The sequence below is a fragment of the Hordeum vulgare genome, chromosome 4H, assembly GCF_904849725.1.
Source record: "Hordeum vulgare subsp. vulgare chromosome 4H, MorexV3_pseudomolecules_assembly, whole genome shotgun sequence".
NCBI classification, from domain to species: domain Eukaryota; kingdom Viridiplantae; phylum Streptophyta; class Magnoliopsida; order Poales; family Poaceae; genus Hordeum; species Hordeum vulgare.
Genome location: NC_058521.1, coordinates 584,145,248 through 584,217,336, shown reverse-complemented (window position 1 = coordinate 584,217,336; position 72,089 = coordinate 584,145,248). Strand labels below are relative to the sequence as shown.

The 72,089-nt window shown below is 44.4% G+C and overlaps 2 protein-coding genes and 1 pseudogene across 2 annotated transcripts; 2 read left to right on the top strand and 1 right to left on the bottom strand.

Moving 5' to 3' along the window:
• The first annotated feature begins 3,441 nt into the window (after positions 1 to 3,441).
• LOC123447276 lies at positions 3,442 to 6,406 on the top strand. The gene is made up of 6 exons (XM_045123864.1): positions 3,442 to 3,568; positions 3,742 to 3,867; positions 4,775 to 4,954; positions 5,451 to 5,504; positions 5,606 to 5,755; positions 5,974 to 6,406. The coding sequence occupies exons 1-6, from the start codon at positions 3,470 to 3,472 to the stop codon at positions 6,334 to 6,336; spliced, it is 972 nt and encodes a 323-aa protein (XP_044979799.1). The 5' UTR covers positions 3,442 to 3,469; the 3' UTR covers positions 6,337 to 6,406.
• A 34,388-nt stretch (positions 6,407 to 40,794) lies between these two features.
• LOC123449741 lies at positions 40,795 to 42,931 on the top strand (annotated as a pseudogene).
• Positions 42,932 to 52,547: 9,616 nt separating this feature from the next.
• LOC123447275 (probable inorganic phosphate transporter 1-7) lies at positions 52,548 to 54,171 on the bottom strand. Its single transcript, XM_045123863.1, has one exon. The coding sequence runs from the start codon at positions 54,169 to 54,171 to the stop codon at positions 52,588 to 52,590; it is 1,584 nt and encodes a 527-aa protein (XP_044979798.1). The 3' UTR covers positions 52,548 to 52,587.
• Between the last annotated feature and the right edge of the window lie 17,918 nt (positions 54,172 to 72,089).

Genomic DNA, 72,089 nt, shown 5'->3' with positions numbered 1-72,089 from the left:
TGGAGTTATACACTAATAGATATGAATTTTCTAAGATTGCAATTTTCTGAAAAAACTGCAATACGGGATTTCGTGAATCTCACCATGGGTAGCTGCTCCGGCGAGGTAGCTGCTCTGGCGAGGTGGGGAGGTCTCCGGTGGGGTGGGGAATCGGCGGAGGAGTAGCACCGCAGGGGGTGGGGCGCTGGAGAGGCTCGGCAGGGGTGATGGGGAAGCGCCATGAGACCTACTGTACTCCGTTCTTGACAGGAAGATGAGGATGGTGGCGCAGTGGCTACGAGTAGGGAGAAGGCGAGGTGATGGGGAAAATGGAACGAGGAGAGGAGGGCGTTCTTATAGGGGTGGCGGGAGGCTCGGGAAGGAAGTGTAGCCCGTGAATCGGGGGAGGGAAGCTTCCTGGGAAGCTTCTACCATGGCCAGAGAAGGAACCTCGTGAGGAGGAAGAAGAAGGTGGGATTGTGCCAGATTGGTTTCTTAACGTGGCCCAAGTACATTCCTAAAATAAGAGATCTATTTCCCTTTTTATTAAAACAGGAATTAATACGATTAAAAGGAAATAGAATATCCTCGGAATATAGAGGTATAGTATATTAAAAAAATTAGAAAAATAAATCCAAAAAGAGGGGCATTTTTCCACTACCAAAATAAATACTTCACAAAAAGGTTTTTTAGAAAATCCTAAATGCTTTATTTCTTTTTGCAAATATTTTCTCAAATAAATCTTGGGTTTCATAGCTCAAATATTTCAAAGAATATCCCCGGATTTTGGAGGGTCATGTTTCTCCTCTCTTTTTCTTGCTTGACAAGATATGGTTCCGGCATTCCGTGAGTGAGGAAGAAATAAAATGCAAAGCAAAATCGAAAGGAATTCCAATGCCACCTTGATTCAAATTCTTTATAGTTGAAGAAGTCATGCTATCTCCTCTCGCTGATTTTTTAAAAAAGATGAATTTGAATTCACAGGAAAAAGGGGAAAGTCATTTTATTCCCTCTCATCCAAAAGTTTTGAAAAGTTTCCAAATTTCACTCAAGCTTTCAATCACTCAAGAGAACAAACAATCAATCTAATAATTTTATTAACATTCCAAAATTTGGGATGTTACATTGACAAGCGTGACCAAAAACCAATTTGGTTTCATGCCTCGGAGAGGTCTACCATGGAAGCCATCTTCTTGGTACGACAGCTGATGGAGTGATATAGGGAGCAAACGAAGGACCTTCATATGGTTTCATTGATTTGGAGAAGGCCTATGATAAGATACCTCGGAATGTCATGTGGTTGGCCTTGGAGAAACACAAATTCCCAATAAAATACGTTACCCTCATCAAGGATATGTATGATAATGTTGTGACAAGTGTTCGAACAAGTGATGGCGACACCGATGACTTTCCGATTAGAATAGGGCTGCACCGCACCAAGGGTCAGCTTTGAGCCCTTATCTTTTTGATTTGGTGATGGATGAGGTCACAAGGGATATACAAGGAGATATCCCATGGTGTATGCTCTTTGCAGATGATGTGGTGCTAGTCGATGATAGCCGAGGGGTTAATAGAAAGTTAGAGTTATGGAGGTGGACTCTAGAATCGAAAGGTTTTAGGCTTAGTAAAACTAAAACTGAATACATGAGGTGCAGTTTTAGTGCTACTAGGCACGAGGATGGAGAGGGTAGCCTTGGTGGGCAGGTGGTACCGGAGAGAGACACGTTTCGATATTTGGGGTCCATGTTGAAGAAGGATGGCGATATCGATGAAGGCGTGGGCCACCGAATCAAGGCTGGGTGGAATAAGTGGCGCTAAGCTTCTGGCATACTCTGTGACAAGAGAGTGCCACAAAAGCTAAAAGGCAGGCTTTATAGGACAGCTATCTGACCTGCGATGTTGTATGGCGCGGAGTGTTGGCCAACCAAGAGACGACATATCCAACAGTTAGGTGTAGTAGAGATGCGCATGTTGAGATGGATATGTGGCCACACAAGGAAGGATCGGGTACAGAATGATGATATACGAGAGAGACTTGGGGTAGCACCGGCTAAAGAGAAGCTGGTCCAGCATCGTCTCAGATGGTTTGGACATATTCAACGGAGGCCACCGGAAGCGCCGGTGCATAGCGGACGGATAAAGCATGCTGAGAATGTTAAGAGGGGTTGTGGCAGACCAAACTTGACATGGGAGGAGTCCGTTAAGAGAGACCTGAAGGTTTGGAATATCGACAAAGACTTAGCCATGGACAGGGGTGCGTGGAAGTTAGCTATCCACGTTCCAGAGCCATGACTTGGCTTCCAGATCTTATGGGTTTCAACTCTAACCTACCCCAACTTGTTTGGGACTAAAAGGCTTGGTTGTTGTTGTTGTTGTTGTAGTTGTTGTTGATTGATTTGCAAAATCATTTGCTCGGTCAAATTTAGTAAATCAAATCCAAAATTGAATACCTTAACCGAGTGAAGAGTTTCAAAATTAGCAAATATAGTGCATTAAAATAATTGAAGGGGAGTGGTTAAGAAAATGTTGACGAGGTCAAAATCGGCTAAACCAATTAATGGAGAGAGCTTAAGAATTAGTAAGCATAGTGTATAGTATACATAAATGAATGATGGATATTTGAGAAATTGTTGATCCGGTCATTATTGAGTGACCCAATTCTAATTGATGACCTTTATTGAATATGGGTTCTTTAAAACTAGGGAGTTAGTGTTCTAGAATACATATAAGATATTGATGTTATGCATTGATATGGTTGTGCACATTCATTTCTGGATAGGATCAAATATTGTTGTGATATTTAAGTTTTCACGATAGGATTCAGTGGCTGTAGTTATGTATGTTTTCCGTTTTCCACCATTGTGATGTGTAAGAAATTACTTGATATCAAGGTGATCAATTGTGTTCTACTTATTGTAATTTTGTGCCTATTTAACACAATTATTTTCGCAACAAATAGAGATATTTATACATTCAATTAATTTATAATATTTTTTTGACATTCAAAGAAAGATTTGTGCGTATATTCAATTAATTTCTTATGGTTTGGTAGGTAGTATGGAAAGATACATCTTGTAAATGAATTATCATATGACTAAATTGGTATTCAATTAATATTATACACCGACATTCAAGTAATATATTCTACCTAGAGTAATCTTGCACATATTTAGCAACCTTATTTTTGCAGCAATTTCAGATATTTCTACTGTCAATTAGTTTATTACGTTCTATTGACATTAATATAAAGATTTGTGCATACATTCATTTCTTATGGTTCGGTTGGCACTAGAGAAAGATACACCTTTTAAAGTAATTATTGCATGGTTTAATTAGCATTAAATACGTATTTCACACCATAATTAATGAGTTTAATGACATAGATCAAGCATACTTATATCAAAATATGTGTATCCCATCTTTAGGATACACCGGGTCTATATATAGTTTTTGATGTGTATAGCGAATCCTCATCCTTTCACATCACAAAATGTTTAGACTTACTCTACTTCGACGAGCAATTGCTTTGTGTCTCTTTTTTCATGCAATTGAAATTAGAGGTATTCAGTTGTCTTCTACTACTCAGGAGGTACACACTATTATGTGTTGTATATTACTTTTATATATTGGAAGATGCTACTTAGCATGACTCATGTTGAGGCAAGGCGGAGTTAGTACATCTGATCTTAATGCAACCGATGTATTCAGCTGATTCATATGACTTCTTTAGCTAATAATGTGTATTTAAAATTTTCCTGATAGGAACCTACTTCATTCGCGCAAGCTTCAGCTTATGGTCAAGTCAAACAAAATTACATAAGTATGAAGTCAACTATCATTGTGGCAGCAGCTTCTGGACAAGATTCGGGTTCATGGGATCAAACCTATGTGAGTTATGCTTCGTTGTATCATACTCTCTCCATCAAAATTACTTTCATAGAAAGAGATTTATATAGACATATTTTAGATCTAGGTACATTCGTTTCTTCCCATTTTGGTGACAAGTAATTCCGGACGGAGGGAGTATAATATAGCATCAAGTCGGATATTATGTGTCATGAGTTATCTATGGCTATTATTAGATGTAACATGACGAAAGTGAGGAGGTGGAGAAAATAACAAAGAATATTAGAAATTAAGTTTCCCATGCGTTATTGTTACTAGTATTTTCCTAATATTTGTTGCTTCTCATGTGATATCATAAAATTGATAATTACATATCTTACCACATAGCAACATGATTATGCATATAAATGTAAATGGTGATGTATCCACACATTTCTTGTTCATATTAATTTATATTTCTTGTTAAAAAATCTCCAACCTAATCATGATAATTGTATGGGTGCTTAATTCTCATTATAATCATTGTTATGCACCTAACAATAATATGCAGTAACCTGGTCGTGACTTCTAAATATAGAATGAGAGTATTTGTCATATTATTTTATGACACAATTCTTCCTGAGACAATATGAGAGCGGTGCATTATTAGGTGAACCAAAACAAATATGAGAATTAACATCCATGGTTTGTTATTGACAAGTTAGGTAGAGAAGGAGTACATTGGTTAGCTTAATAATGTGTGGGCATATCGCATATGCAGCACCACCAGCGCTTCTAGGAACTTTTATCTTAACATATTTGAACACAAGCCCAAAAATTGTGCAAATTGTGAAGTGTTACCCAAAATTTTGTAATCATTTGCGGTGTATGCATTATGGTGTTATGGTTGCATTTTTTGTTCACCTTCTTCCATAGATGTGTTTTTTATCTGACTTATTTTATCTTCCAGTTTGCAGTACACGAAACATCCTCTGGAGGTCCCAACGACAACTACTACGGCTTACAGGCCACCACGGGCGTGTATGGCCACAAACTTAAACCTAGGCAATTGACTTCAACTTTTATTACGGTTACCCATAGTGGAGATGGTGTTAAATCAAGCTTTAATGCAATTCAAGTTGGTTGGCATGTAAGTATCTTTTTTCTAAGCAAGACTTCGGTTCACGCATCTGTTTGGGTACTAGTGGTCAAATACCACAGGCAAGATGTTTCCCAAATAAATACAAGTTTGATAATGCAACAATGATTTTGCAAAAAAGCTCATTTCCAATAAGACAAAATGTTCAATATATCATTAAACTCACTTAAACTGTGCATAAGAAAACAATTGACCGGCTCGCTTTATTACGCATTTCTGAGCTACAACTAAGTCTTAAAATAAGTGAGGGCATCTTGGAATTTCCACCCAGCATTATGTGTTCTCCATTGCAATAAAACACCCATACAATTTTTGCAGCACACAACAATTTTTTATTAAGAATTTATGCCTTTTCAAAATAGCAAGAGTACCACATCATAAATTTCTACATTTATTGAAATTCTTTATCAAATCTACCTCAGTCTTACCCTTTGATTGCAAGGTAAGATTTTCTTGGTTTTTATGGTTTTGCCTCTTATGTTTGTAGATTCATCCAGAAAACTACGGCGACTCACGTCCCCACTTCTATACCTATTGGACGGTAATACTAATCCTCTAAATTATTTGCGAACAAGCGACCTTACGCTCACCGAAAACATAGTGCTAAGAGTATTGATCCATGCACTGCCATACATGCTATAGAGAGATGGATATGATGCAACCGGTTGCTTCAATATGAACTGCCCTGGTTTCATACGAGCAAGTGGCTCTCTGGTAGCTCCAGGTGATGTTATAAAATCAAATTCAGGTGTCCATGAACCTGTACAAAATGTCACACTCAAAGTGCTCAAGGTAGAACTTGCATCTTTCTTGTTATTAATTTTAGCATCATTTTCTCCATTCAATGGTACCATAGTTGATCATTACGTAGCCTTTATTATATTCATGCTACCATAACTACTATAGACCTCACATAGTCAATGTTACTCAAAACTTTCATGAGCCAATATGAATCTTGAACAAAATATTATTAGAATATTTACTTAAACTGAATCCAAAACCATTGGCAGGACAAAACAAGTGGAGATTGGTGGGTGTACTATGGCTTCAATGGCAACCCCACGGGAGTGGGATACTTCCCAAGGTCCTTGTTTACCTATTTGGCACAAAAGGCAAATGGAATGGCTTTTGGTGCCTTTGTGATTGCCGATAAGACACTTCCAACTCCTCCCATGGGAAGTGGTGCTCACCCAAATGGTGGCCAAGGTCGCGCCGCATCTTTCACAAACCTTCGATTCATTGATCAAGATGGTAGAAGTAATCCAATGACGACCGATTGGCCAAAATTAGTAACAAGTAACAAATGCCACTCTATTACTCCTATTGATCGTGCTGGATGCCTATATGGTGGTCCCGGGGGTTGTGTGAGATAAGATTTGTAGACACTCGGTGTCATCAAATTGTAATCGCCTAATAAAATTATGAGAAGTTCTTCTATGCTTTTTGGATGTGGTTTTGCTGCAAGACATTGCTGAAGAAAGGGCAAAAGAGAAATGACGCTGCTCAAATCTTGTACCGTTTGGCAAAATAGAAATGACGCTGCTCAAATCTTGTACCGAGAGTTCCAAACGATTAGGTGCAGGTGGTCCTGACTCGTAAAGTTTCACCAAATGCCTAACTATTGCAGTATTCTCGTAAGATAAATAGTAGTTGTGCATGGAATCAATGCCGACATGCTCGTGCACCATGGGAGCATCCCACCTCCCATATCACCTAATACGCACTCGGGATCAAGAAAGCACCTATAGTAGAATGTAGGTAAATAGCTCTTGTGCAACATCTTTGGTGTGAATTGGAAAGAAAGTAGCATAGTTGAAGAAAATAGCTCGTGTGTAATGTTTTAGATGGCAATAATAGCTCCTATGTGACCAGGTGGTTCAAAAGGGGAAGGTATGTCAACAGGGAGTGTAGTTACGTTAAAGAAGGGGATCAAACTCATCAGTGCATCTGGTGATGGGTCCCACTTGGTAGTGCATCGAGGGTAACGTTTCCCATTACTAAACATGTGATGCTCCCTTCTTCGTTCTCGGCAGTGATAATGGCGGAGGTTTCATTCTGGGCTACGATGGAAGTGGAGCTTTCATTCATGCCCACTATGGCGTATGTGGTGAGTGTATTGGATACCCTAGACCTATTAACAACTGTCTCAAGTTAGATCCAACCAACTGAGCCTCTATGTTCCACAAGATCTGGGAGCGGGGGTGGTGGTGATGGGCTGAAGAAGATGGAGCCACAGATACAATGTCAACTAGGTAATGTGCACCCTTTACAACCTATATATGTGATGTGTGCCATGTCTACCTCCGTTGCCATACAATGCCCGCCATTCACACACAAGGGTGATGGTGCTGAAACTTTTGAATTCAGTGTTTAATTCTTTCCATATAAGGAGAATGTAGGTGATGTTAGTGTGTGGGACATAGAGGTAGATACAATTTGTCAAATGGGAGATTGAATTTGCAGAGTTTTATCCACAAGAAATATAGAGCATGGACGAGAGGGTCGTGAAGATTGTGGTGGAGAAAATTGGGGGCATTTATTTGGTTCTAGATAAAGATGTAGCATTCTTAGAAATTGATAATTGGAATGTTGAGTATGTGAGAATTGAGGATGGTGAAGAGATGGTTGATGAAATCGATCGACAATATAGCTCGACAATAAAACAAACTACCTTTCATGCGGAGCTCATTGATTTGAAATTAGATTCTAAGGTTGGATATGGGCCCTCAAAGTTGGCTTCGCAAATGGTAGATGATGATTAGGCTTCACACAGACATATAACACCCATGTGCACGGGTGAAGTGACACTAATAGCTGAGGGGACACATGCAGATGTACATGAGGTTGTCATGGTGTTGTAAGGGTTGTTTCTATTGATTGGAATTTAGTACAATTAGAAGACCCTATTGATTTAGTCATTACATCAATGGGTCAATCTAAGATACACTACAAGAATCGCGCATTTTGTCGTCACGCTGCTACAGACGGCAAAGGCACAATTACTGAAGGCAAAGATTTTACCGTCAGCCCCTAACGAAAAAGCATGTTGCCATCCACTAAGTCGGCATAAGGTTATTTGGCCATCAGCATTTGGTCGGACAAACGACAAAGAATTTGTCGTCTGTGAAAATGGTTTGCTATCAGCTGTTACGAGGCAGGCGGCTAAAAACAACGTGACTGAACCACCTGCTAACGGACGAGTTAGCTCTTTGCCGTCAGCCGAACCGCAACGCCACACGGCAAATAATATGGGATTGTCGTCACTTGTTGTCAATACCAGGTGGCAAAGAACTTTTATTTATTTAATAAAATATAAACAGCAGTCCAGGTGCACATCTGGTTGAAGATATAGGCTGAATCTTTCATTATGATTTCACAACCAATGGTATTAAAAATCAATGATTAACGAACGGATTTTACAAGATATACATTGTCCATTCCTAAAGTTGTGGATATAATTTTATATCAGCAAACCAGTGGATATAATTTTACACAAAGGACCCTGACATTAGCACCACTCCTAAAGCAGTCCTCGCTTATTACATAAAGCACCGTGAAACTAAAGATACAAAAAGCAATCAGGTCCCTGGGCTTCTTCTCCACTGCATCGACGCTGCACATCATCGATCGTGGAGAGCCGCCATGGCTGAAGACGAAAAGTAGGCAGATCCGGAGGTCGGGGTTGCAGGGTGGTCACGAGACCCGATGGCGACGAGGTTTCTTGAGTAGGGAGCTGCTGCAAGAGGCAAGGTGCTAGCTGGTGCGGGGCCACTGGGTTCGGAAGATCTCCCCAATGAGGAGGTGACGGTGGGAGGCTGTGGCATGCGCCGGGATACCGGGCCGGTGAGCGGAGGGCCAGACGGCAACCTCGATTGGGAAGTGGCGACAGATGGTTGCAGTAGACAGCGGTGGCGAACACGGATGGCCCGGCTGGGAGGAGGCTGCAAGTGGCAATCGGAATGTGGCGGTGGCTACTACGTCTCAAACAACAGCACCAGAAATTGACACGTTGACGGAGACTTGCTTGCCTTGGTTTTTCCCTAGAATAGGAAAGGGTGATAGCACAGCAGCAGTAAGTATTTCCCTCAGTTTGAGAACCTAGGTATCAATCTAGTAGGAGAACCTCATCAAGTCTAGAGTACCTGCGCAAACACAAAAGAGCTTGGACCCAACGCTTTAAAGGGGTTGTCAATCCCTTCGAGGTTGATTGCAAAGTGAGATCTGAAGGCGGAGAGTGCAACGAAGTAAAAAGAGTAAGGATGAAAATATTGTGTGGAGTGGACCCGGGGGCCATAGTGTTCACTAGAGGCTTCTCTCAAAATAGCAAATATCACGGTGGGTGAACAAATTACTATCGAGCAATTGATAGAACCGCGCAAAGTCATGACGATATCTAAGGCAATGATCATACATATAGGCATCACATCCGAGACAAGTAGACCGATACTTTCTGCATCTACTACTATTACTCCACACATCGACCGCTATCCAGCATGCATCTAGTGTATTGAGTTCATGACGAACAGAGTAAACCCTTAAGAAAGATGACATGATGTAGAGGGATAATCTCAAACCAATGGTGAAAACCCCGTCTTTTTACCCTTGATGGCAACAACATGATGCGTGCCTCGCTACCCCTTCTGGCATTGGGTGAGGTCACCGCACGGTATGAACCCAAAACCAAGCACTTCTCCCATTGCAAGAATCATAGATCTAGTTGGCCAAACAAAACCCACAACTGGAAGAGAAATACAAGGATATGAAATCATGCATAAGAGAGATCAGAAGAAACTCAAATAAGATTCATAGATAATCTAATCATAAATCCACAATTCATCGGATCTCGACAAACACACCGCAAAAGAAGATTACATCGAATAGATCTCCATGAAGATCATGGAGAACTTTGTATTGAAGATCCAAGAGAGAGAAGAAGCCATCTAGTTACTAGCTATGGACCCGTAGGTCTATGGTGAAGTACTCACGCATCATCGGAGAGGTCATGGTGTTGATGAAGAAGCCCTCCGTATCCGAATCCCCCCTCCGGCAGGGCACGAGAACGTGCCCCAGATGGGATCTTGCGGAGACAGAAGCTTGCGGTGGCGGAAAAGTACTTTCGATGATCTCCTGATTTTTTATGGAATTTTTGGGAATATATAGGCGCAAAACCTAGGGCAACGGAGCCTCAGGGAGCCGAAAAGCCAAGGAGCCGCGGGCCCCCCTAGCCGCGCCGTGAGGGCTTGTGGGGTCCCTGGTGGACCCCTGCCCTGATTCTCCGGATCCCCAATCTTTTTCTGTTCCGAAAAAATCTTTTTGGCAGTTTCATTCCGTTTGGACTCCATTCAAAATCCTCCTCTGAAAGGGGTAAAAAACATGGAAAAAACAGGAACTCGCACTTGGCGCTGAGTTAATAAGTTAGTCCCAGAAAATATATAAAAGGCATGCAAAACATCCAAATTTTGACAAAATAATAGCATGAAACCATCAAAAATTATAGAGACGTTGGAGACGTATCAGTGGCGAGCGCGGCCGCCCCGATCGGAAGGTTGCGGTGGCGAACACGGATGCCTCGACCGGGAGGTGGCTGCGGGTGGCGACTGGAAGGTAGAAGGCGGCGAGCATGGTCGTCCCGACCGGTATATGGAGATGGGACTAGGCAGGAGCTCACAACAAGAGACATGAGTCCAAGGTCGCTGGAGGTGGAGGCAATTGGAGAGGGCGGTGGAGGCAACGTGGTGGGGTGGGGGAAAAGATATCTATCCAGATCCAGATCATGGGTGGGGGAGAAGAGATTGATTGAAAGTGTGGGTGGGGTGCTGATGGAGAAGTGAGGTGGGGTGGGGACATGCATCGGTGGGGTGGGGATCCATAGGGTGGTGTTGCGGGAAAGTGTCTGTGATGTGGATGATGCCATGTCATTTATCCACAAGAGGAATCCGCATGGTGTGCCTCTTCTTTTCCATCATCTAATTTCAGTTCAAACGGCAAAATATGTCTTTGCTGTCATTTGGTTCTATTACAAACAGCAAAATTTGTCTTCGCTATCATCTATTTTTATCACACACAACAACAAAAACTGTCGTCATCTCTTTCTATTACAGACGGCAAAATATGTCTTTGTCGTGATCTATGTTTATTATGGACAGCAAAATATGTCTTTTCCGGCATGTGTTCTTATTACAAACGACAAACTATATCTTTGCCATCAGTGATTTTTTGCCGTCAGTAGCTGACAACAAAAGTGGTATTTGTCGTGATCCACGACAAAAAGCTGAAAGCAAAGATCTTCACACACGGCAAATTACCTAATTCTTATAGTGATAACCAATTTTTTTATTCCAGTAGATAATCAAGATAAGGAGGAGAGGGGTGAATTGAGTTTGCCAAATGATGCTAAAATATATTCATGTGAAGATGTGGATAGACATGTGATGAAAGATGCCACAAATGATGTAGATGATGCACATGATGTTGAGCTTGTCAATGTCTATGGAAAATAAAATCATGTTATTGAAGTAGGTGATTTGTTCCAAACATGGATGAGCTTAGGATGTGTTTCAAAACTTATGCAGTCAAATATGAGTTGATGCCAAGACTACGTGGACTGATAGGAAGAAGTTTCATGTGAGATGTCAAGGTTTTGATCGAAGTGTCAAGCCTTGTAAGTGGTGCATATGTTCTACTCCCCAGCCTTATGGAGGTACCATTAGGGTTATCAAATATCACATTAAAATAGTTGTATTGCAATAGCACAAAGAGTATCAACCATCACATCAAAACTTTGGATTGCAGAAAAGATCACTCCTATTTTAGCCAAGAAACCAAACACTACTGCAAAAGAAACGTAAAGTAGACATGGAAAAGTAGTACCCCATTAAGGTAAAGTAGACCATGGTGTGGAAGGCAAAACAAAGGGAAATGAAACAATTATATGGTGATTGGGAAAATACTTATAGGATGCTTTATAACTTCAAAAAAGAGGTGGAGAAGAGGTCACCTAGAACTGTTGTGGATATAGATACTGAGGTAACAAAGGATGACAATGTCCTTTTCTCCAAGTTCTTTATGGCTTTAAAACCTTGTATCGAGGCTTTAGGGCAGGGTGTCGTCCATAGTTGAGCATAGACTCATCTTTTTTGATCGGCAAGAGGAATGGTCAATTGGCAGCATGCAATGCTTTAGATAAACACAACTGGATGTTCTTTGTTGTTATTGGCTTGTTTCAGTCATAGGTAGAGGTTCATGGACATGTTTCATGATGCAGTTGAAAAGATGGATAGGCTAGTATCACCTTTGGCAGTACACATAGATGCATGTAAAGGGTTATGAAATGTAGTCAAGAATGTGTTTCCCCATTTTGAGAAGAGGGAGTGCTTCGGCCATATGTGGATGCATTTAATCACAAAATTAGAGGAGAAGAGTTTTACAGAATATGGCCACCAACATGATCTTACACCAAACAAACACAATTCATATCATCTTGGTAATATAAAGGCAGCATGTAGAGTTTTGTCCATTGGTGAACAACTACCATTCTCTATTATGGTACATGTGAGAATTTAACACTACCATCAAGTGTGATCATATCAACAAGAAGTTGGCAAAAGGCTTTAACAACAAGGTTAAGCAGTTAAAGAACTTGCATGTGCATGACATGGTTGAGCAAATCAGGTGTTGGGGAACGTCGCATGGGAAACAAAAAATTTCCTACGCACACGAAGACCTATCATGGTGATGTCCATCTACGAGAGGGGATGAGTGATCTACGTACCCTTGTAGATCGTACAGCAGAAGCGTTAGAGAACGCGGTTGATGGAGTGGAACGTCCTCACGTCCCTCGATCCGCCCCGCGAACAATCCCGCGATCAGTCCCACGATCTAGTACCGAACGGACGGCACCTCCGCGTTCAGCACACGTACAGCTCGACGATGATCTCGGCCTTCTTGATCCAGCAAGAGATACGGAGAGGTAGAAGAGTTCTCCGGCAGCATGACGGCGCTCCGGAGGTTGGTGATGACCTTGTCTCAGCAGGGCTCCGCCCGAGCTCCGCAGAAACGCGATCTAGAGGAAAAACTGTGGAGGTATGTGGTCGGGCTGCCGTGGAAAAGTCGTCTCAAATCAGCCCTAAAACCTCCGTATATATAGGTGGGAGGGAGGGGACCTTGCCTTGGGGCTCAAGGAGCCCCAAGGGGGTCGGCCGAGTCCAAGGGGGGAGGACTCCCCCCCCAAACCGAGTTGGACTTGGTTTGGTGGGAGGGAGTCCCCCTTCCTTCCCACCTCCTCCTTTTTTTTTATTTCCTCTTGATTTTCTTTTCCTTGGCGCATAGAGCCCTTTTGGGCTGTCCCACCAGCCCACTAAGGGCTGGTGTGCCACCCTCAAGGCCTATGGGCTTCCCCGGGGTGGGTTGCCCCCCCCCCCCCCGGTGAACTCCCGGAACCCATTCATCATTCCCGGTACATTCCCGGTAACTCCGAAAACCTTCCGGTAATCAAATGAGGTCATCCTATATATCAATCTTCGTTTCCGGACCATTCCGGAAACCCTCGTGACGTCCGTGATCTCATCCGGGACTCCGAACAACATTCAGTAACCAACCATATAACTCAAATACGCATAAAACAACGTCGAACCTTAAGTGTGCAGACCCAGCGGGTTCGAGAACTATGTAGACATGACCCGAGAGACTCCTCGGTCAATATCCAATAGCGGGACCTGGATGCCCATATTGGATCCTACATATTCTACGAAGATCTTATCGTTTGAACCTCAGTGCCAAGGATTCATATAATCCCGTATGTCATTCCCTTTGTCCTTCGGTATGTTACTTGCCCAAGATTCGATCGTCAGTATCCGTATACCTATTTCAATCTCGTTTACCGGCAAGTCTCTTTACTCGTTCCGTAATACAAGATCCCGCAACTTACACTAAGTTACATTGCTTGCAAGGCTTGTGTGTGATGTTGTATTACCGAGTGGGCCCCGAGATACCTCTCCGTTCACACGGAGTGACAAATCCCAGTCTTGATCCATACTAACTCAACTAACACCTTCGGAGATACCTGTAGAGCATCTTTATAGTCACCCAGTTACGTTGCGACGTTTGATACACACAAAGCATTCCTCCGGTGTCAGTGAGTTATATGATCTCATGGTCATAGGAATAAATACTTGACACGCAGAAAACAGTACAAACAAAATGACACGATCGACATGCTACGTCTATTAGTTTGGGTCTAGTCCATCACGTGATTCTCCTAATGACGTGATCCAGTTATCAAGTAACAACACCTTGTTCATAATCACAAGACACTGACTATCTTTGATCAACTGGCTAGCCAACTAGAGGCTTGCTAGGGACGGTGTTTTGTCTATGTATCCACACATGTAAACGAGTCTTCATTCAATACAATTATAGCATGGATAATAAACGATTATCTTGATACAGGAATTATAATAATAACTATATTTATTATTGCCTCTAGGGCATAATTCCAACAGTCTCCCACTTGCACTAGAGTCAATAATCTAGCCCTCACATCACCATGTGAATTACATTGTAATAAATCTAACACCCATACAATTCTGGTGTTGATCATGTTTTGGTCGGGGAAGAGGTTTAGTCAGCGGGTCTGCTACATTCAGATCCATGTGCACTTTGCATATATTCACGTCCTCTCCCTCGACGTAGTCGCGGATGAGGTTGAAGCGTCGTTTGATGTGTCTGGTCTTCTTGTGAAACCGTGGTTCCTTTGCTAAGGCAATGGCACCAGTGTTGTCACGGAACAAGGTTATTGGATTCAGTGCGCTTGGCACCACTCCAAGATCCGTCATGAATTGCTTCATCCAGACACCCTCCTTAGCTGCCTCCGAGGCAGCCATGTACTCCGCTTCACATGTAGAATCTGCTACGACGCTTTGCTTGGAACTGCACCAGCTTACTGCACCCCCATTAAGAATAAATACGTATCCGGTTTGCGACTTAGAGTTGTCCGGATCTGTGTCAAAGCTTGCATCGACGTAACCTTTTACGGCGAGCTCTTCGTCACCTCCATACACGAGAAACATCTCCTTAGTCCTTTTCAGGTACTTCAGGATATTCTTGACCGCTGTCCAGTGATCCACTCCTAGATTACTCTGGAACCTACCTGCCATACGTATGGCCAGGCTAACATCCGGTCTTGTGCACAGCATCGCATACATGATAGAACCTATGGCTGAAGCATAGGGGACGGAGCGCATATGCTCTCTATCTTCATCAGTTGCTGGGCACTGAGTCTTACTCAATCTCGTACCTTGTAGAACTGGCAAGAACCCTTTCTTGGACTGTTCCATTTTGAACCTCTTCAAAACTTTATCAAGGTATGTGCTTTGTGAAAGTCCTATCAGGCGTTTTGATCTATTCCTATAGATCTTAATGCCTAGAATGTAAGCAGCTTCTCCTAGGTCCTTCATAGAGAAACTTTTATTCAAGTAATCCTTTATGCTCTCTAAAAACTCTACGTTGTTTCCAATCAGTAATATGTCATCCACATATAATATTAGAAACGCCACAGAGCTCCCACTCACTTTCTTGTAAATACAAGATTCTCCAACCACTTGTATAAACCCAAATGCTTTGATCACCTCATCAAAGCGTTTGTTCCAACTCCGAGATGCTTGCACCAGTCCATAAATGGATCGCTGGAGCTTGCACACCTTGTTAGCATTCTTAGGATCGACAAAACCTTCGGGTTGTATCATATACAACTCTTCCTTAAGAAAACCGTTAAGGAACGCCGTTTTGACATCCATCTGCCAGATTTCATAATCGAAAAATGCAGCTATTGCTAACATGATTCTGACGGACTTAAGCATCGCTACGGGTGAGAAAGTCTCATCGTAGTCAACTCCTTGAACTTGTGAAAAACCCTTTGCCACAAGTCGAGCTTTATAAACGGTCACATTACCGTCAGCGTCCGTCTTCCTCTTAAAGATCCATTTGTTCTGAATAGCCTTGCGGCCCTCAGGTAGTACCTCCAAAGTCCACACTTTGTTCTCATACATGGATCCTATCTCGGATTTCATGGCCTCCAGCCATTTGTTGGAATCTGGGCCCACCATTGCTTCTTCATAATTCGCAGGTTCATTGTTGTCTAACAACACGATTGATAAGACGGGATTACCGTACCACTCTGGAGCAGCACGTGGTCTCGTCGACCTGCGTGGTTCAACAGAAACTTGAACTGGAGTTTCATGATCATCATCATTAACTTCCTCCTCAACCGGCGTCGCAATGACAGAGGTTTCCCCTTGCCTTGCGCCACCATCCAGAGGGATGAGAGGTTCGACAACCTCGTCAAGTTCTATCTTCCTCCCACTCAATTCTCTCGAGAGAAACTCCTTCTCGAGAAAAGCTCCGTTTTTAGCAACAAACACTTTGCCCTCGTATTTGAGATAGAAGGTGTACCCAACTGTCTCTTTTGGGTAACCTATGAAGACGCACTTTTCCGCTTTGGGTTCCAGCTTTTCAGGCTGAAGCTTTTTGACATAAGCATCACATCCCCAAACTTTAAGAAACGACAACTTTGGCCTTTTGCCATACCACAGTTCGTATGGTGTCGTCTCAACGAATTTTGATGGTGCCCTATTTAAAGTGAATGCAGCTGTTTCTAATGCATAGCCCCAAAAAGATAACCGCAAATCAATAAGATACATCATAGATCGCACCATCTCTAATAGAGTACGATTACGACGTTCGGACACACCATTACGCTGTGGTGTTCCAGGCGGTGTTAACTGTGAAACAATTCCACATTGTCTTAAGTGAGCACCAAACTCGAAACTCAGATATTCACCCCCACGATCAGACCGTAGGAACTTGATCTTCTTGTTACGATGATTTTCCACTTCACTCTGAAATTGCTTGAACATTTGAAATGTCTCAGACTTGTGCTTCATCAAGTAGACATAACCATATCTACTTAAATCGTCAGTGAAGGTGAGAAAATAACGATATCCGCCGCGTGACTCCACGCTCATCGGACCACACACATCGGTATGTATGATTTCCAACAAGTCACTTGCACGCTCCATTGTTCCTGAGAACGGAGTCTTAGTCATCTTGCCCATGAGGCATGGTTCGCACGTGTCAAGTGAATCAAAGTCAAGTGACTCCAAAAGTCCATCAGCATGGAGTTTCTTCATGCGCTTTACACCAATATGACCTAAGCGGTAGTGCCACAAAAATATGGCGCTATCATTGTTAACTCTAACTCTTTTGGTCTCAATGTTATGTATATGTGTATCGTTATCAAGATTCAATATGAACAATCCTCTCACATTCGGTGCATGACCATAAAAGATGTTACTCACAGAAATAGAACAACCATTATTCTCTGACTTAAAAGAGTAACCGTCTCGCAATAAACAAGATCCAGATATAATGTTCATGCTCAACGCAGGCACTAAATAACAATGATTTAAGTTCATCACTAATCCTGACGGTAACTGAAGTGACACTGTGCCGACGGCGATTGCATCAACCTTGGAACCATTTCCTACGCGCATCGTCACTTCATCTTTTGCCAGCCTTCGCCTATTCCGCAGTTCCTGTTTCGAGTTGCAAATATGAGCAACAGAACCGGTATCGAATACCCAGGCACTACTACGAGAGCCGGTTAAGTACACATCAATAACATGTATATCAAATATACCTGATTTTTCTTTGCCCGCCTTCTTATCTGCCAGATACTTGGGGCAATTGCGCTTCCAATGACCCATACCCTTGCAATAGAAACACTCCGTTTCCGGCTTAGGTCCAGCTTTGGGTTTCTTCGTCGGATTGGCAACAGGCTTGCCGCTCTTCTTTGAATTGCCCTTCTTGCCTCTGTCGTTTCTCTTGAAACCAGTGGTCTTATTCACCATCAACACTTGATGCTCTTTACGGAGTTCAGACTCTGCGACTTTCAGCATCGCAAACAACTCGCTGGGAGACTTGTTCATCCCTTGCATGTTGTAGTTCAACACAAAGCCTTTATAGCTTGGCGGCAGTGATTTAAGGATTCTGTCAGTGATAGCTTCTTGCGGGAGTTCAATCCCCAGCTCAGCTAGATGGTTTGAGTACCCAGACATTTTGAGCACATGTTCACTGACAGATGAGTTTTCCTCCATCTTGCAAGCACAGAATTTATCGGAGGTCTCATACCTCTCGATCCGGGCGTTCTTCTGAAAGATAAACTCCAACTCCTGGAACATCTCAAATGCTCCATGACGCTCAAAGCGACGTTGAAGTCCCGGTTCTAAGCCATACAAGACTGCACATTGAACTATTGAGTAGTCCTCCTTACGTGCTAACCAAGCGTTCTTAACATCCTGATCAGCCGTAGCGGGTGGTTCATCTCCTAGCGCAGCATTAAGGACATAATCCTTCTTCCCAGCTTGTAAGATCAGCTTAAGATTACGAGCCCAGTCTACAAAGTTGCTTCCATCATCTTTCAACTTAGCTTTCTCTAGGAACGTATTAAAAATCAGGATGACTGTCGCGTGAGCCATGATCTACAACACAAATATATTCAAAGTGGACTTATACTATGTTCAAGATAATTAGAGTTTAACTTAATCAAATTATTCGCTAAACTCCCACTCAAAAAGTACATCTCTCTAGTCATTTGAGTGGTTCATGATCCACTTACACTAGCTCAAGTCCGATCATCACGTGAGTTGAGTATAGTTTCAGTGGTAAGCATCCCTATGCTAATCATATCATCTATATGATTCATGATCGACCTTTCGGTCTCATGTGTTCCGAGGCCATGTCTGCACATGCTAGGCTCGTCAAGCTTAACCCAAGTGTTCCGCGTGTGCAACTGTTTTGCACCCGTTGTATGTGAACGTTGAGTCTATCACACCCGATCATCACGTGGTATCTCGAAACGACGAACTGTAGCAACGGTGCACAGTCGGGGAGAACACAATTTCGTCTTGAAATTTTAGTGAGAGATCACCTCATAATGCTACCGTCGTTCTAAGAAAAATAAGGTGCATAAAAGGATTAACATCACATGCAATTTATAAGTGACATGATATGGCCATCATCACGTGCTTCTTGATCTCCATCACCAAAGCACCGGCACGATCTTCTTGTCACCGGTGCCACACCATGATCTCCATCAACGTGTTGCCATCGGGGTTGTCGTGCTACTCATGCTATTACTACTAAAGCTACATCCTAGCAAAATAGTAAACGCATCTGCAAGCACACACGTTAGTATAAAGACAACCCTATGGCTCCTGCCGGTTGCCGTACCATCGACGTGCAAGTCGATATTTCTATTACAACATGATCATCTCATACATCCAATATATCACATCACATCATTGGCCATATCACATCACAAGCATACCCTGCAAAAACAAGTTAGACGTCCTCTAATTTTGTTGTTGCATGTTTTACGTGGTGACCATGGGTATCTAGTAGGATCGCATCTTACTTACGCAAACACCACAACGGAGATATATGAGTTGCTATTTAACCTCATCCAAGGACCTCCTTGGTCAAATCCGATTCAACTAAAGTTGGAGAAACCGACACTTGCCAGTCATCCTTGAGCAACGGAGTTACTCGTAACGATGAAACCAGTCTCTCGTAATCGTACGAGTAATGTCGGTCCAAGCCGCTTCAATCCAACAATGCCGCGGAATCAAGAAAAGACTAAGGAGGGCAGCAAAACGCACATCACCGCCCACAAAACCTTTTGTGTTCTACTCGAGAAGTCATCTACGCATGAACCTAGCTCTGATGCCACTGTTGGGGAACGTTGCACGGGAAACAAAAAATTCCCTACGCACACGAAGACCTATCATGGTGATGTCCATCTACGAGAGGGGATGAGTGATCTACGTACCCTTGTAGATCGTATAGCAGAAGCGTTAGAGAACGCGGTTGATGTAGTGGAACGTCCTCACGTCCCTCGATCCGCCCCGCGAACAATCCCGCGATCAGTCCCACGATCTAGTACCGAACGGACGGCACCTCCGCGTTCAGCACACGTACAGCTCGACGATGATCTCGGCCTTCTTGATCCAGCAAGAGAGACGGAGAGGTAGAAGAGTTCTCCGGCAGCATGACGGCGCTCCGGAGGTTGGTGATGACCTTGTCTCAGCAGGGCTCCGCCCGAGCTCCGCAGAAACGCGATCTAGAGGAAAAACCGTGGAGGTATGTGGTCGGGCTGCCGTGGAAAAGTCGTCTCAAATCAGCCCTAAAACCTCCGTATATATAGGTGGGAGGGAGGGGACCTTGCCTTGGGGCTCAAGGATCCCCAAGGGGGTCGGCCGAGTCCAAGGGGGGAGGACTCCCCCCCCCAAACCGAGTAGGACTTGGTTTGGTGGGAGGGAGTCCCCCTTCCTTCCCACCTCCTCCTTTTTTTTCTTTCCTCTTGATTTTCTTTTCCTTGGCGCATAGAGACCTTTTGGGCTGTCCCACCAGCCCACTAAGGGCTGGTGTGCCACCCTCAAGGCCTATGGGCTTCCCCGGGGTGGGTTGCCCCCCCCCCCCCCGGTGAACTCCCGGAACCCATTCGTCATTCCCGGTACATTCCCGGTAACTCCGAAAACCTTCCGGTAATCAAATGAGGTCATCCTATATATCAATCTTCGTTTCCGGACCATTCCGGAAACCCTCGTGACGTCCGTGATCTCATCCGGGACTCCGAACAACATTCGGTAACCAATCATATAACTCAAATACGCATAAAACAACGTCGAACCTTAAGTGTGCAGACCCAGCGGGTTCGAGAACTATGTAGACATGACCCGAGAGACTCCTCGGTCAATATCCAATAGCGGGACCTGGATGCCCATATTGGATCCTACATATTCTACGAAGATCTTATCGTTTGAACCTCAGTGCCAAGGATTCATATAATCCCGTATGTCATTCCCTTTGTCCTTCGGTATGTTACTTGCCCGAGATTCGATCGTCAGTATCCGTATACCTATTTCAATCTCGTTTACCGGCAAGTCTCTTTACTCATTCCGTAATACAAGATCCCGCAACTTACACTAAGTTACATTGCTTGCAAGGCTTGTGTGTGATGTTGTATTACCGAGTGGGCCCCGAGATACCTCTCCGTTCACATGGAGTGACAAATCCCAGTCTTGATCCATACTAACTCAACTAACACCTTCGGAGATACCTGTAGAGCATCTTTATAGTCACCCAGTTATGTTGCGACGTTTGATACACAAAAAGCATTCCTCCGGTGTCAGTGAGTTATATGATCTCATGGTCATAGGAATAAATACTTGACACGCAGAAAACAGTAGCAACAAAATGACACGATCAACATGCTACGTCTATTAGTTTGGGTCTAGTCCATCACGTGATTCTCCTAATGACGTGATCCAGTTATCAAGTAACAACACCTTGTTCATAATCACAAGACACTGACTATCTTTGATCAACTAGCTAGCCAACTAGAGGCTTGCTAGGGACGGTGTTTTGTCTATGTATCCACACATGTAAACGAGTCTTCATTCAATACAATTATAGCATGGATAATAAACGATTATCTTGATACAGGAATTATAATAATAACTATATTTATTATTGCCTCTAGGGCATAATTCCAACATCAGGATCAAGATCAGGATCATGCACATGTGGGAATTGAGAATAATGATTGGTGATTATTTGTTAGGGGATAAGCTTCCTGCATTGGTACAACAAGTGGTCAACATGAGTAGAAATCTTACACATTCGTCTCTTCAAAAATATTCATTGTGAGGTGCTGACGTTAGAGATACCAAGACTAGAAGAAGGCATTGTGACTGCACATGCCTCAAGTGGCAACACACTCAGAAACCATGTGAGCATGCCCTAAATTTCTTGCCCCCCCCAAACGAAGATAAACATGCACCCATATTTGCAAAAGTATTACTCAGTGTCAAGATTCACGGCTGCATATGCAACTCCAATTTCAGCACTTACAGTTCAGTTCACTACTAGAAAAATGCCCAGCGGTGGCTGATGTCTACTACGCAACCTTCTCCTTGTAGACGTTGTTGAGCCTCCAAGTGCAGAGGTTTGTAGAACAGTAGAAATTTTCCCTCAAGTGGGTGACCTAAGGTTTATCAATCCGTGGGAGGCGTAGGATGAAGATGGTCTCTCTCAAGCAACCCTGCAATCAAATAACAAAGAGTCTCTAATGTCCCCAACACACCCAATACAATGGTAAATTGTACAGGTGCACTAGTTCGGCAAAGAGATGGTGATACAAGTGCAATATAGATGGTAGATATAGGTTTTTGTAATCTGAAATTACAAAAACAGCAAGGTAACTAGTAACAAAAGTGAGCACGAAAGGTATTGCAATGCGTGGAAACAAGGCCTAGGGTTCATACTTTCACTAGTGAAGTTCTCTCAACAATGATAACATAATTGGATCATATAACTAGCCCTCAACATGCAACAAAGAGTCACTCCAAAGTCACTAATAGCGGAGAACAAACGAAGAGATTATTGTCGGGTACGGAACCACCACAAAGTTATTTTTTCTGATCGATCTATTCAAGAGTCTGTAGTAAAATAGCACGAAGCTATTCTTGCCGTTCAATCCTTCATAGAGTTCGTACTAGAATAACACCTTAAGATACATATCAACCAAGACCCTAATGTCACCTAGATACTCCATTGTCACCTCCAGTATCCGTGGGCATTATTATACGATATGCATCACATAATCTCAGAATCATCTATTCCACCACCACATAGAACTTCAAAGAATGCCCCAAAGTTTCTACCGGAGAGTCAAAACGTGTGCCAACCCCTATGCATAGGTTCCCAATGTCACGAATCCGCAAGTTGATGACCAAAATATACATCGAGTACTCACATGAATCAAACGTGTGCCAACCAATATGCATAGGTTCCCAATGTCACAAACCCGTAAGTTGATCACCGCAGATATACACATGCAAGACATACATCAAGTGTTCTCAAAGACTCAATCCGATAAGATAACTTCAAAGGGGAAACTCAATTCATTACAAGAAGGGAGAGGGGAAGAACATCATAAGATCCAACTATAGTAGCAAAGCCCACGGTACATCGAGATCAAGACATCTCAAGAACACGAGAGAGAGAGAGAGATCAAACACATAGCTACTGGTACATACCCTCAGCCTCGAGGGTGAACTACTCCCTCCTCGTCATGGAGATCGTCGGGATGATGAAGATGGCCACCGGAGATGGATTTCCCCTCCGACAGAGTGCCGGAACGGGCTCTAGATTGGTTTTTGGTGGCTACAGAGGCTTGTGGCGGCGGAACTCCCGATCTAGATTTATTTTTGGGGGTTTCTAAACTTATTGGAATTTATGGCGGGGGAATTACATCAGTTGGGCCCATGAGGATGTCACAAGCCTGGTAGGTGCGGCCTAGGGGGGTGGTCGCGCCTCTCGGGATTGTCACTCCCTCGTGGCTCTTCTGGCCTTCTTCCAAACCTTCGGGGGTCTCTTTTGATCCAAAAAAAATCATCGTAAAGTTTTATTCCATTTGGACTCTGTCTACAAAAGGGTCAAAAACACGGAAAAAACAGAAACTGGCACTTGGCATTGAGTTAATAGGTTAGTCCCAAAAAATATATAAAATAGCATATTCATGCATATAAAACATCCAAAGTTGACAAGATAATAGCATGGAACCATCAAAAATTATAGATACGTTGGAGACGTATCAAGCATCCCCAAGCTTAACTTATGCTCGTCCACGAGTAGGGAAGTGATAAAGACTAAATTTTTGATGTGGAATGCTACCTAGCATAGTTGTCCTTTGTAACTTCATTCATGTGACATGAATGTTCAGATTCGTGAGATTCAAAACAGTAGTTTGCTATTGACATGAACACAATAATACTTCAAGCCAACTAGCAAGGTAATCATGAACTTTCAAAATAACAAGGCCAAGGAAAGTTATCCCTACAAAATCATATAGTCTGGCTATGCTCCATCATCCTCACACAACTAATTTAAATCATGCACAACCCCGGTATTGGCCAAGTAATTGTTTTCGCACTCTTACTTTCTCAAACTTTTTATAACTATCACGTAATACATCAGCGTGAGCCATGGATATAGCACTATAGGTGGAATAGAGTGTGGTGGTGGTTGTGACACAAAAAGGGAGGAGATGGTCACATTGACTCGATGTATTAAAGGGCTATGGAGATGCCCATTAATAGATATCAATGTGAATGAGTAGGCATTGCCATACAAAGAAAACACTAGAGCTATAAGTATGTGAAAGCTCAAAAGGAGAACTAGTGGGTGTGCATCCAACTTGCTTGCTCACAAAGACCTAGGGAAATTTAAGGAAGCCCATCATTGGAATATACAAGCCAAGTTATATAATAAAGATCCCCACTAGCATATGGTGGTGACAAACAAGAGGCTCTCAATCATGAAGAACATGGTGCTATTATGAAGCACAAGTGTGGAAAAAGATAGTAGCATTGTCCCTTCTCTCTTCTTTTATTTGGGCCCTTGGCCTCTTTTTTTTATTTGGGCTCTTTGGACTCTCATTTTTTTCCTCACATGGGACAATGCTCTAATAATGATGATCATCAAACTTTTATTTACTCACAGCTCAAAGCTTAGAACGATGATGACTCTATAGGAAATGCCGCCGGCAGTGTACCGGGATGTGCAACGATCTAGCTTACGATCATGCAATGGCAATATGAGAGTGACGGCACAAGTCATGAGACGGAACGGTGGGAGTTGCATGGCAATATATCTCGGAATGGCTATGAAAATTCCATAGTAGGTAGGTATGGTGGTTGTTTTGAGGAAGGCATTTGGTGGGTTTGTGCACCGACGAAAGTTGTGCGGCACTAGAGAGGCTAGGAATGGTGGAAGGTGAAAGTGCATCTCTACCATGGACTCACATTAGTCATGAAGAACTCACATACTTGTTGCAAAAGTTTTTATTAGTAATCAAAACAAAGTGCTAAACGCATACTCCTAGGGGAAGGGTTGGTAGGTGTTAACCATCGCGCGATCCCGACCGCAACACAATGGATGACAATCAATAGATCAATTATTCTCCGACTTCCTAACATAGCGGTTCACCATACGTGCATGTTATGGGAATCACTAACTTCAACACAAGTATTTCTAGATTCACAACACCCTACTAACATAACTCTTAATATTACCAAATCCATGTCTCAAAACTAATTGAGAGGAATCAAGACTTCTCTTTCTACTCAATGCACATGAAGATAGAGGTTTTTGTATCCTCTTTGGGTACCTATCATCTTTGGGACTACTTTCATAGCATAAGCCAACTACCAAGTCACGCACCGCCGTGCTCTAAAAGATCTAAGTGAAGCACACAGAGCAAAATTATCTAGCTCAAAAGATATAAGTGAAGCACAATGAGCATTCTAGCAAATTCACGATGAGTGCATGTCTCTCTCAAAAGGTGTGCAGCAAGGATGATTGTGACACAACAAAAAGAAAATACTCCTACGATACAAGACGCTCCAAACAAAACACATATCATGTGGTGAATAAAAATATAGCTCCAAGTAATGTTACCGATGGATTGAAGACGAAAGAGGGGATGCCTTCCCGGGGCATCCCCAAGCTTAGGCTTTTTGGTGTCCTTGAATTTGGCTTGGGATGCCTTGTGCATCCCCAAGCTTAGTCTCTTGCCACTCCTTGTTCCATAGTCCATCGAAACTCTACCCAAAACTTGAAAACTTCACAACACAAAACTTAACGGAACTTCGTGAGATGGGTTAGTATGATAACGAGCAAATCAATCACTTGGGTACTGTCAAAACAAGACTCGTAATTATTTTCACACAATGCCTACTGTATCTTACTATTTCCACAATTTATATTACTCAAAATAATATATGGAAACACCAAAACAAGCAAACTATGCATTGAAAACAGAATCTGTCAAAAACAGAACAGTCTGTAATGATCTGAATGCTAACCATACTTCTGCACCTCCAACAATTCTGAAACATTACGACTGCCTGTGAAAAAAGCATATCAACCAGAAGCAAAAATAATCAACTCAAAATCTCTTTATGAATAAAAATGAAAAATAATCTCGTGAGCAAAGAGTTCTGTCTTTTTCCAGCAGGATCAAACAACCATCACCAAGACTAGTCATAAAGGTTTTGCTTGGCTCAAACACAAAAAGAAACACAAAAGACACAATCATAACAGAATTATGATGGTGTGGACGCAACAAAACAGAAAGAAAAAGAAATAAATTCATTGGGTTGCCTCCCAACAAGCGCTATTGTTTAACGCCCTTAGCTAGGCATGATGATTTCAATGATGCTCACATAAAAGATAAGGATTGAAGCACAACGAGAGCATCATGGAGCATATGGCTAGCACATTTAAGTCTAACCAACTTCCTATGCATAGGTATTTTGTGAACAAACAACTTGTTGGAGCAAGAATCAACTAGCATAGGAAGGAAAAACAAGCATAGCTTCAAAAATTTCAACACATGGAGAGGAAGCTTGATACTATTGCAATAAGTAGAAGCATATGATCTCCTCTCATAGTAATTTTCAGTAGCATCATGAATGAATTCAACAATATAACCAGCACCTAAGGCTTTCTTTTCATGATCTACAAGCATAGGAATTTTACTAATCTCCACATAAGGAAATCTATTCTCAAGAATAGTACTGGGAGTATCGTAAAAGTCTTGAGCACTACAAATTGTGTTCACAATGAACAAGCAACGGTTAGCAAAGGGGTTCTCGAGAGTATGACAAGTTTTATCATCCCTCTTCTTTATAGCATAAGTATCATCACAATAATAATCAAAGATAGGGGGCATGCTTTCATCAAAATGATTTTGATCATTCAAAGTGGAAGAACTAAAAACATCATCTTCATCAAATATAGCATCCCCAAGCTTGTGGATTTGCATATCATTAGCATCATGGGTATTCATAGAATTCATTCTAACAACATTGAAATCATGCTCATCATTCACATATTCTATGCCAAGCATTCTATGTAATTCTTCTTTCAGCACTTGAGCACAATTTTCCTTCCCATCATGCTCACGAAAGACATTGAAAAGATGGAGCATATGAGGCATCCTCAATTCCATTTTGTTTTGTTGTTTTCTAGAGAAAGAACAAGAAACAAAAAGATTTGATTGCAAGATCTAAAGATATACCTTCAAGCGCTAACCTCCCCGGCAACGGCGCCAGAAAAGAGCTTCGTTGATGGGAGATGAGTGTCGCTTACCTAGACTCCCCGCCAACGGCGCCAGAAAAGAGCTTGATGTCTACTACGCAACCTTCTTCTTATAGACGTTGTTGGGCCTCCAAGTGCAGAGGTTTGTAGGACAGTAGCAATTATCCCTCAAGTGGGTGACCTAAGGTTTATCAATCCGTGGGAGGCGTAGGATGAAGATGGTCTCTCTCAAGCAACCCTGCAACCAAATAACAAAGAGTCTCTTGTGTCCCCAACACACCCAATACAATGGTAAATTGTACAGGCGCACTAGTTCGGCAAAGAGATGGTGAGACAAGTGCAATATGGATGGTAGATATAGGTTTTTGTAATCTGAAATTACAAAAACAGCAAGGTAACTAGTAACAAAAGTGAGCACGAACGGTATTGCAATGCGTGGAAACAAGGCCCAGGGTTCATACTTTCACTAGTGAAGTTCTCTCAACAATGATAACATAATTGGATCATATAACTAGCCCTCAACATGCAACAAAGAGTCACTCCAAAGTCACTAATAGCGGAGAACAAACGAAGAGATTATTGTCGGGTACGAAACCTCCACAAAGTTATTCTTTCTGATCGATCTATTCAAGAGTCCGTAGTAAAATAGCACGAAGCTATTCTTTCCGTTCAATCTTTCATAGAGTTCGTACTAGAATAACACCTTAAGATACATATCAACCAAGACCCTAATGTCACCTAGATACTCCATTGTCACCTCAAGTATCTGTGGGCATGATTATACGATATGCATCACATAATCTCATAATCATCTATTCAACCAACACATAGAACTTCAAAGAGTGCCCCAAAGATTCTACCGGAGAGTCAAAACGTGTGCCAACCCCTATGCATAGGTTCCCAATGTCACGAACCCTCAAGTTGATCACCAAAACATACATCGAGTACTCATATGAATCAAACGTGTGCCAACCCATATGCATAGGTTCCCAATGTCACAAACCCGCAAGTTGACCACCGCAGATATACACGTGCAAGACATACATCAAGTGTTCTCAAAGACTCAATCGGATAAGATAACTTCAAAGGGGAAACTCAATTCATTACAAGAAGGGTGAGGGGGCAGAACATCATAAGATCCAACTATAGTAGCAAAGCCCACGGTACATCGAGATCAGGACATCTCAAGAACACGAGAGAGAGAGATAGATCAAACACATAGCTACTGGTACATACCCTCAGCCTCGAGGGTGAACTACTCCCTCCTCGCCATGGAGATCGCCGGGATGATGAATATGGCAACCGGAGATGGATTTCCCCTCCGGCAGGGTGCCGGAACGGGCTCCAGATTGGTTTTTGGTGGCTACAGAGGCTTGCTGCGGCAGAACTCCCGATCTAGGTTTCTTTCTGGGGGTTTCTGAATTTATAGGAATTTATGGCGGTGGAATTATGTCGGTTGGGCCCACGAGGAGGTCCCAAGCCTGGTAGGTGCGGCCTAGGGGGGTGGTCGCGCCTCCCGGGCTTGTGACTCCCTCGTGGCTCTTCTGGCCTTCTTCCAAACCTTCGGGGGTCTCTTTTGGTCCAAAAAATTATCGTAAAGTTTTATTCCATTTGGACTCCGTCTGAAAAATGGTCAAAAACATGAAAAAACAGAATCTGGCACTTGGCACTGAGTTAATAGGTTAGTCCCAAAACAGATATAAAATAGCATATTCATGAATATAAAACATCCAAAGCTGACAAGATAATAGCATGGAACCATCAAAAATTATAGATACGTTGGAGACGTATCAGTGGCAAGTTGAAAACGACCATCAGTGGTGGGATACGGGCCCAAGCAAGCCCGCCACTTACCTCTCACCACTATTAATTAAAAGGCCACCAATGGCTGGGCAATGTTGGAGTCTGGGATTTGGTGTTAGAACTTCTCCGTGAATAAGATTCGAACAATAGGGGGCTTGGCTTAGCTACCTACAACTCGATGATGAACATAAGAGGATCGATGACGAGCTCGATGCTGCTCGTTGGACACGACAGGGACAAACGAGCTACCTAGGTTCGAGTCACCGGGAGGTGTGTGCTCGAGGTACACCAGACTTTGGGGGAGAGAATGGCTCGATCCCCTTACAAGGGTGTCGTCCCGTCCCTCTTGTAGTGCCTTGGTCCTCATACCTAAAAATATCGGCAGGAAAGGGTAGCCATAGGGCCGCAATACAAAGGGTGACATGTATTCAGTCCTATCCTAACAAAAGGTGGTATTTTCTAGATAAAGAAGTCTTCGTGACGCGCTGGTAGGCTCAGTAATGACCTCCATCCCGCAACACCGATCCGTCCTGATCTCGTTACAGCGAAGGGGAATTGCTTTGGGACTTGCTTTCGGGGAGGAGGGCTCTACGGCCTCCCTTATCACCAGAATGGAAGGAGTCACCTTCGTGAAGAGGGCCTCGTCCCTCAGATGGCCCCGTACGAACTGCCTCATGAAGTTACTCCATGAGGGAGGCCTCATGAGGCGCTTCTGCCTGCCAAGCAACATAGGCATGGCTAACCCTAGAGCCAAAGGGTCCACCCCTTGCGAGGCAAATCTCTTTGGAGGGGAAAGAGGGGGATCAAGATTCTTGGGCTGACCGAGTGTTGCTTCCTAACTCGGCCGGTAGATGGATCGTGGTACCCCTAGTCCCACTAGGCCGGCAGTAACGCCAGAGCCCATGGCATGAGTGTTCTGTTGAGATGAAACGACGTGGATCGAAGCATCGCGGGTACTGACAAATGGCTAAGCCGGGAGGTGACGCGGGCCAGCCATGATGGGACGTGATTCTCCCACTTCCCCACAAAGCCTCGGGAAATGCGGTCCATGATACTCGTGATCTGCTTTGGTGTCATTGCAGATATGTGCTCGATCACCTATTAGACCTTTGTTCCCTTTGTGGTTCGGCGGGGAGTTTGTATGGCACAAAGAGCAGAGTCTACGAGGCAGCACGATGATGAGACTCAGGGGATTTACCCAGGTTCGGGCTGCCATGAAGCGTAAAACCCTACTCCTGCTTTGGTACATTGATTGGGGAAGACGGAGCTCGCACTGTATTCTCCCCGGCAAGGGTTGCCGCGGAGATCTGGTGCGTGAGTACAAATGTGTAGGGTGTGAATGCTCCGAGTGTCGACCGTTTGCTTGGTTGCCTTGGGCCTCCTTTTATAGCTCAAGGGGTGTCCATAGCAGCAACAGACATGATTAGATTGCTAACAGTGCAATCATACCTAACTCTCGCACTGAACACAAAAAGCGCCATAAATGCGGGCTTAGTTGGTGAGCGGGGTGCATTCCCGGCAAGATCCTGCCACCTAATAGCTGGTCGTGGCCTATGGTATTGACACGCCTCTGGACGGATGTCAATTGGTCATAATCTGTCTTACGACGAGCCCCATGTATCTGGCAAGAGCCACTTAGCCACCTAGGAGCTCGACACCTCATCGATAAGTGACTGATGTAGCGATGAGGTGGAGCGGTGGTGTCTTGCCGGGTCTTGGTCTTCTTGATGTGCTCCTTGACCTCTCGCAGAGCGGCTTCTCTATTCTGGGCCAGGCCTTGATGGGGTGGTAGCATTCCCCGACAACCTCAGGTCGCCGGATCGGTGGCTTGTCATCCGTGCACAAGTGAGGGGAAAATAAACACCCCTGTTTCTGTACCCTGACAGAAGACCCCGAGCCTGAGCCATACGTGTCGCTCGGCATGTTGGGTTAGGTTCCCTTAATTCATGGTAGTGAAGAGCGAGCCCCCATACATAATAAGGGGATCCTCCAAAGGGGTTGTTGCTCATTCACATCTGCCTCTTCGCCTTTCACTTCCCCCACTCCTCCTTCAGACAAAAAGTCGCCTCCGCCGCCGTTGTTCCTTCTACGAGCATACCACTTAACCATACCTCACCCATTAAGCTTTGCTACTCTTGATACCTTTGGAAATGAGATTGTTGAGTCCCCTGTGGCTCACAGACTACTACAACACCAGTTGCAGGTATAGGTAAAGAGTTACTTTGACATGAGCGCGCTGATTGTGCTATTTGGAGTTCCTTCTTCTTTTTCTTCAATCTAGGATGGGTTCGAGGCCGGCAGCCTCGGATAGCAAGGATGGACGTCGTTCTTTTATCTTTTGTTTCCATCTGTAGACGGACCCTGCTCTTCTTCATGATGATTCTATGTATTGTACTGATGTGACTCTGATGTACCTTGTGGCAAGTGTAAGCCAACTCCTTATACTCACCTTTTCAGTACATGTACTTGTAACGATATCCATTGTTGCGAAACAACGAGATGCGTTTCTATCCCTATCGAGGCCCTCGTGCAAAATAAGGATAGGACCGCATCTTGGGTGTTACATGGAACACCATCCCTTAGTGGGCTGGTGAGGCCATCCCAATAAGCCTATTTCGGCCAAGGCAAAAATAAATAAGGAAAGGAAAAAAAGAGAAGCAAGGAGGTGGACAAGATGGGAAGGAGTCCTCCACCAAACCGAATTGGAGGAGGACTCCTCCCTCTTGGCTCGTCCTCCTCCTCCTCCTTGGAGTAGGAGGCAAGCCAGCCTCCCCTTGGTTCCTCCTATATATAGTGGAGGTTTGAGAGGGTTTTTGCACCTCAAGCCTTTGTGCAGCCCTCTCTCCCTCCACTACTTCGTGACACCCCATAGTTAGTTCAGCACGACACGGCGAAGCCCTGCCAGAGTAGCTCCATCATCATCACCGCCAGTCCGTCGTGCTGCCGGAGAATTCAGCTACCTCTTCGTCTCTCTTGTGCTGAACGCGGAGGTGTCGTCCGTTCGACGCTAGATCGGGACGGATTGTGGGACAGCGGCGATTTGGATCGTGAAGACGTTCCACTACATCAACCGTGTTTCTTAATGCTTCCCGCTTAGCGATCTACAAGGATATGTGGATCTGATCTCCCTCTCGTAGACGATCATCACTGTGACAAGTCTTCGTGTGCGTAGGAAATTTTTTGTTTCCCATGCAACGTTCCCCAACAACACACACAACTCCGACTCTGAAGACCACCAAATGCATGAGAGATATGCAGAGCTTGCTGCAACACGCCTCCTGAAAGACCACCAATCACGGTCCTCACCTAGGCACCTCCAAGGTAGCTCCAACTCCGTGACGACATGGCAGGGCAAAGAAGCAACCTGTCAAACACGTCGGAAAGAGCTGACTACCGAAACCTTGCCACGACCCTACACTGCTCGTCATGATCATTGTTGCCAAACTTGGCGCCACATAAACCACGTAGACGGACAGGCACCTACCGAACGCGAGGCCCACATGTCCAGCCATGGGAATGCAAGAGGGGGGAAGATCTTTAAGATAATGCCCCGACGGGGTGAGCATCGCAAAAGACGACCCATCATCCAACCCTGCATCCGGAGTGTTGAAATCTGAGATGGGCTTAAGGCCCATAAGACAATTTCAAAAATCTCTAAGGGCTCATGTAGGTGGTGGCATGACAAGGGGTGGTGGTAAGTTCAGTCTCACCCCGCTAGTGCATAGGGAGTTGGACCCCTTTATAAGGGTCTCTCTTCTACATGCTATTGGAACATGAGAAGAGAAGAGGCCCTCGCGCACTCCTCATCCGCCGCCCGCCTCACCACTACACACCTCGGCACGAGACGACACGACACGACACATCGTGGGTTGCAGGAATGAGCCGGGCTGAGATCATACCTATGCTCTTATTTTTTTCCGATTAGGAACGGAAATTACGAAACGAACGCGCCATGATCCGGGACGTCGGATCGTGAGCTATTACCGACTCGGACATGGGTCCAACCCATGTCTCTCCACCCGGTCGCGCCTATATAAGCAAGGCTCCTGCCAACCCTAGCCATCACGAGATTAGATCGCCCCTCCCTCCACGCGCTCATTCCTTTGCTGCTGCTGCCGCCGGCGACTCTGTCTTGTTCACCATGTACATGGTCGACGGGAGAGCAGGCCTCTGAAACCCCGCCTCTTCGGATCCTGTACGAGAGAGGGCGATTAGGTTTTTGGGGAGCGACTACGTGATTGCTCGCCTCTGCCCATCTGCTTCATCTACGTCCGCATCTCCTTCGTCGTCGCCATGTCTTCACCTACCGACGTCGACCGTCTCGCCCGCGTGAAGTCCGAAGTCGACAAGAAGGCAGCTGAGGATGTTGCCGCTGACACTGTTGTTGCTGCGCTCAACTGGCCAATCGAAGGGTATAGCTCATTTATCCCGCTCTTATTTATTTCAGTATTAGCAGTACTAGCTATATGCGTGGATATTTCGACTATATGCGCAGTACATGCTAGCCTGCTTCATCATCAGTATGTCACTAATCTAGTCAATGTCATGATAGTGATTATTTTGTGGATTAATCTGATAGAAAAATTGCCTATTTACTCAACAGTCCAAAAACCTAATATGTGTAGGAATTTTTCAAGTAGTGGTTTTGCTGATGGACTAAAAAGGGATAAGTTTACCAGTACTTATTTCAAGCGTTGGCAAACAAACACCACCTTATGGCTCATGGCTATGATCGTGTTCTCAGTACCCGGACTAACTCCTACAGGAACGATCACTCCTGAAGAGGAGAAGGCGTTCACGCAGGCCACCGACTACTTTTTTGGAGCAGTTTTAAGCATGATCGGAGATAATCTGGTTGACGCATATTTACATGTGCGGGGTGCCAAAGAATTGTGGGAGGTTCTCGAATCTAAATTCAAGGCCACCAATGCTGGGAGCAAGATGTATGTTATGGAGCATTTCCATGATTACAAAATGGTTGAGAACAGTTCTGGTATTGGAACAAGCTCAAGAGATAATATGCATTGCTAAAGAACTTGAGGTTCTTAAGTGCAATTTACCGAGCAAATTTGTCGTGGGGTGTATAATTTCTAAGGTCCCTAATTCCTGGAGGAACTTTTCTACCACTCCGTAACATCAGAGACGTGAACTCTCAATAGAGGATATCATCGGCCATCCGAGTGTTGAGCAGAACTCGAGAGCAAAGGACTCGCATGGAAAAGCGGTATTAGAAGGTCCTTCTATTGCCAATATGGTACATCAGAGGAACTTCAATTCCCACAAGCCCAAGGGGAAGAATTGTGTCGAACAGAATACCGACTATAAGAAGAAGGTAAGAAGACCTTCAATAAGAACAAGAAGGGAGATGGATGCTTCAATTGTGGTTCTGGGGATCATTGGGCCAATCCGTGCCCAAACAAGTACAAGCAGCCAGGACAGGACTTCAAGTCTGCCAATATGATTGTGAGCAACAATGAAAGTGGTGCATCTGGGTATGGTAATTTGTTTACTGTATTTTTGGTTTGCCAATCTATCGATTGGTGGGTGGACACATGTGCAAATATTCAGGTGTGTGCTCACATCTCATTGTTCTCTTCTTACCAGTTCTCAGCCCGATGGTGTTGGCACGATCGATTTGAGGTGTAATTCACGAAGGATCATGCAGCTGAAGAACGTGCAGCATGTCCCCGCCATCATGAAGAACCTCGTTAATGGCTCCCTTATGTGTAGAGAAGAGTTTAAGCTGGACTTCGAGTCGAATAAAGTGGTTGTCACGAAATATGGGCTTTTTGTTGGAAAAGGTTATGAATGCAGAGGTTTGTTTTGCCTTTCCCTTGCAGATTTTTGTAATAAAGTCGTGAACAGTATTCATTCGAGTGTTAATGAATTTGAAGTTTGGCATTCACGTCTTTGTCACATTAGTTTTGTTGTTATGTCATGGCTAGCAAAACTGAATTTAATCCCGAGTTTCACTTTAGCCAAAGGTTCGAAGTGCCATTCATGTGTGCAAGCAAAGCAACCTCGCAAGCCTCACAAGGCTGCAGAGGAGAGACACTTGGCGTCGTTAGAACTCATACATTCTGATCTTTGTGAGATGAATGGTGTGTTGACTAAAGGTGGAAAGAAATATTTGCTGAAATTGATAGATGATTCCACTAGATATTTCTATGTGTATCTATTAAATACTAAACATGAGGCTCTACACTACTTTAAAATCTATAAGGCAGAAGTTGAGAATCAACTTGAAACGAAAATTAAACGAGTCCGGTCTGATTGTGGTGGAGAGTACTTCTCAAATGAGCTTAGTTCTTTTTGTGTGGAACACGACATTATTCATGAGAGGACACCTCCCTATTCACCCCAGTCAGACGGGGTTGTCGAGCGGAAAAACCGTACTCTAACAAATTTGGTTAACGCCATGTTAGATACATCGGATTTATCCAAGGCATGGTGGGGGGCTATATTGACTTCATGTCATGTCGTGAATAAGGTTCCTACAAAAGATAATGAGGTCGCTCCCTATGAGGAGTGGTCGAAGAGAAGGACGACACTCTCGTACTTACGTACTTGGGGCTGCTTGGCGAAAGTCAATGTGCTGATCCCGAAAAAGCGTATGCTTGGACCAAAGACCGTGGACTGCGTTAATTTGGGCTACGCTAAAAACAGTGTTGGTTATAGATTTCTAGTAGTGAAATCTGAGGTACCTGACGTGAAGGTCGGTACAATTATGGAGTCGAGGGATGCTACATTCTTTGAGGATATTTTTCCCATGAGAGATATGCAAAGCACTTCTAGACATGAATCTAAGGAGACTCATGAGCATGCCATTCCAATGGAATATTATGAACAAACACATGATGAAAATCATGAGGAGCATAACGAGGAAACCATTGGTAGGGGCAAGAGACAAAGGACAACAAAGACCTTTGGTGATGATTTACTTGTATACATTATGGATGATAATCCCACTTCTATTTCAGAAGCATATGCATCTCCAGATGCTGAATACTAGAAAGATGTGGTCCGTAGCGAGATGGATTCCATCATGGCTTATGGGACATGGGAAATTACCAATCATCCCTATGGTTGTAGACCATTGGGATGTAAGTGGGTGTTCAAAAATAAGCTTAGGCCCGATGGTATAATTGAAAAGTACAAGGCTAGGCTTGTGACCAAGGGTTATGCCTAGAAAGAAGAAGATTTCTTTGACACTTATTCACTCGTGGTCAGACTGGCCACTATTCGAGTACTACTCTCGTTGGCGGCCGCACATGGTCTTCTTGTTCATCAAATGGATGTTAAGACGGCTTTGCTGGACAAACAGCTAAACGAGGAAATTTATATGCAACAGCCAAATGGCTTTGTGAGAGATGGTCATGAAGGAAAGGTGTGTAAGTTGTTGAAATCTTTATATGGCCTAAGACAAGCACCTAAGCAATGGCATGAGAAGTTTAACACAATTTTAACGTCTGTTGGCTTCGTTGTTTGAAGCTGACAAATGTGTATACTATCGCCATGGTGGGGGCGAAGGAGTTATAGTGTGCTTGTATGTTGATGACATAGTGATATTTGGAATCAACCTCAAAGTGTTTGAGGAGGTCAAGTCTTTTCTATCTCGGAACTTTGTGATGAAGGACCTTGGGGTAGCTGATGTTATCTTGAACATCAAGCTTTTGAGACATGATGAGCGTGGCATTACACTTCTCCAATCCCAATATGTTGAGAAGATTTTGAGTCGCTTTGGATATTCAGACTGCAAAATTTCTCAAACACCGTATGATCCTAGTGTGCTGATTGGAAAGTTCAGAGGCACAACTAAAGATCAATTAAGATTCTCTTAAATTATTGGTTCACTTATGTATCTAGCTAGAGGAACGAGGCCTGACATCACGTTTGCTGTGAGCAAACTGAGCCGGTTTGTTGCCAATCAGGGTCATGTTCATTGGCATGTTGTTGAAAGAATTATGCGTTATCTGAAAGGTATAATCAACCACGGACTTCACTATACGGGATACCCGTCGGTACTTTAAGCGTATAGTAATGCGAATTGGATCTCTGATGCTGACGAGATGAAGGCCACTACTGGGTATATGTTTACCCTTGGATGTGGTGTTGTTTCCTCGAAGTCTTGCAAGCAGAATTAACAGCATTAGACACATCTAGTGTCGAAGCAGAATTTGTTTGAGATCTTTTGATGGACTTGCGTGTGGTTGAGAAGCCAGTTCTAGCTATCCTTATGAACTGCGATAATCAGACAGTTATTGTCAAAGTGAAGAGCTCAAAGGACAACATGAAGTCCAACAAACATATAAGAATGAGATTGAAGTATGTCAAACGTTTGAGAAACTCCAGAGTAATAGCGTTGGCTTACATCTAAACGGCCAAGAATCTGGCAGATCCTTTTACTAAAGGGCTATCACGTGTTGTGATAGATAGCGCATTGAGGGAGATGGGTATGCGACCCACATGAGTTGCCATGGCAGTAATGCAACCTATATGATCGGAGATCCCGTGAAGTAGGACGTGTGAAAACAAGCCAGTAATGAACTAAGGAAAGTAACTTAGTAACCCAGTCAGTTGGAGATGTAAAAATATCTTCTTGTAATTATTTGGTTCTTCCTTAAAAGAAGACATCTTCTGACTGAACCACGTTGTTCAGACATTTCAGATAGGAGCTGACATCTTAACGCAAAAGATGTACTGTACAGCTGTACTAGACAGATGATCATAAATAATTATAAACAAACTGAGCTATCAGAGATTGTTCACCCTCATGAATCATACTCGTTCATATATAATCAGAGTTTCTTCCTTCAGCTAGATGCATACAAGTATTTTCAAATTTCAAATATAGTTTTCTTCCACATTTCAGCAGGCATAAAGCATGTTTGAGATTGAGGCAAGGAGATCATGAAGTAGAACAAGACCTTCAAGCAACAGGCGCGGGCCGACGATCACGCGCGGACGTTGACGGGCGCCATGCGGACGACGATTTCCCCGGCGCCTGGTGCGGCCGCCGGCTGCTCCTGGACGGTGGCGACGAGCTTCTTGTACAGCGCGAAGAGCAGGCAGGTGACCAGGAGAGCCCCCACTATGGCCGCCACGACAATCAGCAAGATAATCCAAGGTTGGAGCTGGTGCTGGGGACGAGGCGGAGACGGTGGCGGGGCAGCGAAGCGCGGCTCCATCCACTGAAGTCCGGCGCCGGCCGTGCCGGGCGCAAGAAGCGCGCCGGCGATGAAGAAAGCAAGCATGAGCGTCGCCATTGCAAGTTGAGCTTTAGTGGTGAACTGCTGATTGGTGAGAGAGACTCCCCCGTCCCCGAGCTTTGTAGAGGAGAGGAAGTTGGTGCGTTGGGCGATAGCTTTCTCTCTACGTGTTGTGTATTCAGAACTACCCAAATTCAGAACACAGGCCAATTCAGAAATGGAAAGTTTCCGTTTCAGTCAGAAATCAGTGTACCTAGTCACAATTCACTGAAGGTGGAGTTTCCTGATAAGATTCCTTAAAACCGCAACACGCTAATCTTGTACCTCATTTACAACCTCCATTTTCAATGAGGAGTATATAGGACAACTTCTTTCTGTTTATGGACTCGTCGCTGCGGAGGCGGAAGGGGGGATGGTGGAGGATTCCGTCTCGGTTTTCTCCGATCGAGCCTTTGCCTCGTCAGAGCATTAATCCAGCAGGTCGTGCAAGATTCACACGGCAATGGCAGACTCAATGAAGTTTGAACCTAAAATCATATAGTAAAATATACAATCAAACTGTAAAATTTATATTACTAGACTGTAAGCACATGTACAAGATGGCTTACTGAAAACTGCTTGCACACTGTAATTCATGCATTTCGACGGTGTAAATTTGAGCTTACAGGCAAGTAAAAAAGGCAGGCATCAAGCTCGTTGAATCAGAACGACTAAAGCTTCAACCTGGAAAGTTACAGAGTAAGCCATGGTAATAGAAATGACCAAAAGCCACGAGGAGCAAAAAGAAAGGACCAAAATGACTGCAAGGCCAGAAGATTTGAAAATGAGTGGTGCACAATGAAGAAACAAGGATCTATATCTATACCTACGTACTATTAAAGGGATTACTGACTCTGAGGACTCGTTCAGTAATCCATCAACTCCTTAAAATTTAAAAATCTGTAAAGCACCTATGCAGTCGCTCCACGAATTTGAACCAGAGCTCCGTCAGCTCCGTAAGCGGAGCCTCAGAGTGGAGGGACTCCGAACGTCCCCTTACTCCTGAACTAGCAAAAGGACCCGTGCGTTGCAACGGGAGAAAAAAAAACACCATCTTCAATAGCGATGACCATATTATATTCATATCTCATCGCATGATTTCATAAATTTGTTCACAAATGCAAGAATATTTCTTCTTTTAATTTTATTCACAATTCACAAGTTGAAACAATATTCATATTTTAAAAAAATAATCATGGTTGTCAAAAAACTTGATAACTCAAAGAATTATTCTGAATTTCAAGAAACATTTTTTAAAATATACTATAATATTTTGATCCACCCTGACAATTAATTCTTCAAAATTCATTCATGTAATCTGAAAGACTCAGAAGCATTACTGTTGAACTGCATACACTCGATCATTCGTGAACATTTTTACAAATTTGGGAACATTTTTAAAATCAAGAACATTTTTTACTATTTATAAACATTTTTTTAAAATTCCAAACAATATTTTATATTACGAACTGTTTTCAAGTATTTTCTTGTGAATTGGCGAATAATTAATTTTTTGAATTATCAAACATTTTTTAATTGCATTTAAGAAATTTTGCAAAATGATGGATTTTTGATTCACGAATGTTTTCTCCAAAATTACGATTTTTTTAATGTGTAAACATTTTTACAAAAATCCCGAACAATTTTTAAATTTGCAAACATTTTATGTTTTATCAAACATTTATGTAAATATATATTTTTTGAATTTCGCAAGTTTACTTTTGATTTTTTTGAATTAGAAAAAATAAAAAGGAACAGATAAATAATAGTAACTAAAAACTAAAAAAATAGGCCCCCTCCCATGGGCTGGCCCAAAAGGCGTGCTGTGTATTTTCCAGCGAGCAGAGCGTAGTATAGCTGCTTCCTATGCTTAGGTTGGCCCATGCGAGGATTCCCTGCAAAACGCTTTTTATAACTTATAGGTGGCATTGGTGGGTAATATTAGAAAATTTTAGAGGCAATTTTAATGACGTACCACAGAAGCAATATGTGCTTTATTAATACTAGTACAAATGCCCGTGCGTTGCAACGGGCTAGAAATATCATGATGTTTGTTTCTTTTTTGTTTTCGTGTCCTCGTAGCTAATGAGTATGAGTTTGTGAGGGACGCAAATAAAGTCAAAATCGACATTCAAAAGAATATGTAGCACCAATCGGGCAACTGTGCATAGTTTTGGAGGTTTTTACCCGTCCATGAAGATCAACTAACACGTCCACGAGATGGATATTTTTACCGGTCTGTGAAGATTTAAATTGCACCTTTTAAAAATATTGTATACTTCGTCCGACGTCCAGGCATGCATTCTTCTTTTGTGTGTGTTAACCGTGAAGTCATTGTCGTATAGATAACAACTTCTGTAATCCTTTGTTTAAGAAAGTAGAAAGCTAGTTTTAAGTAGCTTACTTTTTAATTTTATTTACTATATTTTTTGTTTAAATAAAAAATGTACTCAGGTATCCCTAACATAGTTTCAAATCAGCATGAGTGAGTTAATTAATGACGGTGCATGTGTGGCTAGTGTTATGTTTTTTATGAATACAATTTAGGAAGCAAAGAAAAAAATGTTATAACATTATGAATCAGATTGTCAAAGGCTAGTGAACGGAAAATAAATGTCTAGCCAAAAAAAGATTGTGTGCACGCTAACACATCCTCCTGATGGATTGGGAGCTTTTTATCGGTTCGTGGACACAAAAAGAAAAGAGACAACTTGGTCTAGAAGAAGTCAGACGCCTCGTTGTGCTTCTCGAGCGGACTCGTAACATGGTCTAGAATAAGCATCAATTTAGTTTTAGAAGCTGCCTGGTGGGCTGTAGGCACTTGCGTAAAATCCAATTTTCTTGACCCAGTGACGATTACGACTACGACTACAACTACAAGGGACAACCAAAATGGGAGCAAGGTCTGCTTCCTTATTTCCTTGGCCTCCACTGATGCTTTATCCAGTGAGGGAACAACATAAAGCTTTGGCTCTCATGCCAGCTTCACCAAAAAATACCATGAAGAAATTCCAGTTGCACAACAAAACATACAGCAAGGTATTGCACATACACTCCCTTGGCCTTGCTCTTGTGTTGCTAGTCTTCTGCTTGCCATCTCCTACCAGTTCCTGCACGGAGCAGGAGAAGGACTCCCTTCTCCAGTTCCTTGCGGAGCTCTCCCAAGACGGCGACCTCTCCACGTTATGGCAGAATGGCACGGATTGCTGCAAGTGGGAAGGGATCGCCTGCAGTCATCGGTGTCTTGCTGCCTTCGAAGGGCCTCGAGGGGCACATATCATGGTCCTTTGGCACCCTCACCGGGCTGGAACACCTTGATCTCTCTGACAACTCGCTGTCCGGCGGTCTGCCGCTGGAATTATTGTCTTCCAGCAGCATCGCCATCCTTGATGTCAGCTTTAACAAGCTCGATGGGACATTCCATGAGTTGCCATCTTCAACACCGGCCAGGCCTCTGCAGGTACTAAACATCTCAAGCAACTTATTTGCAGGACAATTCCCATCCACCACATGGAAATCAATGGAGAATCTGGTCACACTCAATGCCAGAAGTAACAGCTTTACTGGGCAGATACCAACTCAATTATGTAACATCTCGCCATTCCTCACTGTTCTTGATCTGCATTTCAACAAATTTAGTGGCGGCATCCCCCCAGGACTTGGTGATTGCTCCAAGCTGAGAGAGTTCAGGGCCGGGCATAACAACCTCAGAGGAATGCTCCCAGATGAACTCTTTAATGTAACCTCGTTGGAATATCTGTCTTTGGTAAACAATGGTTTGGATGAAGTTCTTGATACTGCAAACATAGTCAACCTCAGAAATATCGTAACCCTTGATCTCGGAGGGAACCGATTCAGTGGCAAGATTCCATATTATATAGGTCAGTTCAAGAGACTGGAGGAGTTTCATTTGAACAACAACATGATGTCAGGGGAGCTGCCATCTGCTCTGAGCAACTGCACGAATCTCATAACAATTGACCTCAAGAGCAATTACTTTAGTGGAGAACTTACCAAGGTCAATTTCTCCAACCTGACCAATCTAAGAATTTTAGACATTTGGCTAAACAAATTCACCGGTAAAGTTCCAGAAAGCATATACTCATGCAGTAATCTGACCGCGTTGCGGCTATCTAGGAACAACTTACATGGGCAGCTCTCATCGAGAATAAGTAATCTGAAGCATCTGTCCTTCTTGTCACTTGCCAAAAACAATTTCACTAACATCACAAATGCACTTCAGATCCTTAAGAGCAGCAAGAAACTGGCCATGCTGTTTATTGGGCACAACTTTAGGGGAGAGATCCTCACACAGGATGGAACAATTGACGGTTTTGGAAATCTTCAGGTTCTCGATATGCAAGGTTGCTATTTTTCTGGGAGAATACCTCTATGGATATCAAGGGCTGCAAACTTGGAGATGTTAACTTTATCAAACAATTATCTCACTGGACCAATACCAGGCTGGATCTCCTCTCTAAGCCAGAAAAAGGGGAAAAGAAAAGAAATAGAAAAAGAAGACCAGAGGGGATCTGGCGAGGGGGCGCCGGAGTTGATGCGGGCGGCGAGGGCGAGGAATGCGCGGGCCTCGCCGTCAGTGCGGTAGAGCGAGCCGTTGAGCGGCCTGAGCTCGAGCGTCGACATGAAGGGCCGGCCGGTGGTGGCGTTGGAGAGGCAGACGGAGACGGTGGAGGACTCGGCCAGGACGACGGCCTCCCTGGTGAGCCGGCGCCAAAGGACCCCATCCTCGGCGTCACCGAGGCCTTCCTCGCCGACCCCATGGCCGGGAGAGACCCACCTCGACGCGTCCGGCCGGAGGTGGAGGAGGTGGCTGGTGGCGACGTGGTGGCGGGGTGCTAGGAGGAGCCGGTCGGTGGAGAGGAGGGGCAGGGGGGCGGAGGAGGCCGGGGGAGGCGCGGGGGTGGCTGGCGCGGGGCGGCCCTGGCGGCGGTGGGGTGGGGCGGATCCGATCCGGGGACGAGGGTCTGCCCTGCGGCGGTGGGGCGGATCCGATCCGGGGCGAGGGGCTTTCTTGTAAATCTGAAACGTTTTTCCACTTAATCAGGGACTGCGGGTTGAATGCTCGAAAACGGAGGGACTTTTTCGAAAAAAAGCCACGACGGACGGCAGAAGCGCTCCGCGCTTTATTATTATTATTATTATAATTATAGGGGAGATTAATAGGGATAGATTTTTGTCCGTCCGTCAACATGATTTCATCCATACGATTTACCTGCTTTTGTCCGTCTTGTAGAATTTCCACATCGATTTGTTTTCCGGTTGCTGTAGCCTGCACTTCTACCTGGACCTCGCCCTGCCATACATCCGCTTGGGCCTCAGCCCGCTCATTCATCCTCTCTCTCAGGGCCCAAAAAACCCCAAAAACTAAAGGCACTACAGGATCGAACTATGGACCTTACGAACAGTCCACATGGTTTGGGTTTAGCTGATCTAGCCTATGTTTTGTAAAATAGGAGAACGTTTTGGTTAATAGATAGTCCTACATCGTCTTCTTGTACAAAACTCCATCAGTTTATATATGTTTGCGTCGCGTCGCACCAGCCCAGGGCGGCTTGGGAGGGAGCTCCTATTTGTCGCTTATTGCGGCAAGTTCTACGGATTTCGCACAGGGCGCCGCGCACCATGGGCCGGCCCATTTGCGGTGACTTCATGTAAAAAAACCATGGGCTGGCCCATTTGCGGTAACTTCATGAAAAAATATATTCAAAAACCGCTTGCAGCAGGAATCGAATCCACAAACTATCTCTCACGCACAAACCCCTCTAGCCACCACAACAAGCACGCGCCAGGTGATACATTTACAATGCGGAACTTAAAGAAACTAAAAGCAGAGAAAAAACAGTACGTGAAATTTCCAAAAAGTATTTTATAAAACATTTTTTCAAATTACGGAACATTTTTATTGAAAAATCCAAAACATTTTCCTAAAAATTCCAGAACATTTTTTCAAATTTCTAAACATTATTTCAAATTCCGGAACACTTTTTTAAATTCCAGAACATTTTTAAATTCCGGAACATTTTTTCAAAATCCGTAACATTTTCTCAAATTTGGGAACATTTTTAAAATTCGGGAATTTTTTTTCAAATTTGGGAACATTTTTCAAATTCCGGAACATTTTTTCAAATTCGAGAACATTTTTCAAATTCCGGAACATTTTTTGAAAATCCAGAACATTTTTTAAACGGAAACAGAAAAAAAACAATAAAGAATAAAAAAACCGGTTCAGGGAATATTCTAGAAAGTTCCCAAAACCCGAAAAAACCCGGCTTGAAACATCTAGAAGGTTACCAAAACCGGGATCAATGAAAGTGTTAACGGGCCGGCCCAAAACCCGTTGCTCGCTCGCAACCTCCTGTCCGAAAGCTCGACAATCTGCCGCAGAATGCGGCAGATAGGATTTTCCGCTTGGGGGCACCCCTCCTCCAAAACCTAGTAGCCACATCCCCGTCCACCCCTTCCCTTACGCCGCAGTCGGAGGACGCCACCGGGCGAAGCCCGTGCGGCTGACGGTGGTGGCGAGACCTTCCTTGCGGCGTCTGTGGAGCGGAGGGCAACAACTCCCGACGAGGTCCGGCACGGCTGCTCAGGCAGGCGGTCGCAGGGCTCGGCAAGTGGCGGCTGGATCCATGGTGGCCGGGCTCGACAAGTTGCGCTGCTTCATGCGGAGGCGGCGTGTTGTGCTGTGGATCCGGGTGGGCTTGGGGCAGCAGCAGCCGGATCCGTGGTGGCCATGCTCGGCAGGCTTGGGCCATGGCTACGGGACCGGTGCCATGGTGCGTGTGGGGTGGACAGGGACGACATCTGCGTCTTCAGCGGTGGCGCTCCGATCTGTCCGCCATGGGTCCGAGTCTGCAATGACATGGCTCCCGGGGCCTGATTTGGTTGTCTCCTCCCCTTCGCTGTTGGCGGCGATGTGGACCAGGAGTACACCTAGTGTAAGGCAGTCCTAGGGTTCTTTTTGCGTTAAGATGGTGTTCTACTAGATGCCGGCATTCATTAATTTGTCCATTGACGAATTTCGGAAGGCTCCGCCAGAGATCTCCATTGGGTGCATGTAGTGTGTAGATTAATGGATTGGATGGGATTCTATCGTGTGCGCCCTCATTTCAGCCCACGAGCCCTCAGGTGGGCGTGACGCGAAGCTTCGTTTTTTCTTGACATCATGGGACATGTCGGATTTTCGATTTTCATGGTGAAGACAATCACTAATAGAAGAAAGTCTACCAGTAGCGCTGGTTTTTCCCTTACTAGTAGCGCTGGGGCCAGCGCTACTGCTAACGCGCGACAACTAACCTGTTAGCAGTAGCGCTGAATATAGAGCGCTACTGATATACACATTAGCAGTAGCGCTGGAATAAATAAAGCGCCACTGCTAAGCCAGCGCTACTGCTAATTTTCCGGCGCTACTGATAATATTCCTGCTTTCAAAATTTAATTCGTATTTATGCCTCCCCTACGTATTTGTGCATGCTCTATAGAGTAGTTTCATCATATCATGATAAACATGCATTCTTGTCATCACATCATACACATAAAGTAGTCTCGTCATTTATACCACCATCATCATCATCATTATCCAACAAAAATATCATCAAATCTCAAAAATAGCGATACACACAAGTCATGGCACACGAACAAGTTTCATCATCCATATCTAAACCATCATGTAGAAGAGAAGAACGATCAGCATGAGTAAGAGCGCGACTATGTAGTACTTCTTGGGGCACCGGTTTCGCTCCGTCTCTTGTCGTAGCATCCACCTCAAGTAACTCATTTCCGACTCGGCTCTGCGGTCGAACCTTTTGTGGCTAGCACCCGGGTACCTGTCCACCTGGACCTGAGCGTCTGGCCAGTGGTCGTACACTCCTGGAACCTAAGTTGTCAGAATCGTGACTCAAGTCTTAGAATCTTACGATCTTACGATCCAAAATAGCCCCTCCGATTCTATGATTTTTCTCATAGAATCTAAGTTTCTACGATCCTGATAGTTAAGATTCTACGATTCACGATCCTAGCAACGGAGCTCCGATCCGATTCAGGATCACGATTCTGACAACTTTGCCTGGAACCCTTCCAATGAATGGTGGAGAATGTCATGCGGCTAGGATCTGAGGCCTAATAATGATGGACCGAGTCTTCGAGGCGATGAAGACTTTGCTTGGTTTTTGATGACTCGTAGCAGCGGCATTGGCAAGTGAGGGTGCAACATTGGAAGAGTACAGAGTCTGTTCTTTTAGGGTGAAAATTTAAGGTCTGGCTTTAATTGGTTGTGCCTCGCAATGACCTTGTTGAAGGCATTGTTTTGAGAGCGCGGTTTTCTTCACGCTGAAAACCTAATATCTATGATCGGACGACGACGATGCTTATGCACTGTTTCCTTATTAAAGGCGTCGTTTTTAGAGAATTTAAACTTTGAGTGTTGTTTTTGATGGTGGTTTGCGTTGCAACTACTAGAAATTGATCATCATAGCGGGATCTTTTTTTACTTCTTCTTCTTTATGTTTTTGGGTTGTGTGCATCCGTAATGTCTTTAGGACATTTTATTGTTGCACAGGCTAGGTGTAATTGATATCTTCACGATATTAATATATTTCCCCCGTTAAAAAAAAGATCTACTCACCCGGTCGAGCAACACTGCTGCAGGACAAACAATCGATAAGAGAGAAACATTTCAAGCGGTATTTGAGAGTAGCGTCACCTACATGCCTGTGTTGATATACAACGACTCCGTTTCAAAGGTAGACACATTCTCACCAAATCATCACTTGAAATGTGAATCATGGTGCTCTGCCTTCATGTTGGACAGGAAAAATAAGCCATTCTGACCTGTCAACAATGTGAGGAATGGATTCAAGGCACTGTCACTAGATATTACTCATGCTCACGGCACGACCAACTTGGACATCCCACTTGAAAACTACCTCATCTTGATGGCAATTATTCGATAAAAGTAAGTACAATAAGATACAGTCAACAGGCTGTAAGAATTAAAATATTATATTTTTATTGAGTTGGATGAGAGAGAAGAGGAGAGAGAAGAGAAGCAGACTTTTAATGAAGAGTTAGCTCTATCAGGTGCTCCTAGATGCTTCGTGAGAATGAAAGGTGAGTCATATAAGATAAAAATAGTACTCTTTTATAGCTAACTATTGTACAAGCTAGCTATAAGATGGGCTATAAGATGGTTTATAGCCAGCAGCTGGCTATACTATTAACCATGCTCTAACCCAACTGACAAACTTCACTGGATAGTGGGTCATTGGAGGTAAGGTCAACGGCTAACATGTCTTTGTATGTGTATGACAAAAAGGCAGGAATGTGTGCTTGGCCATCCTCAATTGCTCGTCGGATCATGTTCTGAAGCATCTCATCTTAATTGTAGGTATGAAGTCCAGATTAAGATATTAATTGTTCAGGTTCGGAAACTAGTAAACCTTGCATGTTTTAATTGAGTTATTCCTTTCGTTTTAAAATAAGTGTCGCTGTTTTAGGGGATGCTTGGTTTCTAGCGTAAAGTTGCCACGCCTAACCTTAGTCATGCCACAATACCTTAGGCATGTGTTTGGTTCCTTGTCACACTTATGATTTGCTACACTTTTCTAGTTATATGGTCCACATATCATACACTTAATTTTTTGCCAAATCTTACCACACTTGTGGTGTCCATTTTGTTAGCCACACTTTTTGTGGCAGCCACACTTTACCTAAGGTTAGTTGTGACAAAGTTAGTCATGAACCAAACATGCCCTTAGTAATGAAATTATACTTAGTACTAAATTTACGTCACTTATTTTGAAACAGAGGAAGTACTATATATCTTGACCTTTTGTTGTGCAGAAGGTAGGATGTAGGATCTGCTTGTGATAAAAACGGCTCAAAAAAAAAATCTTATTTTTGTATATTTATGTCAAAGCAAAAAATCTGAAAGTTTTTTCACACATTCTTGTTAGAAAGTTTGTTTGATGTGTAAAATTTAAAGTCCATATGTCATTTCGTTTCAGAGAAACAAAAAAGAAATATTTATATTGTAGTAAGTTAAACGAAGAGCACAAATCTCAAAGCAAATGTTGAAGGATGAGAATAAAGGGCTCTGTGTAGGACGAATTGCAAAGGAACTTTACCTTTCCGTCAAAGGCTGGCTATATGTTGCCAACGATAAAACAATAATTGCCTCCTTAACGAGTAGCGACACCTTAAAATTGGATATCTTCTACTTCGAATTTTAGCACAATTTCAAGCTGAACATCACAACTATTACACATACAGCTGACTCTGCAAATTTCAGAGCCAACTGAAATATGCACCAAAGGATTGCTTGGTAATAATAAGCTACATGTAGTTGTTTGTTTCATTTTCGGAAAGTGTTCCCAATCCTCTAGCATTTGAAAATAAAAATTATGCATAGAGTAGATGTCGTTAGAAGAAAATAATTTACAAGAGTGTGAAACTAATAATCGAAGCAGTGGCTTCATTAACTCTCTCACAGTGCCATGATTATTCCAGTCCCGTTTATGAAACCGCCGCTACAACACCGCATGTCAAAAGCATCTCGTGCAGGGACAGAGTAATCTCATGCTAGAGCAACTTGATATGGCTCACGTGCATCAAGTTGTGTGAAAGTGGATCAAGTTCTGATTTTCGAAGTGCGGTAACAAAAATGAAAGAAACACCTTTGACATTTTCATTCTCAGCTACTTGTCGTTGTTGCTCATTTCGGCGCTCATAGCGGCTGCCACAGCTCCCGTCGGCCTTCCGACCGGAACCGTGAGGGGAAGAAGAGTGTTGGCCGGTTGGCGGCTGTTGGGGGCCCGCGGATCCTCGCAGTCGAGGTGAGGGGATTCGAAGAAAGCGTGATCCGGATCGAGGCGACCTTGTTGCTCGTTGGCGGTGGCAAGGAGGTCCTCAACGTGTTTCTCCTCCCGCACACGGTCCTCGCCCTCCATGGTGGCCATCTCGTGGGCCACTTGGGCGGCCCGCATGTTGGCCGTTGGGTGTCGTAGATGGGCAACTTGTCGCCAAGGATGTAGGCGGCAACGCGGCCGCGGCTACGAACTTTGCCACGTCGGCTGGCCCTGTAGCCAGCCAGAGTGAAGCCGTAGGCGGAGTTGTACTCGCGCTGTGTGGCCTTCATCCGACGCTTGGCGGTTGCGAGGGCGGTGCCCTCTGCAAACAGCTGTTTGCGGGCTTCCTCCAGCTCGGGTGTGGCGGCAGCCGAGTTGGCAGACGGCGCGATGAGGGTGCTCAACCCTTGCAGAGTGGCTTGGAGAAGGTCGGAGGGACCCGGACGAGCCGCGTCGGCTTCTGCCGCGGCCTTGGCATGGCACGAGCTAGTGCTGGAGCCGGTGACCATCACGTACATGAGGATGGGGGAGTCGACGGCGTCGCGCGAGGTGGGGGATCCCGCAAATGACGGCGGATCGGTGCAGTTGAGTACCTCGCTAGGGTACTCGTTAGGCGCAGGCGCATCGCCGAGGCTTAGCTTGCTGAAGAGTGCGCAGAGGGCGTCGACATCGACTGCAACGTCGGGACAACAAGGCTCATTGTCTAGGCGCAGCCCGCCAAAGAGGGTGCTGAGGCGGTCAATGCCAGCGAAGATGTCGTCGCAGTGGGGCTCGTCGACGGGGACGGCGGCAGAGCCTGCGGGGCAGGCGGAGCCGACAGTCAGCACTGCGGAAGACTCTGTGGGGGCAAGCTCCACGGGCGTGCTAATCAGTCTGGACGCGAGGTGTCCGGTGGAGTTGGCGAGGGGCCCCGCTCGGAGCGTGACTCCGACCGGTGTCGCAGACAGCCCCACGGTGGGTGCCAACTGCCGTCGTTTTCTAGGGACATATGCGATGGGCTGGCTTATCGAGAGTGGTTGGGACAGAAAGGACACCGGCGGGCTCCGGGAGCGGGATTGGTAACTAGCGGTGCGAGACACACGATGTACCCAGGTTCGGGGCCCTCCGAGGGAGGTAACACCCCTAGTCCTGCCGAGTGGTTGAAGAACCAAAAGAACTACAATGTGCTCCTTGAGCTGTTCGACGGAGGAGGAAAAAGGAGCAGCTGGCTCAAGTTCTACCTCTTCCGTATGTGTGTTCGTGCGTAAGAATGACCCACCCTCTGCATGGAGGGGGGCAGGGGGTTTTATAGGCGAACCCCCGGGCTTGCAATATGGATATATGGTACATGGGGGGACCCGGCTGGCAGCCTCTCCGGCTGGCCAGCAGGCCCTACGGCTGAGAAGTCTTGTCGCGTGCGGGGCCCGCCGGCTGCAGGGTCCCATCGGATCGGGGCCCGCCGGCTGGCCGCTGGTATTGGTGCGGGCCCTTCACGCACGACACGGGCATTGTGGCCGTCGTCTCGCGTAATCCGGATGTGGTCAGCGGTACGGCCGCCTCCACCATAGCCACACCGAGGCAGGTAATGGAGTGGGTGGAGGCATGCCGGCACTGTGCGAAACCGACGGATCACAGCCGGCGCCAGTCAGCAGTACGACCGCCTCTACTGTAGCCACGGGTACACCACTCCATAGTACCTGAGCTGACACAATCTTGCCTTTAGTCGTGTGCACCTAGCGCATGAGTCATGTTGATGCGACATGTGCTCACCATACAGTGGCGGGTAGCCCTCGAGCCCGATGACGAGCCGTCGGGTCCCTAGCCGGAGCGGGCCTCAAATCCAGACAAAAGGAGCCGGCGTACGTGGAAGCATCAACCCCGTACTGTGCCGAAATGTGAATGAGTAGGCTCGGTGAGCCTACCTCGTGGTTATCCCCCGTCACTATTCCTAGAAGACAACAATAATAGGAAACATCAATGAATCATTCCTACAACTTCCACATTGATGAGCAATGAAATAACATTATCTAGCAATGAGCTAGGTAAAGAACATAGTTTCGTCTAAATGTTGCACTTACGATGGCATCACCTACCGTGCACATCACTCCAACCTTTGACTCTTTTGACTAGACGATAGCGAAAGTATTTTTTTTCTCTTCTTTAGCATTAGAACAACTTCGGATCATCATCACCCTCCTGAATCCATCATATTTTTCTTATTTTGACCCCTCCACTTTACAGGACACAATCATATGATGTCCTAGATCTTGCCAATTGAAGCACTTATCCTTGGATTTATCACAAGAACAATCTCTTGCTCTCCACTCTGATCTTCTCAACAAACGTTGTTTATCATCTTGGTGGTCATGGATATAGCCCTGAAGTTTTTCCTCGTCAACCTTCAACCTCTCCGTGACTTACTCCATAGTCATCGTTTTGAAACCATCAAACTACTCTATGGAGGATGCAATATGCCATAGATTTTTCTCGATGGCAGTTGTCTCATTGCACTCCCCCCCACCCCACCCCCACCCCTCCGGCTAGTTCCAACTTAGGAGATTCATTGTTGCCAGAACCCGCCAGTTGATCATTTGTTTAATCTTTGGTGTTCCCATCATTCCTAGATCTCTTAGTTGTTTGAGGGAGTAATGAGTAAATGATCTCTCGTTATTTTAACTTGACAAATGTGTGTGTGTGTGTGGTGGGGGGGGGGGGAGAAAAAATCTACAAGACATACACATTATAAAAAACAATTGCTAGATGTATACACTATAAACAATTATGTGAGATATATATGCATTATAACTGATCGTTAGTGCGAACCAACCCGTGGTTGGATGGTTAAATAAAATGTGGTATCCGCAGCCCAACAGGTTTCAAATCCCGGTGCTCGCATAATTCCTGGAATTATTTTAGGATTTTTGACGATGCACATTCAATGGGAGGAGACGTTTTCGTCGACGAGGAGGCATCTATGATTCTATGGTGACTTCGTAAATCTCAAGATGCTATGCCGTCTAAGTCTCACGGAGATGTTCATAGGGGTAGAGTATGCGTGTTTGCGTTCATAGGAGTGAGTGTATGTGTGTGTATCAGCGTTTGTTTCTGTACCGTGTTAAAAAAAACTAATCGTTAGTTTTTTTATTGAGATAGGATTCATGTTTTAGTTTTGCACATGTCCCTAGATTTTGCCGGCCCGACCTTGATAGTTTCGGTGGCAGATCACGCGGTTTGCATGTTCGTTTTATCCTTGATGTGCTCAAATCGTGTCCTCATAAGTGTAGTCTTGTGACACATAACGAGCGCTTTGAGACATAAACTCGCTAAGATACACATTCAAATGAAAGGAATTTTCAAATGAAGAACCTTCTTGATCTACTTCGAGAAACAATTCTGAGGATTATTTCATCATATCGTCGCCCCCTAATTGCCAAAACTTAATGCAGTATTCACTGACGATCATCTACAAGTAGACTAGCGGATCTTCATGCAGCAACGAGTAGACTAGTTAGCAATGATCGGGCTCGGTCTCGCGCGACATCTCCTCCAGCGACTTGCCCTTGGGCTCGGGAACGAGGAACGTGAGCATGAACCCCAGCAAGCTACACAAGGCGAGCACGAAGAGGGAGTAGCGCACGCCGATGCCGGGGTGGTATCCATGGGCTGTCTTGGCCGGGTCGGGGCTTTGGGCCAGGTACAAGAACCCGAAGGAGCCGATGATGGCGCCCACCTTCCCCGACGCGGCCGATATCCCGTGGCACGTCGCGCGGAACCTGGCCGGGTAGATCTCGGCGGGGACGATGAAGGTGGTCGCGTTGGGCCCGAAGTTGGCGAAGAAGAAGGTCAGCGCGTACATGACGACGAACCCGACCTGGTGGCCCTGGCCCGTCCAGTAGTCGTACGGCCCGGCGAGGCCGAGCATGAATGCCGTCATCATGAAGAAACCCATGAGCTGGATCTTGAAGCGGCCGACGGAGTCGATGAAGGCGACGGTGAACCAGTAGCCCGGCACGGTGCCGCACAGCGCGATCAGGATCTGGGCGCGCGCGATGTGGTAGAGCTCATCCAGCGCGCTCATCGTCGGCGCCGGAGGGATCCACCCGATGGCGCTGAAGATGTCCTTCTGGAACAGGTTCTGCGAGTAGTAGGCGATGTCCAGGAGGAGCCAGGTCGACGCCGTTCCCAAGAGATGGAGCCCGTGACGCCGCATGAACTCCCTGGAGAAGAGGCCGAACGACGGCGACGTGTGGGACTTGATGGAGATCGCGGTCTCCAGGTCGCCGGCCTGCTCCTTGGTGATCTCCACGTTGAGCACCTTGGACATGTCGGCCGCGGCGCGCTCGGCGTTCTTGGCGATGAGCGCCGTGTACCGCGGCGTCTCCGGCATCTTCATCCGCCAGTAGAAGGTGAGCGCGGCGGGGAGCGCGCCGAGCATGAGCACGATGCGCCACACATAGTCCGCCTGGTCCGGGGTGGATGCCACCGGGTCCGCCGCGTACGGCGGCGCCGGGAAGAGGGCCCTGAACAGCGCCGTGATCCCGATCGCCACGCCGCCGCCGGCGAGGATGCCGAACCCCTGCATCGCGAAGACGGCGGCGATGAACGCCCCGCGCGTCCGCTTGTTGGCGTACTCGGACATGATGGTGGCGGAGAGCGGGTAGTCGCCGCCGATCCCGAAGCCCAGCCAGAACCTGAAGAAGCAGAGCGTGGCCATGACGCTGGTGGGCGTGCGGCCGAACGAGAGCCCCGACGCGACGGAGCAGATGATCATCAGCATCAGCGTCATGCCGTACACGCTCTTCCGGCCGACCTTGTCGCCGAGCCAGCCGAAGAAGAGCTGGCCTGAGAGCGTGCCGACGAACGCCACGCCGTTGACGACCGCGGAGACGGTCGGCGGGAGGCTGCCTGGGCTGGGAGAGCCCGGGACGGTGTAGTAGATGCGGCCGATGAGCTTGGTGACGAGGGAGATACAGAAGAGGTCGTAGGCGTCGGTGAAGAAGCCCATGCCGGCGACGACGATGGCCGTGAAGTGGTACCACTGCGTCTTGGCCCCGTCCAGCGCCGCGAGCACGTGTACCTGGTCGCCCGCCATTGCCAGCTCCGACCTGCCGGCGGCGAGATTGCTCGTGCGATCAGCCGCGATGGTAGGTTGTTGAGGTTTAAGATGGGAGTGAACTGAGGGAGAAGGCACAGGTGTCACTTAGCCATGTATATACGGACGGAGAGGTGAGAATATTCCGGGATCCTGGTCCTTCGTTACTTGGAGCCCAACTTCTTCTCCCTGTTTAACAGTTCTCTTGTTAATTTGTAGAGGAAAACATGGATGGGCTCAGAGTTTCCCATGCATAGCGAAGCTCTTTTGTTTTGCGAGCATATTCTAGGAATAATGGATGGGCATATTCTTGTTTTGTCTGCAGCAAGTATATCGAAACAAAATGTACATATATTTGTTGTGTTTGTAGCCACGCATGATGAAACTTGTCACAACATGAACCAAAACATGCCAGTCTTAGCTCCTGAGAGGGGCTCGCGGGTAACCTACCAGTGTACCAGGATTCCGAATAAAATTGTATACACCCTGATGATAAACTTGCTTTTTTCTAGTAGTTGATTAAAGTTGCTTTGATTTGAAAAGTTTCATGGTGACATGTTGTGCCATTTGAGGGTAAAAATAGGCATTTCTATGAATTTATATTTATAGGTTACCAATCGTCATCTTGTCTGTACCAGACACCATCGGGTTTTCCTGATGTTTTATATGTAACATTTTATTGTCTTGTACTGTAACCATGGTTTTCTATTTTCCAAAAAATATTATAATATCATGAATCCCCTTGTAATTTTTTTGGCAAAATCATGTCTAAAGTTAATGTGTATAAATACATCCCGGCTCATTCACAACTTTCCCAATACTTTATTACCGCAAGTTTAACATGGAGGATTGTTACCACATAACAACTCATTACCAATTCTTTCAGAAAATTGTTAATGAACAGTAATGATAGATAATTATTGATAGCGATGATGTACATATATATACCTCCTAAAGAGGCGCATCACACAGACACGATGGTTACAACAGCCACGATCAAAACGACGCATCCGTTACATTCGGATGTGATCGTTCGGGAGCCAAACTACCTATCTGTTCCACGGGCAGAGATTCCCTTTAATTAAACTAATTAATTAAATCCTAACACTCTCCCTAATCTCTGCTTCAATCATTCTTGTAACATCATCATCACCATCATCATCATCAACTTGATTAGTCTCCTCCAAAAACCATGTAGGAAGAATATGATGAGATACATACAATATGCCATCAAGAACTCCTTCCCAGAACCCAGTGGGAAAATAAGGAGAAACTGACATATCACAATGTCTGCATTACTATTGCCTCATTAAAAACCTTCCATAAAAAACCATCCAAGAAAAACTTATAAAGGAAAAGAGTGCAATATCAAAGATCCGAGGATCACAAACAGATTATCATTCACGGATACACTCCGCCTGAACTTTGCAAGTCACGAAGTCGTTTCATACCAATCCTATTGATGTACAAAACTTGGTAATAACTTTGTAAACAAATCAGCAAGATTATCGCATGACTTTGCTTGCAAAATATTTATCTCCCCGGTTTCCTATAACTGATGGGGATAAAATAGCTTAGGAGAAATATGCTTTGTAATATTACTCTTTATATAACCCGTTTGCATCTGTGCAATACATGCAGCATTATCTTCATAGATAATGGTGGGTGATTCCAATGATCCAATCCCACTTGAACTTTCCATAAAGTTTATCATTCTGCGAAGCCATACACATTCACGTGATGCTTCAAACAAAGCAATAATTTCAGAATGATTCGTGGATGTAGCCACCAGAGTTTGTTTTGTCTACTTCTAAGAAAAGGTCGTACCTCCACTCAAGAAGACAAAATCAGTCTGTGATCTGGCATTATGAGGATCAGATAGGTATCCAGCATCACAATATCCCACCATGGTCTTATCTTGATTTTTCTGATAGAACAAACCAAGATCTTTGGTGCCTTGAAGATATCTGAAAATGTTCTTCACACCAACCCAATGCCTCTTTGTTGGTGATGCACTGAATCTAGCCAATAAATTCACTGCAAATGATATATCAGGCCTGGTGCAGTTTGCTAGATACATTAGCGCTCCAATAGCACTTAGGTAAGGAAACTCAGGTCCTCATACCTCTTCATCATCACCCTTAGGTCTAAATAGGTCTTTATCTCTATCAAGAGATCTAACAACCATTGGTGTTTTTGATGGATATGCTTTATCCATATTAAATTTCTCAAGAATCTTTTGGATATAAGCAGACTGATGAACTAGTATTTCCAAAGGAAGATGTTCAAGTTGTAAGCCCAAACAAAATTTAGTCTTACCTAGATCTTTCATCTCAAACTCCGTTTTAAGATGATTACTTGCCTCATGTATTTCTTGTGTAGTCCCAATGATATTCAGATCATCCACATACACAGAAATAATACAAAATCCATTTTTAGATTTCTTAATAAACATACATGGGCAATCATTGTTATTTGAGTAACCCTTCTAAAGAAGGAATATACTCAGTCGGTTATACCACATTCTTCCCGACTGCTTCAAGACATACAATGACTTCTGAAGCTTTACACAATACATGTTTCTATTAGCCTTTGGATTTGGAAGCTTCATTCCTTCAGGAACTTTCATATAAATATTTGAATCCAATGACCCATATAGATATGCAATCACAACATCCATCAGCTGGATAGACAAATTCATTTTCACTCCCAGTGATATTAAATATCGGAACGTTGTTCCACTCATAACATGAGAATATGTTTCATCATAATCGATGTCGGGTCTCTGCGTGAACCCCTGTGCTACAAGCCTTGCCTTGTATCTCACCACCTCATTGTTCTCGTTCCTCTTACGAACGAAAACCCATTTTGCTCCCACGGGGAACACATGCTGAGGAGTGGGTATTACTGCAGTAAATACCCCTCTTTTTATAAGCGAGCGCAATTCATCCTCAATTGGTGCCTTCCATTTGGACCAGTCTGAGCGCTTCATACACTCTGCCATGGACTTAGGTTCTCGATCCAACTCAAGGTCTTTTGCAATTCTAGTGGAGAAATAAATGTCGACAACTGTAGTCTTTCTATTGTATGATTCTCCTGAATCAATATAGTTAATGGATATCTCATCAATACCTTTTGATCCTTCGTGATTTCCCTCAATAATTGGATCAATGTCTTCCGATGTCCCAACACCAAAATTTGTGTGCACACTGATGCTGGGTTCTAGATGTCTAACATCCTTCAGGTGTCCTTCAACCCGAGGTTGAATATCAACATCTTGTTGACTTGCATTTACTTTTTGAGGATTCCTCATTCCCTTTGGACGCTTCTGCAAAGCCTTGTCCTTTGTGTCCAGATTCCTCCCCCTCTTAGGTGGCTGAGTAGATCTATGGGTCACATCTATTCTCTCTGGCACATTCATAGCGGGAACATTTGATTTTGTGACACCTTTATAATCAGTAAATGCATCTGGCAGATTATGTGCAATATTTTGCAAATTTATAATCTTCTGAACCTCCAGTTCAGACTCATTCGTACCTGGATCTAAGGACTGGATGCCTTTCACATCCCAATCTATTTCTCGGCATTCTTTGTGGTTATTCTCTCCCCCTAATTTCGGGAAATTGTCCTCATCAAAAATGCAATCAGCGTACCGGGCTGTGAATAAATCCCCTGTTAGGGGTTCCAGGTACTTAATGATTGACGGAGAATTGTACCCCACATAGATCCCCATTCGTCCATGAGGGCCCATTGATGTACTCTGCGGTGGTGAGATCGGTACATATACCGCGCAACCAAATTGTCGTAGATGGGAAATACTTGGCTCGTTTCCACGTACTAACTGCAAAGGGGAGACTGTATGATATGCAGTTGGTCGAATTTGTATCAATTCTGCAGCATGTAACACTGCATGACCCCAATATGAAGCTGGAAGATTACTATTCTGCAGGAGCTGTCTTGCTATCAACTTGATCTTCTTGATAAGTGATTCCGCAAGACCATTCTGGGTATGTACATAAGGTACTGAGTGCTCTACAGAAATGCCCAAAGCTAGGCAGTAATCATTAAATGCTCGAGAACTGAATTCTGCAGCATTATCCATTCTGATGGTTTTTATCCTATGCTCAGGATGATTTGCTCTTAATTTAATGATCTGAGCAATTAGCTTTGCAAAAGCATGGTTCCTTGTTGACAGTAGACACACATTTGACCATCTTGTTGATGCATCAATTAGGACCATGAAAATATCTGAATGGTCCAGATAACAGTTGTATTGGACCACAAATATCTCCTTGAATATGTTTAAGAAAATCAAGTGGCTCATCCTTTAATTTCACATAAGATGGCCTTGTGATCAATTTCCGAGTTGCACATGCTGTGCATACAAAATCCGATGATTTTGGGAACTTTCTATCTGTTATGTTGTGTCCAACAGGACCATCAATAATTTTTCTCATCATCCCAATAGCAGGATGACCTAGGCGACCATGCCAAATCTTGAACTTATCAAGATTCTGGAAAACTATCTTGTATGCCATATGTGTCCCTGCTTTAATGTATGTATAATACAACCCAGAAGATAGAGAAGGCAAATTCTCAAGGATTTCCTTTCGAAATCGCTTTTGCTGAGTTATGAGTAGGCATTCAGTCCCACTCTCTTCATTAGTTTCCACATGGAAACCATTTTTCCGGATATCCTTAAAACTCAGCAAGGTACGAGTAGAATCTGGATACAGTAGAGCATCCTGGATTACCAATTTAATTAGTACCCATAGGGAGTGTAATTGTAGCTTGACCAGAACCAACAATTACTGTGTCTCGACCAGCAATTGTCATGACACTTCCATTACTCTTCTTGAGTGTCTCGAAATACTTCATCTCCCTAAGTATCGTGTTAGTAGATCCACTATCCACTAAACCCATTTCCTCCTCCCTTGAAGTTCTATAGAGTAAAAGAACAAAGTTCAGTATATTCCTTGAAGTTCTATAGAGTAAAAGAACAAAGTTTAGTATATCCATTGTATTATTCCTTGAAGTTCTCTAGAGTAAAAGAACAAAGTTCAGTATATAATCAAACTCATATAGAATTAGTACATATATTACAAACTATATACGTCTGGTACATATTACAAGTCATATGTCACACGACATAGCTAACATATTATGTCTAAAGACATAACTTATTTTACAACACATGTAATATGCATAATAACATTGTTACAATACTTAGACAAATGAGACTAAATCTGGTCTCCAAATATGTCACTAGAACCAAATTTCACTAGCATGTCATCGACATCTAGTATTGGATCTTCCATTTGCTGATTCTGCTTCTGGTTGTCCATGTTCACAGAATCACCTCGAGAACCATCAACCGTAGGGGTACCATCTTCATTTCCAGTGAAGTGTGCTTCATACTGGTTCCCCTGAGCCTTCTTGCCATTTCCAAGTGACTGTTGGTACAATTCCACCAAATGGTTTGAAGTGTCACACTTCTTTGCAATATGTCCTTTACAACCACACCTAAAACAACCAGTGTTGCTAGTCCTTTCATTTTTCTTGAAAGAACCTTTGCCCTTTTGGACTCCATTCTTATTCGGCTTCTCATTACACTTCCACTTTCCATTGAATGTCCTACGGTTCTTGTTGGAACCATTGAACTTTTGAGTATTCTTAGAGTTGAAGTGTGATTCAGGCAGAGGCATCGTTCCTGTTGGACGAGCCAAGTTGTTCTTCTCAAGAAGCTCATTGTGCTTCTTTGCCTGAAGCAGCGAGTAAATCAACTCAGAATACTTCTTATACTTTTGCTGACGGTATTGTTCAGCAAGTATCCTCATCGAAGGATGGAAAGTAGAAAGTGTCTTTTCAATAAGATCAGCATTAGAAACTGCACTATTGCAGAATCTTAACTTGGACTTGATCTTATGAACAGTAGAATTGTATGCAGCTACAGACTTAAAGTCTTGGAATCGGACTAGCGCCCATTCCCGTTTCGCTTCAGGCAACATCACCGCTCTTTGTTGATGATACCCCTCTTTTAAGGAGTTCCAGAGTGTCAGAGGGTTCTCCTCCATCAGATACTCTGTCTTTAGGTCAGGGTGAAGATGATGTCGAATGAAGTGAATGCTAAATACCTAGTTATGTCTGTTATGGACGAAGTCCCTTGGGCAGGTGTGGTTATGGCGGAATTGAGTCCCTTGGCCGTCAAATTGATTTTGACATCCATTGCCCATGTCAAATAGTTAGAACCATCGACGACAAGTTCAGTAAATTCTTTTTTAGATATGTCAGCCATATCCTGCATGCAATCATCATGCTTATTAATTTACTCTCATAGAAAATTAATTGCGTTGTAAATAAAACAATGCATGTAAATTTATCAACATATAGCAATTGCCAAATTTCCGAAACATATACGTTGACATACATTGTGCTTGTACAATACAGTAATATATTCTAATTACTGAACAATATAGTATAGTAATTTACACAAACTACTAAATAACAACACACAACTTTAAACTGCTAGTTAAAGAACTAAACAGAAAAGAAAAACAAAAAAAATGGTTCTGGGTCGCACACACAGAGGCCCAAACCAACAAATAGAGCACTGGGGCAGCCCATCTGGCCTTTCGGCCCACTCGGCCCGGCGCCGCTTTTCTTGCTGCGTAAAAGGGGGCGACGGTTAAGGTTTCCCCTACCGCCCCCAAATCCATTTCCAAGCGGCGCCACCCACCCCCTGTCCCTGCAGCCGCCCCCCACGAGCGTTCACCGGCGAGCCACCGGCGGTCGAGGAGCGAAGTCCTCCTCGTCCGATGAGGGGGTGTAGTGAGGGATCTCCACTCCATTCTGGACATTGGCGAGGCCGAGTGACATCGGGTTCCATGCTCCCGGACGGCGTCCAGGACGAAGATCGACGGGGTGACGGAGTGCCCGAAGAGGAGACGGCGGCTGGCGCCGGTGTCGGGCGGACCCGCACTGTCGCTCATGCCAGCGACGTCCAAGGCGGGCGTCCCTCCTGTGCCGAAGAGGAGAGGGGCCTGTTTGCTGAGAGGAGCAGGGCAGCGGCCAAACGCCCATGGGGCGCTGCTTGCCCCTGCAACGACCAGTTCTGGTCCAGCGCTGCCACCCGCTCCGGCAAAGGTACAAATCGGGACTAAAGGCTCCTTACGGGCCGGGACCAAAGCCTCGTGGGCGGCATTGCGATTTGGGGCGACGTGGCCGGGCCTTTAGTCCCGGCCCAGATGGAGGCCCGGAATAAAGGGTCCAGGCCAAAGGCCCGTTTTCCACTAGTGGGTGACCGCGCCTGTGGTGGCTGGCGGTGCGCGTCAGAGCTGGCGATGCGCGTCGGAGCCGGACTGTAGCCGCGTGCAGGTGCATCGACGGTGATCTCCCGCTCCTCCTCCTCTATTGGCGTGGGCGACGGCAGGAGTGTGCCGGTGGAGCGAGCGGGGCACGGGCTATTCCCGTGCACACGGCACCTCCGTGGAGTGGAGGGAGTGGCAAGTCCAGGCTCTGGCGCGCCCATGTCAGAGTTCAAAGATGGTGGTGCGCTTGGTCCGGCGACCAACCCTGGGTCCAGACCCTGGCTTCTGCCCACCGGCGTGGCCAGGCATCGATTCATCGGCGTGGCGTGATGGCGTTGTCCAGCGGCCGCGACATGGCGGCGTCCTCCAGCGAAGTTCTGGTGGTGGTTAATAGCGAGGCCAGACACTTGTGGTGGTGCCCCCCATCGACGGCGGACGAACCGGCGGCGCTGCTCGGCAAGGTAGTGACGGCGACCCTCTTCCGAGAGAAGACCGAGGAGAAGAGAGGCGAGGGACAACATCCTCACCGTTCCGGTATCTTCTCCGACGAGTTCTGTGCGTGGCCTATCGCTCTCGTGGGGGAGACGTGCATGATAACGTGTTAATGAACAATAACGATAGATGATTATTGACAGTGATGATGTACATATATATACCTCCTGAAGAGGCGCATCGCACAGACACGATGGTTACAACAGCCACGATCAAAACGACGCATCCGTTGCATTCGCATGTGATCGTTCAGGAGCCAAACTATCTATCGGTTCCACGGGTAGAGATTCCCTTTAATTAAACTAATTAATTAAATCCTAACAAAAATGCCGACTATTTTAGCTAAAACTATTCAAAATTACAATGTTACACTTAGATAAATAAGATGTACTTGTGTAGTGGTAGATGAGCGAGTTCATTCTTGGAGGCCTCGGTTTTTAATCCCATCTCCTCATAATCCCTAAGAAGGTTGTTTCATGCTCAAGAAAACATGGGGCAACTTCAAGACTAGGACATATCATAAACATTGCACTTAAAAAATAAATTATGACACTTCCTGTTGCGTCTCAAAATAGGTATGTTTGACACCGTGTTCTACCAACATGGATCCGATACTATTAAATTGATGTCATCTTATTCATGACCCGTCAAATGTGGTCATCATCTAACATATATGATAGTCTTTCAATATGTGCCCATATATCGCCAACAACCATAGACCATTAGAACAAAATTAAAAAACATATGAATTTCACAAACAAATCATGTGTTCATCAATCTATATCGTGGTCATCATCTAACATATATGATAGTCTTCCAATATGTGCCCATATATCGTCGAAAACCATAGACCATTAGAACAACATCATAGAACATATTCTTTTCACAAACAGATCATTTATTTATCAATCTATGTTGAGATGATATTTAAGAAAAAACAATGAATTAGTCGTGAAGACAAAAGTTGTCCTTCCCGATTATAGTGCCACAGTTGTTACCCCGTTGAGTTGTTGCAAAAGAATGAATCTACTCACCACCAATGCTTCCCCCTATTAAGCACTCTCCAATTTGTTTCTTGCATGCAAAAATAATTTGTTGCGGAAACTAGATCTTCTTACCACCGACCTCGGTTTAACTAAAAACGCTCAGATATATCCCTTGCAAAGCGTTGTTGACATGAAAATGCATAGGATTGTTGTTGAGAATGCCACTCGAAACACGCAAATAAGTGACCATGGTAGTGCTAAAGTTTCTATAATATATGCATGGAAAAGTAATTTCTCAAAAATGACTTTCGCAACGTGACGATAGTAGCGTTACAGTTTCTATACCATATGCATGGAAAGGTAATCTCTCAAAAAGACTTTCATGGTTTAGAATTTATTGTCGGTTTGGACAGGATTGCAAGGTGATCAAGTGTGACCATGTGCCTTATCTCTATATTTCAGTAACAACTACTTGTTGGGTTATGTTATTTATGCACATGAATACACTACAAAGTAATGAACCCATGGTGCGACCCCGAGCTCGGTGCCAAGATTGCCACAAGGCTCTTGTTACAGAAGGTCAAATGCAACACGGGTCGTGTTGTAGTAATATCATGGAAAAAATGGTCCGCAAAAGATTTGTGACAAGTCCCTTGTTGTAGAATGTCAAATGTCGCAGTAATCTGAGGCAAAAACAAAAACAGTTCAAAAAAGATATGCAACATGGCTCTTGTCGTAAAAGGGAGTCACGATAACCCGTGCCATGTAGCTGATTATTGATCATGATGTTCTTTGGTTTCGTGGTTCTAACAGATACAAATGGGGAATTTAAAATTTTAAATAGTAACAAATTTAAAATTCGGTGTTATTATCTTTTAAAAGATATTTAAATTGAATCGCTTAAAACGTGAAAGGGTAAAAATGATTGCATGTATCCACTAATTATTTTATGTGAGTTACATTTACCTATTGTGTGTGTGTGTGCGCGCGCGCGCGTGTATGTGTGCTTGCGTGCGTGTATGTTTAAGGTTTACCTCGGTAAATGTACTTCTGGAGATCTCGGAAGCGGTTCTTTCACAAATATCTTGAGAATAATTTATATTTGATGACTAGCATAAAGAAATAAAACTCTAGATTATGTAAAGTTTTGAATAGCATCATTTATTATAATCATCATTGAATACCAAAATAATGTTCTACTAACATGTACGACGTAGTCTTTCGGAGGTGCTCATACGTACATGGGACGTTCTCGTCGACTACATAGGTATTTATGGCGATTTTGTCAATCTTAAGACGATGTGCCGATTTAGTCCCTCGGATACTCATAGCGATAGGGTGTGCGTGCATTTATAGGGGTGAGTGTATGTACGTATGTTTGAGTATCTACATTTGTATTCTGTTGCAAACATGTATGACCTAGTTGACTGCAGAGATTCATTCATTGTTTGTTCTATTGTGGAATCGAACCAGAGACGTAGAGCAGTTGGGTTTTAAAATCATGCCATAGACTAAAAATGATTTTTAGACTCCTTCTCTACTGACCAAAACTTAGAAGGACAATAAGCAACCTCTTTGATTCATGGAATTCTCAAAATGCGAGAATGGGAAAAATACTAGATTGAGATGGTGTTACTTTTTGCATCCTATGGATTGGAAAGTAAAGGAATTTAAATGAAAGTGTGTTTCATGCCCAAAAATAAAGAAATTTTACAAAGGTATTTGAGTAAACGGAAATGTTTCTCCAAAACAGTGTGCAAAAAAAGCTTGTGGTTTTTTGAAGGACTCCATTCCTATGAATCAAAGGGCATATATAGAAAAACTCATAAGGATCCAAATCCTCCAAATTTCCTAGGCAATTCCTTTTGAATGAAATGATTCCGAATTCCTGAGATAAGAAGTCAATACTATGTGGAAAAAATTAAGGGCCTCTTGATTTGAGGACTTTTTTGTAGGAATTTTGGAGGTTTTGAATCACAAGCAATTTTTTCCTATGGAAGCCTTTATGATCAGGGGTTTGGGGTTAACAAATTCATACGGGATGCATTTCTATGCCCCACATTTCATAGGAATTCTAACATGAGTTCAAAACCCTTTATATTTTTCTTTGAGCAGTCCAATGCATCTTTACTCTATGTCTTTTTACTCTCTCTCTCTCCCTCCTCAATTCTCTTAAGCTCATGACATCCAAAGTCACTCGTTGCAGGATTCATTTGTTTTAAAATCATGTAGGAATTCATGGTATGTGACATCTCAATTATACATTTTTCGTATTCTTACTCCCTCGGTTTCTAATAATTTAAGTTTTAGGGTTGCCATAAGTCAAACTTCATGAAGTTTGAACAAGTTTATAGGAAACAAATCCATAATTCTAAGCATATAGTATGAAAATTCATTACGATGAATCCAATGAAGCTAATTTGGCGTTGTATATGTTGATATATTTTCTATATAATATAGTTGGCCGAACTTTGCATGTCTTCAAACATCCATCGTCCACTCCCTCCTAAAAATTACGAGGAGTTAGGTTTTAGGTGTAGGGATGTGTGTAACAACCTTTTAATTCCTCCAAAATTGAGTTGAACTTGGAGGGTCTATAGACGACTTCAATTTTAGGGGAAGATACCCTTACTTCTCATATTATGTTTCCAAATTCAATCAATATACCTTATGGCCAGTCTTAGCGGATACCGAATAGTAACATATTGTGAGGTCTCTTGTAATCTCTGCCCTCACACTATCAACATCAAAGAAAGGATGAAAACTAAGGAAATTCAACCAAGCACAATTGGTACTAAAACAAAATAACAATATGCTATTGTTTAGGGAGCTTCTTCCTCAGTATTTCCAAAATCAAATGACCCCTATACTACTATAAGATTGATATATTAAGCATCTACTCTAGATATGTCGATATTCCATGTCATTCCTCTCTTCTTTATTCCTTGTCCTCTCGGCAATGGCCTCCCCCAGCCCAACCCGGGCCCGGACCACACCCCCACCGGCCCCCGTCGTGGCACCCGAGAACAACTGCTAGGTGAATCCCGGCGTAGCCACCACCGTGGCTGATCACACGCGACATGGCTCCCCCAGGCCCCGACCACCTTGCATCGATGCCAATGAACCATCGCTTGAAGGAGGACAACCTACAACACCGTGCCATCCCTTCCGAGATCGACGGGTCCACGGAGACCAAACAGGATGGTCGCATGCTGCCATGGACTTCAGCAACCGCCGAACCACGGGATTTGCGACGGCACATGCTTGTCCATCCCTCGTCCGCGGTGATCCCGCATCGCACAGAAGTGCCAGGTCCCGACCATGGCCCGCGCCAGCCACGGGCAGAGCATTGGATATCACTCCCACCTCCCCTACAAGACGGCCGCCACACGACATTTGTGCCGTCGAGGACGCCACTCGCGCCAGGGAGGACGATTTCGACCACAGCACCGCCTCGGGCTCAAAGGATTCGCCCCACCCTACTGCATTGCAGATCCCTTCCTCCTCCTCAACTTCCTCCCCCAGCACCCAGCACCTGCCCCAACGCGCCACCCCATGCCAGCCCCGGACCCAGGCGGCAAAGGCTACGCTTCCCTAGTTCCTGAGAACTCCCTTCCGAAGGAGGAGACTGTCGGTAGGACGATGTCCAGGAGGGCAACACCCGTGTCGCCCAGACATACACCCTCGCTCCCATCAATATCACTCCTCCATTTTCTCTTGACTGAGATACTCAAAATTTGGGTTGCTTAATACTTTCATACATGGAAAAAATATTGCAACCACTAAATCTTGTAGTCAAATTATTATGAATGTAGGTTTAGGAATGTATAATAGTCGCTAGTGTAGCTTTAGGAATGACAAATCGTGACAAGCATTGACTAACCTCTGGATGTAGCTCCCTTGTTGCTTGTTGAAAGTATAAGAATGCATCAGAAACATTCACAATGTCCTGGATAAGGAAAACATGAACGCTGCACGGTAGCTCGATAAAATGAAATAAAAAGGGAATTATTTAGAGTCAGCCAGATCAAAAGTTTCTCTCGTAAGTCGCTTCCTCTGCGCACCACGTGTCGCCGTGGCCCACCGTTTCCATCCTTTTCACCTCATCTTTCCCTCGAAGCATGGCATCCACTCATTTTTTTCTTATCCTTTTCTTCTCGTTCGTCATGAGGCAGGGGAAAGCAACCACCACCACCACAGTCGCTTGACTAATCCTCACTTGAGCACCGCGTGAGGTCTTGAAGCTTCGCCATGGCTACTTTAAAGCGCTGCCAGAGCTGCGTTACAACGTACCCATGTTGCGTCACAGCTTCCTCTGTCGTCGTCGGGGGCTGCGTAGTAGTAGAGGAGGAGACCACTATCGGTGTCGCCTGATTCTTCCTTGCCGGAGCATCACGCGAGGTCATTGAAGCTCCACCATGGCTGCTTTGAAGCGCAGCCGGAGCTGCACCGCATCATCCCCGTGTGTTGCCTTGCAGCATTCGCCACGGCCATCACTTGCTACGTTGCAGCATCCACCATTTGTCATGGGTGCTCCAATGAAGCATGCCCGGGGCTGCAATGGAGCGCCCTCCAGGTCATCGAAGCTCGGCAGCGGCTGCAATGAAGCTTGGTCGGAGATGCAATGAAGCATCGCGGCTAAGCAATGAGGCCCACGTCGCTGGCCACAGGTGTTGCAATGAAGCCACATTGATGGTCATCGATGCTGCATGGAAGCCACGTTGTTGCTGCGGCAATAGACAATAGTGCCAGAGATTGACATGTTGACGGAGGCTGGGCTTGCATTGGTTTTTCTCTTGAAGAGGAAAGGGTGGTGCATCATAGGAGCAGTAAGTATTTCCCTCAGTTTTGAGAACCAAGGTATCAATCCAGTAGGAGAATCTCGTCAAGTCTAGAGTACCTGCGCAAACACAAACGATCTTGCACCCAACACTATAAAGGGGTTCTCAATCCCTTCAAGATTGATTGCAAAGTGAGATCTGAAGGCGGAAAGTGCAACGAAGTAAAAGAGTAAGGCTGAAATTATGGTGTGGAGTAGACCCCGGGGCCATAGTGTTCACTAGAGGCTTCTCTCAAAATAGCAAATATTACGGTGGGTGAACAAATTACTGTCGAGCAACTGATAGAACCGCGCAAAGTCATGACGATATCTAAGGCAATGATCATACATATAGGCATCACGTCCGAGACAAGTAGACCGATACTTTCTGCATCTACTACTATTACTCCACACATCGACCGCTATCCAGCATGCATCTAGTGTATTAGTTCATGACGAATAGAGTAACGCCTTAAGCAAGATGACAAGATGTAGAGGGATAATATCAAACCAATGATGAAAATCCCATCTTTTTACCCTTGATGGCAACAACACGATGCGTGCCTCGCTACCCCTTCTGTCACTGGGTGAGGTCACCGCACGGTATGAACCCAAAACCAAGCACTTCTCCCATTGTAAGAATCATAGATCTAGTTGGCCAAACAAAACCCACAACTCGAAGAGAATTACAAGGATATGAAATCATGCATAAGAGAGATCAGAAGAAACTCAAATAAGATTCATAGATAATCTGATCATAAATTCACAATTCATCGGATCTCGACAAACACACCGCAAAAGAAGATTACATCGGATAGATCTCCATGAAGATCATGGAGAACTTTGTATTGAAGATCCAAGAGAGAGAAGAAGCCATCTAGCTACTAGCTATGGACCCGTAGGTCTATGGTGAACTACTCACGCATCATCGGAGAGGTCATGGTGTTGATTAAGAAGCCCTCCATATCCGAACCCCCCTCCTACAGGGCACTAGAACATGCCCCAGATAGGATCTTGTGGAGATAGAAGCTTGCGGCGGCGGAAAAGTACTTTCGATGATCTCGTGATTTTTTCTGGAATTTATGGGAATATATAGGTGAAAGACCTAGGGTAGGGAAGGCCGAGGGAGCCCACAAGCCTAGGAGCGCGGGCCCCCCTGGCCGCGTCTAGGGGGCTTGTGGGGTCCGTGGAAGCCCCGTGACTTGGTTCTCAAGCTTCCCGATCTTGTTCTGTTTCGGAAAAAATCTTTTTGGAAGTTTCGTTCCGTTTGGACTCCGTTTAAAATCCTCCTCTGAAAAGGGTCAAAAACACGGAAAAAACAGGAACTGGCACTTGGCACTGAGTTAATAAGTTAGTCCCAAAAAAGATATGAAAGGCATACAAAATATCCAAAGTTTGACAAGATAATAGCATGAAACCATCAAAAATTATAGATACGTTGGAGAAGTATCAAGCATCCCCAAGCTTAACTCCTGCTTGTCCTCGAGTAGGGAAGTGATAAAGACTGAATTTGTGATGTGGAATGCTACCTAGCATAGTTGTCCTTTGTAACTTCTTTCAAGTGATATGAATGTTCAGATCCGTAAGATTCAAAACAATAGTTTGCTATTGACATGAAAACAATAATACTTCAAGCAAACTAGCAAGGTAATCATGAACTTTTAAAATAACTAGGCCAAGGAAAGTTATCCCTACAAAATCATATAGTCTGGATATGCTCCATCATCCTCACACAACTAATGTAAATCATGCACAACCCTGGTATTGGCCAAGTAATTGTTTTCGCACTCTTACTTTCTCAAACTTTTTTATAACTATCATGCAATACATGAGCGTGAGCCATGGATATAGCACTATAGGTGGAATAGAGTGTGGTGGTGGTTGTGAGACAAAGGAGGAGATGGTCACATTGACTCGGCGTATCAAAGGGCTATGGAGATGCCCATTAATAGATATCAATGTGAATGAGTAGGGATTGCCATACAAAGGATGCACTAGGGTAATAAGTATGTGAAAGCTCAAATGGAGAACTAGTGGGTGTGCATCCAACTTGCTTGCTCACGAAGACCCAGGGCAATTTTGAGGAAGCCCATCATTGGAATATACAAGCCAAGTTATATAATAAAGATTCCCACTAGTATATGGTGGTGACGAAACGAGAGGCTCTCAATCATGAAGAACATGGTGCTATTATGAAGCAAAAGTGTGGAAAAATATAGTAGCATTGTCCCTTCTCTCTTTTTCTCTCTTCCCTTTTTATTTATTTGGGCACTTGGGCCTCTCTTTTTTTCCCTTTTTTTATTTGGGCTCTTTGGCCTCTTTTTTTATTTTATTTCCTCACATGGGACATTGCTCTAATAATGATGATCATCGCACTTTTATTTACTCACAGCTCAAAGCTCAGAACGCTGATGACTATATAGGAAATACCTCCGGCAGTGTACCGGGATGTGCAACGATCTAGATTGGCGTATGACGTTGAAACATCTCGCTAGCTACCTTACGATCATGCAATGGCAGTATGAGAGTGACGGCACAAGTCATGAGATGGAACAGTAGGAGTTGCATGGAAATATATCTCGGAATGGCTATGAAAATGCCATAGTAGGTAGGTATAGTGGCTGTTTTGAGGAGGGCATATGGTGGGTTTGTGTACCGGCAAAAGTTGCACGGCACTAGAGAGGTTAGCAATGGTGGAAGGTGAAAGTGCATCTATACCATGGACTCACATTAGTCATGAAGAACTCACATACTTGTTGCAAAAGTTTTTATTAGTAATCGAAACAAGGTGCCAAACGCATACTCCTAGGGGAAGGGTTGGTAGATGTTAACCATCGCGCGATCCCGACCTCAACACAAAGGATGACAATCAATAGATCAATTATGCTCCGACTTCCTAACAAGCGGTTCACCATACGTGCATGCTACGGGAATCACTAACTTCAGCACAAGTATTTCTAGATTCACAACACCTTACTAACGTAACTCTTAATATTACCAAATCCATGTCTCAAAACTAATTGAGAGGAATCAAGACTTCTCTTTCTACTCAACGCATATGAAGATGGAGGTTTTTGTATCCTCTTTGGGTACCTATCACCTTTGGGACTACTTTCATAGCATAAGCCAACTACCAAGTCACGCACCGCCGTGCTCTAAAAGATCTAAGTGAAGCACATAGAGCAAAATTATCTAGCTCAAAAGATATAAGTGAAGCATGGTGAGCATTCTAGCAAAATCACGATGAGTGCATGTCTCTCTCTCAAAAAGGTGTGCAGCAAGGATGATTGTCACACAACAACAACAACAACAACAACCAAGCCTTTCAGTCCCAAACAAGTTGGGGTAGGCTAGAGTTGAAACGCATAAGATCTCGAAGCCAAGTCATGGCTCTGGAACATGGATAGCTAACTTCCACGCACCCCTGTCCATGGCTAAGTCTTTGTCGATATTCCAAACCTTCAGGTCTCTCTTAACGGACTCCTCCCATGTCAAGTTTGGTCTACCACGACCCCTCTTAAAATTCTCAGCACGCTTTATCCATCCGCTATGCACCGGCGCTTCCGGTGGCCTCCGTTGAATATGTCCAAACCATCTGAGACAATGCTGGACCAGCTTCTCTTCAATCGGTGCTACCCCAAGTCTCTCATGTATATCGTCATTCCGTACCCGATCCTTCCTTGTGTGGCCACATATCCATGTCAACATGCGCATCTCTGCTACACCTAACTGTTGGATATGTCGTCTCTTGGTTGGCCAACACTCCGCGCCATACAACATCGTAGGTCGGATAGCTGTCCTATAAAACCTGCCTTTTAGCTTTTGTGGCACTCTCTTGTCACAGAGTACGCCAGAAGCTTGGCGCCACTTCATCCACCCAGCCTTGATTCGGTGGCCCACGCCTTCATCGATATCGCCATCCTTCTGCAACATGGACCCCAAATATCGAAACGTGTCTCTCTCCGGTACCACCTGCCCACCAAGTCTAACCTATCCATCCTCGTGCCTAGTACCACTAAAACCGCCCCTCATGTATTCAGTTTTAGTTCTACTAAGCATAAAACATTTCAATTCTAGAGTCCGCCTCCATAACTCTAACTTTCTATTAATCCCCGTTCGGCTATCATCGACTAGCACCACATCATCCGCAAAGAGCATACACCATGGGATATCTCCTTGTATATCCCTTGTGACCTCATCCATCACCAAATCAAAAAGATAAGGGCTCAAAGCTGACCCTTGGTGTAGCCCTATTCTAATCGGAAAGTCATCGGTATCGCCATCAATTGTTCGAACACTTGTCACAACATTATC

Excerpts from the sequence above, each read along its gene's own strand:
- LOC123447276 (XM_045123864.1), top strand. The coding sequence starts at position 3,470 with ATGTTTAGACTTACTCTACTTCGACGAGCAATTGCTTTGTGTCTCTTT. Across the intron at positions 4,955-5,450 it reads CAATTCAAGTTGGTTGGCAT|ATTCATCCAGAAAACTACGG; the intron begins GTAAGTATCTTT and ends TTATGTTTGTAG. Across the intron at positions 5,756-5,973 it reads TCACACTCAAAGTGCTCAAG|GACAAAACAAGTGGAGATTG; the intron begins GTAGAACTTGCA and ends AACCATTGGCAG.
- LOC123447275 (XM_045123863.1), bottom strand. The coding sequence starts at position 54,171 with ATGGCGGGCGACCAGGTACACGTGCTCGCGGCGCTGGACGGGGCCAAG.